This window comes from Dama dama, chromosome 3, assembly GCF_033118175.1.
Source record: "Dama dama isolate Ldn47 chromosome 3, ASM3311817v1, whole genome shotgun sequence".
Lineage (NCBI taxonomy): Eukaryota > Metazoa > Chordata > Mammalia > Artiodactyla > Cervidae > Dama > Dama dama.
Window position 1 is genome coordinate 61,477,668 of NC_083683.1, and position 72,089 is coordinate 61,549,756.

Consider the following 72,089-nt stretch of genomic DNA (forward strand, 5'->3'; position numbering starts at 1 on the left):
AAAACCAAAGACAACATTGAATGGTACCTACATAATTACACTTCAGAAGACATAAAAATTGCTGGCACTTGTAGGAGACTGCTGTTTTTGTATACAACTTGAAATGTGAAGATAAACAAAAAAAAATGCTTGAGGTAGATGATCCATTTCCTATGGGCCTGGGAGCCACAGCTGGTAACAAAATCTGTCACTCTGGAAGGCGTGAAGATGGTTGTAGAAGATATGGAAAAGATGGAGAGGACCCATTGAGTGCAGGAAACGCTTAGAAGCAACTCAGTGGCGGGGTGATTGAAAAATCTTGTAAGAATAGGTAGGAACGTCTGTGAGTTGTTTACCACGACCTAACTCTTCTGCCCACATTTTGCCTGTCAAAAAAGGGCCCTCAACAGAGCTGACTATTCTCACCAAGGCCTCATGAACAAGTATTTAACTGTTAGGCATGACCTTACGACTTCTTGCCCACGGGAAAGCCCTAGCTGACAGAAATGACTCTCTTCGCCTCTGCCACAGCAACTCACATTCCCAGGGGCAGCTTGGTTATCCAGGGTCCCTGTGAGGTGCTAACCACAATATTATGCAGAATGATAACGTATTCTAAACCACCCATTTTGGGGACTGTTTGTATTGCAGCATAATATAACTGTGCTTATTCCCAGCAACCAATCAACTGTTGTCCTGTCAATTTTATTTCAAACACCCTGAGTGCCCCTCTAAACTTATACTGGTTCAGCACAACATTCCCTTTCATACAGTTTATTAATGTCCTAATTCATCAACAAATGTCTTACGTTCCTTCCAATCCATTCTCTAAAGTGCACCTAAGTATTTCTAGGTTTGCCATCACCTCACCCCTGAAATTAAATCCACAATGTTTACAAAGCCCTCTATAACATCTGCCCATCCTGGCCTCTCCCATTCCACACTAAGCCATGTTCAGCTTCTGAAACACCATGACCGCTGTCTCTCCGCTTTTGCTAATCCTGCTCTCACTACATGGAGTCCATGACTTCCCTGGCTAGGGTCTGTCCTCAAGCTGAGACCAGGAACCCGTGCCACAGATCGCACACATATGTGTGTTTTCCCCGTACTGTCTCCAGTGGCAAGCACGTAGTACTAAAGAGTATTGGTAGCAAGGCAAAGGAGGGGAAAGGTAAATAACTTTGATCCACTTAGAAGGATGAAGGCATGATAGTAACTTTTACATAAATCTTGAACACTGTAAGCAGGGGATAGAGCAGTACAGACCAGCAGTGGGCCATCTCCTCTGGGTACACACATGTTCCTCTGTGAATGCAACTGATACTGAAACAAATTTCTACATCTTTTAAATGTAGGTTTTAAAGACTGAATTTTCAAGGTTTCCAAAATGAGCATTCTGAACTTACTAAAACTGTTGACCAATCAGCCTCATGAATACTTCAAAAAAATCATGTAAAAGGAAACTCAGTTTTATATTTGTTTATGCCAATTCTGCTAAGAGGGACTAAAATGGTTCAGAAATTTGAAAGACTCACTCAATGATTGTGTTTCAAAGAATAAGCAACCTGATTTGTGATAGTTTTTCTGCCACTTGCCTCCCACCAACCAGTCTTTATTCACAAAGATTTTTTTGTCTGCAAACATCAACTAATCCTAGAAAAATAGCAAAAATGTGCTAGTCAGGTTTACTTTTAAAGTTCAAATATATAATTTTGAAATTATACTCCCCCAAAATCACTATTCGGCATGCCTTTAAATATTACAGCTAAACAGGAAATTACCTATATTGGAAAGCAAGTCTTTGTTCATTGTATTTACTTTCTTGAACTAAATTGTTCTCTTGAGAATATAAATGAGTAATTTTGAAACTCTACCTTTTAAGAACCCAAGTGTACTACCTGCCCTTCTATATCGTACATCAATTGCAAAGCACTCACTGCCTCACATTGCCTGGTACAGTAGAAGCCCCTTTTACACTCTTATTTCCTTCAGCATGAGGAAGCACTTTACAGCCAGGAAAAAAAAAAAGCCAGTATATTAAGTGGTTTAATAAAGACCATCCATTTAAATCAGAGGAGGCTGTAATATAGAATAGAAATATTTTCACTACATCATGATAGTTCTAATTAATTTGGTGGAAGAAAATAGATTGAAAACAGTACAGTGTATTTAAATTTAGTTAGAAAGATGAACTGACACCAAGAATGAAAACTTCTGCGTGTACAGAATCTCAGTTGGTTATAGCTAACAAGAAAAGGCTCTCTATAATAGTGGTTCAACTGGGGCAATTTTGCACTCTCCCCCTCTTTCCCTACTCCCCTGGGGACATTTGGCAATATATGGAGACAATTTTGGTTGCACAACTGAGGGTTGTTGATGGTACTACAAGTATCTAAGTGGGGAGAGCTCAGGGATGTTATTATTTTACAATGCACAGGGCAGCCCCCATGACACAGAATGATTCAGTCCAAAATGTTAGTGCTAGGCTGAGACATCCTGATCTTAAAAGAACATGCATTTTTCTACTAAAGTCTAAACTGATTTCTAGAATAAGAAACTAGGAGTTTATTTCTAGACCTCTTAGGAATGCCTAATTTAGTTCATGGATGATGAGGATTCCAAGCAAAGCACACATCTGGTTTCTTAACAATACTGCATTAGGGTTATAGTTAAGATACCATCACACATATTTAGCTGCCCTGACCCATGTAAGCAGTTGGGTTTATATTAAAAATGAAATGGCTATGAAACAAGTAAAACAGCTTTTCAAAGTAACAGGATTATTACAGGCTATTAAATCATGAGGTCATCATGGTATCATATATTAACCAATTCCATAATACAATTCTTCAGAATTTCCCTGTGAGAGAGCATTCTAGAATAAAATCAATGTGCATCAACCACTAAGTTACTGATAATGGTTAAATACACTAATTCCAACACAACCTAATTTAGAAAGAAATTTCAGATAGCCTTTTCTCATCTAAGACTTCAGTGAAACAATTCAATTTGCCAAAATAATCACTAATAATCATTTAAGATCAGAACTAAAAAGTACAAAGAGGTCAGGGTATCCACACTTTCTCCACTAAAAAGCATTCTGACACATTAACATTACGAAGTCTAACAAAGTAAAATTACCTGCAATACTCCCATTAGTTTTAATTGAAGTTGATTTTTGTGAAAAACAAATTCCATTTTCAATTAAGAGCTAACTTTGAAAGTTACAAACAGCAAAAACATATTGCTGATAACTCTTGCCTAAACTACAGGTGTTCACAAAGTCTTATTTTTCTAGTATTAATAGGAAAATCAGCAACTTACTGTACTATAAAGGGAAAATAATTTCAGTGTGCATACTTCTTAAGAAAACGACCACACATGGTGAACTTTTGGTAGCTTGCCACGTGATTATTTCCAATGTGTTCCATTTTGTAGCCAAAGGTATTAGGAGTTTTACTTAATTAACTAGGAAAAAAAAAATCCGTTAAAACCAGAATATCCTTTTCCCAAACAGTAAAATCGAACTGTTGTTACTACTGTCCATTTTCCATTTCACAAAGGATAAATTAAAATTTCAAAAACATGTACGAGTCTGGAGTGGCAGTAATTTAAAAATTAGGATTTAAGAGCTAGAATCAACATCTGCTGAAATTTTAAAGCTCTTTAGTATAAAAATATTTACTAAGTATAATATATCTAGAGACTGGCAGTTAATTTTTACAACTTAAGTTTTTGGTAGAATTTTTTACCTTGGCAGAAAATGTTACTTCTAAAAAATTGTCACACATTACTATATTTCTTTGTCATGTGGTTAAATACATCTTAAAAGGATTATTAACTAGTTAACTGAATTTTCTGACTGAGGATCTTGTGTATTTCATTAAACTTCAATCATGCCTATCTATATAATCATATTCACATATCTGAAACTGAGTTAGATATAAAAGGTATCAGAATATGCCTTTAAAACCGGTTAGATATGCCCATGTTATTTACCATTTACCCAACAAAAGTGCAAAAACAAACAAAAAAATGACCTGGTTATTTATGGTTATATAAAAATTATGTAAATATCAAACGTTTGTTGAAGTCTCCATATTCCAATTTGTGAAGAATTCCCAATGGTTAAGCAGCTTTAGACATCATTAATTAATATATGACCACATTTTAAAAATTATCATGCAGTGCAACTGACTTTTTTAGGTTAGGCTTTGCCATATCAAATTTCCTTCCTGCCTTAGTTTCATAACGTAACAACTTAAAAACAACCCATATTGAACTGTCTTTGAAAAGAACTTGGTTAAATCTAAACAATTTAAATGTTCTCATCAGTGAACAGCTGTTTTATTCTCCTGAGGAACCATCATGTGCAGAACTGCTAAGCAGAACTTCCAAATAATTATTAAAGACCAGTAAGCAGTATGAGTGATAGACTGTGACTGAACCCACACCTTCCAGGACCAGGACATCACCCACTAGAAGTATGAATTTGATCCGCACGACTTAGCGTTTAAAATTTGAGTACTGTTCTTTTACTAACTTTGTTATATATGTGAATATATACATTATAATATATATCATATATATAAACACAAATCATATTGACTACTAGAAAAGAGCAGAACCTCTTTTGTTAAAAGACTAGAATTTCACCTATATTAGAAAAATTAGCCATTTTGCAAAACTCAAAAAACAAAAAACTACAAGCATTTCACAAGATAAAAAAACTGAAGGTGAAATCCAATATGTAAAGAGAGTTTGGATTTAACTTCAATTAACTAAGACATTCACACAACATATGCATGTCAGTCTCCTATTTGGTCCTAGAGCCTATAGTATTGTAATTTATTGTGAAACCGTGAAACCAAATACTTAAAATATATCCACAACATCTATACCACGGTAATGCATAGTACATAATATACTAACAGCTTGAAATAAATTTCTATTACAGTTTTTTGCAAATTATGGTATGATTATCACCTGCCACACACTCTGAAACAGCGCCAACTTCATGTAACGTTTCATGTCCACATACTAATCAAAATCCTTACTGGTAATGAAGTCTTATGCACGATCATCTGAATACTTGAAGTTAAGCTGTTCATCTAATAACCACAGTATGTTATCAATTAAAATCACCTCATATTTGCATGTTAAAGCAGGTAAGTCAAACAGCAGGAAAAATATTTCTAATTCACAGTTTCAAAAATAAAGGGTGCAGTTTTCAAATATCTGAATGCTTAAAACTCATCACTCAACAACTGCCTCCTTCAATACATGTAAACTATGTTTGCACAGCATTAGGAGATGTCTTTTATTTCAGAAGTTAGTTCTTACTGTTACAGGAGCACCACAAATTTGAAGGAATAGGCTACAGTGTGAAAGGAGCTCACTGAAGGATATGTTAAATAAAATTTTAACTACAATGTAAGGTACTGCAAAGCTTTGCTTCCCCCCAAGCACAGATCCTTTCATCAGGAGTAGTCAACACTTACCAAATACAATATGTAAATTAGCTCTAGAAGAAAGGGGGGAAAAAAAATCTCACTCAACTTAAGGAAAATACTATTATTAGCTAACAAACCTGTGATAGCCAGCTTCAGAATTTTCCAAAAAATAAAATTCACACGCATACAGTTACTAGAATCATTTGATATGGAATGTAGAGGTCCAAAGGAAATCAAAGAAAAATCTGACTGAGAATTTCTAAGGGGAAACGCACACACACAAATGGGTAACCAAGAAAAACTGAGTACTTAAATATTCAAATTTTAAATGTCTAAGAAAATTTATAATAGAAAAAGTGGCAAATTGTTGTTTTGACTTGATTTGCTGAAAACACCCGCAAATTCACACTGGCATCAAGAAAACCAAAGTTTCAAAAGTTCACTCCCCTCTCTCTCCAGATACGTGTTTTCTGTGCAAAAATAAATATCTGAAAATTGCACTAATACAATAATACTTATTTTAACTTTTGTATTATGAATAATCTGCACATGCTGCTTTACAGACAATACATATTTGCAAACTTGCTCATGCAAAATTAGTGTGCGCAACAGGGATACTGTTAGTCCCCATACTTAAAAAATGATACCCTATTGTCTCTCTTAAACCGCCAACCCCTCTGAAATGTAACAAGTCTTACACAGGTAATTCTTGTCTGCCAGCTAAAAATCAATTTATGTTGCTGAAACACAGTTACACAAGAAAAAGAAACATGGTTTTTGTCTTGCAGAATTTTTGATTTTTAAATAAGAGAAAATTTATAAAAGAAAGAAATTCATGGTCACAAAATTTTAACATTTTAATCCTAAACATTACAGGGTAAATATACTGGACCCTATCTCCATCAATCCTAACGTTTAGTTGTCATTTTAAATGTTGCCCTAACCACTAAAACATTAGTGGTTTTACAACCTCTGGATTATGGAAATACATATTTCTGAAATAAATGCTACAAAAACAACAATGGAAGAAAGTCAAACTGTCTCCACGAAGGGAAAAAAAAAAGTGGAACATTTTGAAGCTTTTAGATACTTCTCTTTTCATGTCTTATGATTAACCTGTCAAATCAGTGCATCATATATGGTCAATGTAATGGTCCCAGGTTGAACAAATATCTAACTAGTGTCCATTGATTCCAAGTTAGTGGATGATGAATCTTTCTGGATACTTTCAAAGATGGCTGCCAGCTCAGGGTTAGAACTGATCTGTGACTGGAACTCACTCATCAGGGGACTCTTCTCTGCTTCTGGAATGGTTAGCAGCGCTGCCACTGCTCTCATGGCAGATCGCTTTAGTTCATCTTGCTTTTCAAACTCCTGCTTTACTGAGTTTGCTTTTACCTGGAACATTGAGTAAATTTATATTACATGCTATAAAAGGCAGCTCTTACACCAACAAAATCTAAGCACATAAAAATAAAGCAAAGCTACTCTCACATAGATCCAAAAGGCACATTATTCTTCAAGCAGAGGTGTTTTGAAACTTTTTTAGAAATAGCTGTCTCCTTTTAAGGGAATATTTTATATAAGGCCCATTATAAAAACCAGAGTAGGATCTGCTTAGCAAGTCCTACTTTGTCGTCCATCAAACTACTGTTTGATGTTACCATATTTGTTCATTATTCTTCAAACATGTCATGTACTGAAATCTCTGTGCCTTAATTCATATAATCATTTTTGTATGAAAAGTCTTGTTTCACTTTCTGAACCTAAAAATAATCCTGATTTTTCCAAGGTCCATTTTAAATACTGTCACGTGCATATATGAAGCCTTCTATGACTCCCACCCCCATTCGCCTCCTCCAACAGAATTAAACACTTCATCCTCTTTTGTGGCCTTATCACTTTAACCATATCAGTACTTTAAAAATGTGTCACACTGTTACAACAAACTTTTAAGAATAGCATTTAACAGTGGTAAGCTTTCTAAGACATCCACAATTTTTGAAGCTAACTGCTACACAGGGTGCCAGCATAGTTAAATTTGGAAAACCACAGTACAGAATCAACTGAGAATCCTGAACATACCAAGTCTGGCCTAAAGCAACAACATCAGTATTACCTTAGTTGTACACGTGGCACGTAACGGCTCAACAAGCCGGTCCAACCTCTGCAGCACTGCACTTGGACAAAGGGTAGACAATCTCACCAACATCAAAAATGTTAGCATCTATTTCGAATAAAAAAGACAAAATTTAGATTCTGAATTTATTTTCTAAAGACAAATCCCAAATTCTGACAAAGCTTTTAAAAGAAAATGACTAGCCTGTGCCACAATGTTTCATTTTTATGTAGTCTGCCATTTGGAATCACACAGAATTCAAATCTAAGAAATTTTAGCTACAAGTACTAAAGTTATCTTTCATATGGTCCATGAGTACAGAACTAGAAAAGTGATTCTCAATCTTGACTGCACATGATTTAGAGCTGGGGAGCTTTCCAATTTACTTTTTTTTTTTTTTTTACTTCACTCATTGGGATAGGATCATAAACTAACTCTTTTTCAAAAAGTTCATGTGCACCAAATGGAAAAAATCAGTAAGAAGATAACTAGAAGAAAAGCTTTGTAACAAGTTTCTACTGTCTTAGATTTTTCTAAAAAACAAACAAACAAAACCAAAAAGCCTGCTTATTCAGATTAATCCATTAAAGTCCAATAACCCATAGTCTTTTATCTTAAGACTATAAATTATAGAAGGATCCTATTCTTTCAGGGCTCTTTTCACTGAATTCTGGGAAAATCAGGTTATTCCATATTACATTATGGAAACATCAAAGTAAGAGTTCTGATAGTTGAGCTGAATACTGCTCAACTACCACTTCTGCCCTGCTTGATCAAAGGCCCTGAGTAGAAGATTTTTCAAATCACCCTTTTATAGTTCACATTTTAAATAGGAAGATAAAAAGCAGCTATGAGCAAAGATCATGCTCTAAGCCTAAGAGGTGGTAAAATTTCTTTGTGGTTGTGCCTACAGATAGCTTTGTGTATAACATCCTTTAACAACACTCTGATTCTCACTTCCTCCGCCAATGAAAAGGTTTCTGGATTTTCCTATGTGTCAACTGATGTTATTACACTGCACTGCTACTTTGTTTGCATATTAGAGAGTTTCTAACACACCAAAATCATGACAAGTAAACCAATCATTCTCACTGAATAACAAGAGTAAATTACAAAGGTGAAAGTCACTAGCAAAAAGTATTCTTCTAAAACATTTTATCAACAGGCACAAACATCTCACCTTAATGTCATAATGGTCCTTCAAACCATCTTCAACGTGATTAAGAAATTCAAAGATATCAAGTCTATCCAGACAACTATCTAGAAGTGTGTACATACACTCAAAAGCTGCCTTTCTAATATCCAGGCCATCATCAACTGTATGCTTAAACGGACCCATTTCTACCTGTTGAAATACAAAGATATGTAAATATTCTAGAAAGTAAAAGACAAGCTTAGGTGAACAGTGTAATCTAACGTACCTCTCTTATAAGCTCCTTTCTAACTTTTGTTTCATTATAAAGGTGTGGAAGAACAGTATCCAGAAGATCCCTTATTAATGATGGCTTATTATGTGCTGCTGAGTTGAATGTGACCAAAGCTACTCTTCTTACATTTAAATCTGGGTCTTCTAATGTTTTTAGGAAATCACCTGAAGAAGTCAAAGAGAAGCAACATAGTTATATGGCAAGCTTAAAATTAAATATGCATTATATTGATATTTTACTAGTGTTGGTATTATTGCTATTTCTTCAATGTGGATCATGAAATATGATGAAATACTAAGTGAACTATATAATTTCTTTTGACAACAGTTAAACCATCACATCTGAATGTGAGTGCATTTAATTGATAATCCTATGCTCAGCACCTTTAAATGCAGGAGTGAGGGCTCCCAAAGCTCCCAATTACTTTTATAGACAGTAGTTGATAAAAAGGTGGGTGGCAAAGAGAAGTGATGGAGTCAGCAGCCATAAGAACTAGTAACATGAATGACTCTCCTTAAAGTTCAAAATTAGTACTCACACTAAGAAAACTACCAACAGAAGTGGAGTTGTTTTTTTACTCAAAAAGTACTTATTGAGCATTTATGGCATGAGGCACTGGGGATACAGCTGTGGGCAAGTCAAATTTATGCTCATATGAAGTTTACATTATATGTATGCTATAGTTTACATCCCAAAGGTGAAATCTTAAAACCTGAGTTCAAAAGATAAACAAGGGTGGGGACAGATCCACTGCTGGAATACTGTTAACAAGTGTACAATTTATCAGATGACAGAGAAATGTGCCTCCAAAAGCTTATTTTTATCTTTAACAAGAAATGTATAAATTGACACGAGGTCTAAGAGTAGAAAAGAAGGAAACTGAAGCCTAACATAAGACAAAAAAACTAGAGAAAATGCCCAGCCACTCTAAACACAGATATAAGTCTGACTGTTCTTGCACATGGGGGAAAGAATATAGTGCGAAGATCTTTGGAGTCACACAGATGGTGATCCAAACCGCTTCACTTGTCAACTATAAGACTGACTTCTAGCAATTTATCATAGGCAAGAGCCTCAGTTTCCCAGTTTATGAAGTGAGAATTATAAACTTTTAGGGCCACGGAACAGAATAAATAGCATGTACGTTACTGAACACAGGGTCTGGCACATGTATTCATTCGGAGCTATTCATCAATGTTATCTCAACCCTATGATAAGTAATCTTTTAGAATACATGGTGGGGGAAAGGTGCCAGAAGACTTAAATGTATCACAACAGCAATTTGATAAAATGGGAAATGAAACAAAAGCTTCAAACATCATAGATGGGTAACCTCAAGATTGATCACCCAGGCAAGCTCTGACTACAAAAAAGGTTAAGAGACAGCTTGTGTTCAAAATGAATTTAAAGCTCCTCACCTCGGTCTGTTTAGAATTACTATGATGGTAAATTGCTTTTAAGTAAAGCTCCTAAAGTACTGTTATCATTATGGACAAATAGTGACACAATCTAGGATCAGTGGTCCCCAACAACTTGGTCTAGGAATTTCAATTTTAAACAACCAGAATGATCATCATCTAACTGAGTAACTACACCAGTGACGCACACTTGCTGACTGTTGTCAACCTAGAAAGATGTCTCTTGAGATCTAGCACAGGTCTCTTCCTTTGTTCTATCTTGTATAATGCCAAAAATGAGAGTAAACAAAGAAAAAAGAGGGGAGGAGAACAAAGGCAAGAATCTTCTGACAGAGACTTCCTATGAATTCTCTCCACATCTCAGCATTCGCATCCATTGATTCTCTATGCCCCTCTTACTCTGAACTAGTAATCCCTTTGTGTAGTTCATTTAGACCGTGTTTTTGCCCGTTCTGGCCCACTGCAGAATGGAATGAAGCGGCTAAGTTTCTATGCATACCCCTCTATCCTCTCTGCTGATATCCCCATTCTTTTGTCAAGAAAACAAGAAGAATTTAGCTACTAAAGACTCTAGGGAAACTGATGATGAAAACAACGTAGGAAGTTATAAAATCATGAAAAATAATAGAGACGACCTTTTTCTTTCTTGGTTATCTCCTCTTAGGCTGACAGGGCTAAATACCTCAAGAATTATCTTTTTTAGTCTTAAATTTCCACCTTAAATTTAGAAGCCTCCACAGAGCCCCTTGGGAGCTAGAGGGATATAAGTAATAACAGAAAATTCAGCCATCACAGCTCAAATGAGATTCATGTACAACTGGGAAGAACTTCAGACTGGTCAGCTCATGTAACACTTCCCTTTACCCATTAGTTTACTTTAGGTCATTTCCAAAACACTATCATCAAATGTGTAGTTGACTTTAAAGACATCCTAGCATATTTACCTAATTTCAATTATTTGCAAAATTATGTTTTTAATGAAACAATTACCAGATCCTTAAAAGTATTTTAGTTCCTTGGAGATATATTTAGCTACTGAAATGATTTGGGTTTTGACAATTAACTACTATTTATGCAGTATTTTCATCTTCATTTCCACTTACCTATGCAGTTCTTTAATAGGGGATCAATAGGTTGTGGATGATCAGAAATAGTAAACTTCACAGCTGTAACCACTGAGCTTCGGGCATATGATGAACCTAATTAAAAATAAATTTTAAGTCTACTGGTATTTAAGTCTGCTAAAATCCATGGACATCTTTATCATTTTCAAACCACTTCAGGTAACATCAGTGTCTGTAACTCCTTAAAATTCCTTCTCTGATCAAGAAGGTATTTCTTCTTTCCCTCAGGATACTAGTGGAGCAAAGTTTATTCATTTTGTGAAATATAATCTCGCTAGATCTCAAAAGGAACAATTTCTTCCAAGGAGGCAGCCTGAGAAACCAGCAGTGAAGGATCTACCCCTCCTAAAAGGGAACCGGTTTAACCACATCAGCAGATAAGATTATCAAATTTTTTATTAAAAATGGAAGCAATTTCTAAGAATGAATGGCCATTATTACCTTCTCCTTGGATAATAAGGGTTAACACTGGTAAATCTGAAAACTGTTCCCAGAATTTTTCATTTGAATTTAGTTCACCAATTTTAGTACTGTAATTAATATAAGCATGGTACTCTGGCTTTATCAATTCAAGAGACATCTATCTTTTCAACATTAAGACAAGAGAGTAACATTAAAATATATTCAACACTAGAAATGACACCGGATTTATTTAATCATTATCTAACTACACTCCAATTCTTTTAAACAACAAAATATCATTTGAACATGGCTCCATATCATAAGTTCTACATGTAACAAGATACAGCATTAGTCATCTTTCCAGGCAACCAAATACTAATAAGAATTTTTGGGGGGAAGGGGAGGGGAGAGAGGCTCAAAAGGGAGGGGAGATATATATATGTATATATATAATTATGACTGATTCATGTTGTTGTAGAGCAGAAATCAATACAACACTGTAAAGCCATTTTTCTCCAGTCAAAAATTTTTTTCTTAAATAAGAAAATCTAGGTACCCACCTGATATTAAATACCCCTTAAGCCGTGGAAGGAGAGTTTCTGGATCAATTAGAGTGAGTTTGCCTAGACATTCAGCAACAACATTTCTGGTTCCTTCTTCTGCACACTCACAGTGCTTTAGCAATAAGGCCCAGATGTTTTCAACATACGGTTTAAGGCCCAGCACTGACGCAGAGCTAATAATTTCCTTCAAGGAATGAAGCAGTAGATACTGCCTTTTGGGTTGACTGGTTATTTCTTGTAAGACAAACGGCAGGTATTCAGGAAGGTTGCCCACACTAATGCTGCCTAATGCATAGGATGCAGCTGATTTGACTTCTTCACTAGGAGATGAGAAGGCTTCTAATATGACAGACTTTAGTTCCAGCTGCCCACTTAAGTCAATATGATGCCCAACTTCTCCAAGAGACAGTAGAGCTAAGAGGCGAATTGAATCTGTAGACCTTGAGTTCTTCACATCTTGAATAAACTGACCTACTACAGCTGGTCCTTCTTTAGGGCATGCCCGAGTAAGAGCAGCTACACATTTGGCAATAGAATAATAAGACTGCTTGTGAGTAAGAGCTGTGCTCTGAGAATAAACTGGGCCAGTGAGCATGCGCAACAAATCCATATATCCTAGATTATTTGTTCCAGTAACAACCAGAGCTTGGAAAAAGTCTAGCATGGCGCTAAGAGCTCCCCCTTGCAATAAAGGTGATCTAACAAGTCCAATAAGTTCATTGAGAATGGATCCACTTATCTTTGAAAGGGAGGAGGGATACACTTTTGCTAGTGTGGTTAGAAAACTGATAGCCATCTGTGAAACATGCATATCACTCTCGCTGATAAGAGGTGGGAGCTCATCTAGAACTGCATCAATCATGGCAGCAGTCAAGCTGTCACTGTAGTTTTTAATCAGAATATCTAGAGCAGAAAGCGTACCCAGTTTCAAAGCTCTCTGGTTTTTCCTGAGAAACGAGGCAAGGATAGGAACCCCTTCTCCCAGGACAGGCCTCAAATCTATCTTCAAAGGGGACCCGGCAATCAGTGTCAACGCCTTCACTGTAGTTAACCGTGTAATCTCATTCTTCAGTCTCTCCAAGAAAATCTGAAGTGTATTAGGCAAATCAGAGCCCAAATTGTCTCCAAGGTTGCAAATAATTTGTCCCATACAGGAAATAGCCCTTTCCTTGACTTCCTGATCAATGTCAGCTGCTTTTAACCTCTTAATGGTACAGGTAAATAGATCTTTGATGTAAGGAGTCGCATCAAACGAGGAAGGCTGATCTAAAGGACGAATTACTTTGACAAGTTGTTGAGTAACAAGAAGAGCTTCAGATGTAATCTTGTAAAATGGGTCTCCAACACAAGCCACCACTGGGGGGACCAAAGCTTGAACGTGAGGATGGAAGACTTGAGGAGAGTGGTTACAGAGGATTACATACAGACAGGACAAAGCATCGATCTTCAAATTTGATGAGCTTGATTTATCATTCAGTGAGAAAATGATTCCTAAAAACCCAACCAAAAAAGAAAAATCCAGTCTTTTTATGCATGACAACTTTATGAAAGCAAAAATATAAAACTAATCCCTAAAAGACTGCTGAAGTTTCCACTTTATATTATCTCTAAAGTAATAGAAATTCCACAAGCTCTGATAAATATTAAAGTAAAATATTTTAGGGTATGGTTTTATTTTTACTTTTAACTTTAGATATTCAATATTCCTATTAAAAAGTTAGTTCCATGTGCAAATTAAGTTGTCACAAATCATCCTTTTCAAGGAAACAATTATTTAAGCTTATCTAAGTCTTAATAAATTCCCAAAAGTGATATACTATTTCTTGCATACCTGGTACAAGTACAGGAATGTGTTGTGTTAGGGCCCCGGGTAATACATTTACCAGTTCAGTTAACATGTTAAAACAACACTGTCGGGTCTTCACGCTTTTCTCTTTCATCTGTTTGTGCAGAGCTTTAACTATGTTTGGAACCTGTAATTATCAAGTGCTCGTTAGCTGGTTCAGTTATTAGTACTTCCTCAGTTCACTTAACACAAATTACAAGGGATGGGGACAAATGGAAGAATTTTTCTGGTCAAATTCCTAATTCTGCTAACCGCTAACAATTTGTTCGATACAAACTTTGTTGCATCTACTATACATGTTCTCTTGTAACTATATTTGCTTGATACTGATAAATAGAGAAAAGCTATCATTAGCTTTCTACAGAGCAACAGAATAGCCTTTCTTGATTAATTTTACTCATGAAATGCACAAGACTAAATAGAAATCTAAATAATAATTTTCAACCAAGACTTTAGGAACATAATTTATAAACTTAAATAGTACATATAAGCAATTAAAGGAAAAAAGACAAATTATGGAAACGAAATCATTAAATGGGTCCTTGTTTTTGCTTTTCGTTGGCTCTTACAATGAAATCAACCTCACTTCAAATGTAGTTACAAGCAGCAGGAATATGAGTCAAAGACGTCACTTCTATACTTTCTAATGTTAGTGAAACCTAAATAGGGTATTTGCTAATAAGTCTTAAGGATAGCAGGATACAGACACATACCATATTGAACAATGATGTGAGAACTAGAGGCAAAAGAAAACACCTATCTAATTAATTCATCATAGCACCATCAAAATTTTTTGTGATTTTTATCTGCTTTCCATATACTTAAGTAAATTACTTATGTCTTGGATACACTTTCTTTTTCTTCTACAATTAATCTTCAGTGTTCACCTTTAAGTTCACCACAATCTTTTAAAATTTTTACTACTTAAAATAGCTATGACATGTACATCCCTTCTCCTGGTTTAGTTGTTTAGTCTCTCTCAAGATCTCTTCTGTAATCCATAAAAATGGACATATATGTACCCCATGGGGCTGCTTTAGAGACTACATATAAGATAGGAAAATGCCTAGTGTGTACTAAATATTCAGTAAATGGGGACTATACAGACCTAATATTTAGATCCTAAAAAAGATGTCCTAAAGTGAAAAAATATGTATTTTATCAATAATAGGTGGCATATAAAATCAGTAATAATATCAATAATGATACATGGCATATAAAGCCTGTGTGGTAGGCTTCACTGTATGTTTAAACAGAGCATATCATTTCCACCTTGGGTAGACAGTTTTAAGTAAACCATTACTACAAATGAGAAAAGTGAGGCTTAATAAAATGTCTAAATAAATTGTCCAAGACCACACACACACAGAGTCCTAATTTCTCTAAATTAGAAGAGAAAGAAGCTATGAACACAAGTAGTCCAATTCTACTGCCTTAAGATTTCTCCATTAATACATTAAAGATAATGATATTTTATTGAATCTTAAAGCTAATATTGTTCAGCCAAGAAAAATCAAGAAAACTTCAATCAGAATAAATTGTAAGTAATGTTATATGAGGATCCATAAACTATTATACAAACATATCCCAGAAATGTTTCTCTAAAACTATTCTGGAACTCCTATTTCCATACAAAAACACCATTTTAAAAGATCACATTTACTAGCAGGACTTTCAAAACCACGCTTTAAACTGACCTGACTCTGAAGCATTGTTAAAGGTGTTTCTCCCTGTTCCATTGCGTCAGGATCACACAGCCAACTTTGCACAGGACGAGTTTGCTTCAAGAGAGAAAGGTACGCATGAAATACATCTGCCTTTACATTCTCTTCACGCTCTTTAAATCTGGATATCAGTGCAGGAGAGACGGTCTTGTAGAATTCTGGAAGCATTTCATGCCTTGTGCTAACTACAGCATCCAAGCACTTAGCAGCTGCACGTCTCACTTTCCAACTCATGTCATCATCGTCACTGTATTCATCATCACTCCCTAAAGAGAAGTTTTAATGTTAACAGACTATTAAACATAAGAAAAGTTTAATACAGAAAGTAAACTGATACTCATAACTAAGATAGTTTTCTAACTTTTAAGATATACAGCCAGAGATAGGTTTAAAAAGAACCAGTTCATAAACCAGAAGCAGTGTTTACTTAAAAATCTACATATAAACCTCTAAAGAAAAATGATCTGATTGTGTTTTTAATTTGTTAAACATGTTCTCGTTGATGGATAATGAGCTGCTTATTAACTATCATTTATTAACACATTAAACTCTTCAGATTACAAATACGTGTAAATGTCCCAACCTTTTAAAAGTTTAAATAATAACAATTGAATAAAAGTTCAATTCAAAAGATTCACTTGACACTTCAGGAAAATCAAACAACTGGGAAGTTTGTAAGATAAACCATAAAAAAAAAAGATCACCAATGGCATATCACACTGTGAAACTAATTTTTCAGGGGAGAAAAAAGAATCCTGACATTAGCTTTGTTTGTGGCTACATGGCTTTCCACTAAATTTGTTGATGGGCTATTAGGAACAAATATGCATATGATCAACTTATCAAAATATTATCTTAATATAGCTTAAAGAAGCTATACTTTCTCAGTTACAACAATAAAATGCTGTCCACAGAATAGAGCACTAGCTTCTCCAAACTCCTGCTAAACATTACAATATTCTAAGCTTAAGTATTAATAATTCCGTCTCACTTATACCAAATACTGTTAAATCAAGGCATTTGATTTGAAGAAAAATTACAGGGCACTATCAAGTAGACTATTTAAAGCAAATAAGTAAAAGAAAAATTTCCAGTGGCAACCCAACTATGGGAATAACTTTACAGAAATATACTTTATTGAAGAAGCTATAAAAATTAAATAGCCTAATAACTAAAATTATGGCTATATAAGTCACAATAACACTATGATAAAAAAATATTAGGTATCAGAAAATGATGAGGTGCAATACAGAAAGAAAGAATGCTAAAAAGGGAGATAGGAGTATGCAGTATGGGAAAGTCCTGAGATGGGCGACTGGATGAGGGAGATATGTAAAAGAAGTGATCAGGTATAACCCCAAAGTTTTTGGCCTGAGAAACTAAGGAGAATAGAGGTGCTATTCTGAGATGGAGAAGTATAAAGAAGAAACAGGTTAATGACCAGGCAGTGGAGGAAGGGTGGGAAGAAGATATTTTGGACATCTGGGCAGTGCACCAATTAAGCAGTTTTGCATATATGAACATGGAATTAACAGGAAAGATCTGGGATAAAGTTTGGGTTTTCAGCATATTCATATTAAAGCCAAAAGACTAGATGAGATCAACAAGATTACAAGAAGTCAAGAACTGAGTCCAGAAATACTCCAATTTAGTGATCACGGTGATGAAGAGGAATCAGCATAGGGACAGAGAAGGAATAATCACAAAGACAGGACTAAAACCAGGAGAATGTGATTTTGTGGCAGTTAAATAAGGAAATGGTGTTGGAAACTGAGGAACAGGCAGAGTCAAACATCTGAGGTCACGAGCAATCACTGCAAGACTGGATTCAAAAGAAAACGGGGAAAAAGGAGCTGGAGAGCATTTATTCTTTTGAGTTCTGTTATAGTGCAGAGAAACTGAGCAGTATCTGTTAAGAGTCTAAGATGAGATCAAGAGAGCGTTTTTGTACCTTTCTTTTTTTTAAGATGGATGAAATTACAGACTTTAGAGCAAAGGCATTACCTAAATTCATTCAAAGAATCAAACTTAAAAGTATAATTAACAGGAAATCCAAAAACGCATAACCCAATAACTTACTTAAACATTGCTATTATGATTCTTTAAACAGAACAGAGACAACTACACATGAGCAACCCTGTGCCCTTTGCTGCTCCTTTCCAGTAAGTACCACAAATCTCAGCACCACCAAGTCAATCTCAGGGACCTCAGAAATACTTGTATTATTCACGAAAGTTAAGTGGGGCCTCAAATAATACTTAAAATTTCTCATTAAAAGTAACTGCATAAGACAAACCAAACTGCTAGGAATATGTTATCTATAGGTACAATTTTAAAAATAAGATTCATTTCCCTCCTTACAAAAACACTGTGTAATCACTGATAAGTGCTTGCCAAAAGAAAAATACTTAGTAACTTTTTTTCAGCTTATTTAAAAAAATTAAATTGGGACAGAGTAATTTTGTTATCTACTTTTCATTCAACTTACTAACTGCTGTAACAAGTATTTACCTAGAACATGATTTTGAAAATGCTGCATATAGCTCAATACCTGGATGTGCCATAACTAAATCGACTTGCTCCTGCTGAGTATCGTGGTTATTCACACTTTCTTTATTATAGGCAAGCAAGCAAACAGTACATTCTGAGGCTAAGAATCATCTCCATCCATAATTAGTTCTTTCATGAAAATATAACAAATCCTTCTACTTAATTTGAAATACCTTGGTCGTCATCATCACCACCATCTGCATCCATGGCGTTTTCATCTTCATCTTCATCATCATAATTATAATTAGGATCGTAAGTAAGATACTTAAGACATATATTTATAATGGTAGAAACATGGGGATACACTTCCTTAGGACATCTGTAGAAAAAACAAAAGCTGCCTTGAATAATTGTACTTATCTTCTTGATTCAATATCTGTCAACTTTATTACCAGATTTTGTCTTCCCTTTAACATAACATTGGAAAAGTAGTCTCCAGCCTTTTCAACACCAAAGATCCTTCATCCTTCCCTCTCACTGACTTCATGTTTTAGAAGAGATTTACTTTCCAAATTACTCTTTTTTAATCGATTTTAAGATGAACTCTTCCCTCCCACCACCACCACCACCATTTTAACACTTTTGAAGTCAGGAGGATTCTTACAATAAACGGTGTGACACGGTTAGTGTGGGGTCACACAGAGAGAGATCTGTACACACTCTATCTTTTCCACATACAGCTATAACACAAAGGCCAAATAAATGCATTCTTCAGTAACTAGCATTACTGGTGAAAATGGCAGGGTACATTAATTTAGGTTTGGTCTTATAACAAACTGCTTACTATTACTACAAACAGCAACAGTCAAGTCACAAAACGCTGTGCTACAATGCTGTCAATTCTAGCCAGGAGTGGGGGGAAAAAAAAAAACAATCTCGCTACTTAGCCAGTGTGATCTTCTCACACATAAATACAGTTATTATTAGAACCAAGGTTTTCAAACTGAGAATCACTGCCCTAGCAAAATAGATGTAACAGATCTCAAAATTGTTGAGGAGATACAAAATTCACTAGTATGTATTTCTGACCAGATAATTAATTTGTTCTGGTAAACCACATTAAGACAACTGAAAGACAATTATATAGACCTTTCCCAAGTTCTTTAAGTTCTAACAGTAAGGAGGAAACATTTCAAAATAAATGTGACAACTGTATTTTAAAATAAAGATGATATTCACCTCAAATACTATATTGTTATCACTTATTATTTAAAACTTAATTAAAACATCTGAAATCCAAAATTCAACCCAGCTGTGAGTAAAATAATCCATTTTTCCTCACCCACCAAATCTAGATGTTCATTATTATTCTATTCTTAAGAAAAAAATTTATTTGAAACATAGAGATCTTAAAAACTTGCCTTCTCACAAATGATTCAAAGGCTTGAATGCAGTACTCTCTTAATTCATCGTCATCTACATTACAAAATTTTACCACCAAAGGAATTATCTTCTCAAGGTATTCACCTAAGAAAAGCATATTGGTTCTTATAAATATTCATTAATATGTTTTAAAGAAAATTTTTAATTATATAAATATTTCTTACCTATTCTATGACCAGCTTGCCTACTAATAGCAGCAATACATTGTATGTAGGTTCTTGTTGTTGACATGGAATCATTTTTTGACAACTCTGACAACAGATGTTCAATAAGATCGACAAAAACTATATTTCCACAGCTCATAACCAGATGGCCAAGAGCAATAATGGTTCTTTTCCTCACTGCAAGTCTAGGGCTGGTCAACTGGGGGAGCAGACAGGTCAGAATTGAAGGATGGAAATTAACAAGAAGTCCTCCTTGCCTTAAAATAAAATAAGAAGAAAACAAATAAATTCAAGATGTCCAAGAACTACTACAATTTCTGCCCTCTGACCATCTCTCGATTACTTCTTCTCCCCATTGTCTTTTCTCTACAAATCTATACACTTAGTTTCAACCACTTTGTTGGTTCACCTCCTCTCTCTCTCAAATCATTTCACATGTGCAGTTCAGTGACTCAACAGCAGTCAAACACCTGTGTCCTGTGCCAGTACAGTGCTGAGTCACACACAGGACAAAAGGTCTAACTGAATTCCCACCACTTATCACATCAGTAAGACTCCACTCAGTCAGAATGATCTCTGACTACCTTCTATTCATTCTATAGTCTGGAATACTAGAATTTAATGTTTCCCAACTCAAGACTACTCATATACTCTGATATAGTCTATCCTTTAGTACATACACCTGTGCTCTAACCACTTTACAAAACTAAATCCAGATGCGGTTTCCATAACAAACTTGTCAAAGTACACTATACTCTGCGTTAATATTTAGTCCAACTCTGCCTTACATTACAGCCATTTGTCTCATCGCCTATAGTGAAGTGTAAGCTTTTTGTGTGCTCGGATAGCTCTTCGCTTTTACGGTGTATTTGTACCACATGAAGGCACTTGATTATTTTCAAGTTCAAGTGAATTAGCCACAAGTAATGATGACTGTATTCAAGAAAATAAAGGGTAAAACAAAATATAAAAACTGTGCTGAAATATTTAAATTACAAATTTTATTATTTTTCAAGCTACAAGAAATATCCTTGCTATGTAATATTACATAAGTATAATTAGCTTTTTTCTTCCCTCACCCCTAACCACACATTTATAAAACAATTTAAATATGAATAATTTGACCAAGTTTTATTATATTTATCAGAAAGTGTTAATAAATCCAAGTATCTGTATATAAGTAATAGAAACCACAGTCATGTTTACCTGCTTAACATATCAGCCATGATATCTAAGGCTTCTAGCTGAACAGAGACATCTTCCTGCTTTGCTATTGCACTGGTAAGACGCCCAGTAATCTTTTTACATACATTAGCAGCTAATGCAGAGCCTGCATGAAAAAGGAACCATAATAATTTCAAAGCAAGTATGTTGAATTCCACCTTAAATTCATTCTAGTTACTAAACATTCAGCAACTCTAAACTTGATTTAAAAACTGACTCGAGATCCCATGTCAGAAAAATGTTTCAAAATAGGCTGTTGTTTTTCAATAAGTTATTAGACATAAACAAGAATTAGAGATAACTGCAGAAGAGTACATAAAACAGGGAAAACAATATCAATTCAGTAAACTCATACTGCACAACTATTTCTGTGCACCAGTGGGAATGCTAGCTATGGAGCTATTAGCAGCTATAATGTTTACACCTCTAAACTGGAAAGCACATTAACATTTTTCTCTACTTGAGTCATCTTTAGTAGTAACCTGATGAGAACCTTTCCAATCTAAGTAGAAATGTTGTTCCAGGAGACCCATCAATAAAGGTTATTAATGGTTTAAAGTAGATCTGTATTGTTACTGACCAGAGAGAGGAAAAAAAGGAAAAAGAAACTGTGAAAGTAAAAATTTGCGTGGTTAACAGAATTCCTGTTAGAGCCAGAAATCAGCTAAAAACAAACATGTTTCAATGAGAGGGAAAAAATGAGGAAAATTATCAATATAACTAATAAAAGGACGCTTGCTCCTTGGAAGAAAAGTTATGACCAACCTAGACAGCATATTGAAAAGCAGAGACATTACTTTGCCAACAAAGGTCCATCTAGTCAAATCTTTGGTTTTTCCAGTGGTCATATATGGATGTGAGAGTTGGAAGAACTGATGCTTTTAAACTGTGTGGTTGGAAAAGACTTGGGAGTCCCTTGGACAGCAAGGAGATCCAACCAGTCAATCTTAAAGGAAATTAGTCCTGAATATTCACCAGAAGGACTGATGCTGAAGCTGAAACTCCAGTACCTTGGCCACCTGATACAAAGAACTGACTCATTGGAAAGACCCTGATGCTGGGAAAGACTGAAGACAGGACGAGAAGGGGACAACAGAGGATGAGATGGTTGGATGGCATCACCAAATCAATGGACATGAGTTTCAGCAAGCTTCAGGAGTTGGTGATGGACAGGAAGCCTGGCATGCTGCAGTCCATGAGGTCACAAAGAATCAGACGTGACTGAGCAACTGAACTGAATACAACTATAAATAACATACTTCAGAGTTGGTGAAATATTTTTGAAGTAACTAATTAGTAAGGGTAAAGTGTGATACAGTGAAGAAAAAAAAGCCCATCACCTCTGGGTTAAAAAAATAATGGGTATGAATCTTCTTCACCTAACAAGTTAATCAAAACTTTGGATGAACTGACCTAATCTCTCTGAATTTCAATTCTCTTATCAACAATCTACATCATTATTAAGACCTCCCACGACTGACGTTTAGACAAAGTAAAATAGTACATATGCATCATCTAGCATGACGGCACAGTGATTAATAAATATCAAGTAAATGAATGAAAACTACATACTGAGACTACATTTTTACCAATATACATCTTTCCATGAAAGAGTAATTTCACTCCATTTGCAGATGAAACAGTAACTTTAGACTGTTAATTTAAGCCCATAGCTTAGTAGTCAAGACCAATTCTAAAACTTACATAAAAATTTCTGTTGGAGATCAAAAGCTAATTACTTGACAAATTCATTAACTGTAACTGTTCTAAACTTTTTTAAATTGTTAAGTAGTTATAAAAGGCTAAGCCTGAATTAAAGAAACTAGTAAACTGAAATCTTTCATAGCTATCTTAATAGTGTTAAGTTTTACACCATAAATTCTAGTGCAAAGCAAAATTAATACTGAAAATGGAAAGCTAATCAAAATAACTCATGATTTTAGTTATCTTTTCTCTCATTGCATACACTGGTTTAACTCTTTTCTGCAAGTCACTGTACATGCAATGATATAAAATCAAGTTCCAACATCAAAAATTTTCAGAACTGGCACTCCAAAGAAATACTTAAATTCAATCAAAATAACTGAATTTATTTTTAAGCAAAAATAAGACTCTAGAGTCTTTTCCCTTCACTGTTCAAAGGAATGTTTACAAAGATCTCTCTCTCTCTGTGACCAGGAGAAAAAAAAATTAGAGGAGAAACACTTCCATTTATAAAAGGGAAATAGAAGGAAAAAATACTCTTGCTTACCACTGGAAGCTGGAGGAAGTTCTCCAATTACTGTTTTGAGGCCAATACTTGAAATATCTCGAAGCTGTTCTTTATCAGAAAGCATGTTAGTGCAGAGGGTATCTACAATTGTCTCTACTTGGTATTCTTTCACTTTACTCACTAAAGGACCAAGACTGTAACACAAAAAGAAAAAAAAAAATTTAACCTAGATAAAAAAACAGAAAAACAGACAAGTAGTATATGAATAAGAGTATTAAAAATTCTTGATTAATAAGCTTCTTGAAGTTTCCAATTTCTTCCCACTTATCTTCTTCATAGTATCATGAAACTCAAGATGCTTTCACCTGACCCCCACCCTTGGCAAACCCTTCAAATACACATCTTGTAACAATAAAAAAGCTAATTAGGAGTCTGTTCCTAACAAGAATCCCATGATTTACCTGCAATAGAAATTCCATCCAACCTATCACATTTTGCCAACTGTGATCCTTTCTTCCTACCATCTAACACCAACTTCATTCAATTCATAAGCCCAAGAATTTATATTTCTTTTATTTTCTTGTTTTAAGCATCAAGCAATCAGTTGCAGAAAGCAAACAATCAGAACCTCTCCATGCCTCCAAAGCGTCTTGTATGTCTTTCACATTAGTACCTCATACTGCTATTATTTAGCACTGCAGGTAAGTCTGCCGGCTGAGGATGAAGGCAAGCTCTCCTTCTGTCCTTCCCACAGAACTTAGCACATAGATAATACTCGGGGCATGACTGTCCATTGAAGAGCCAGAGTACTCAAGACTACTGAATAACAAAAGTATGGCCCTGATCTTCAAAAATTTACCATCTGGTTGGTGAGGTAAGGAACTCACATATAACTATTTTAGAAATTAACTGAAAGCATTCACTACTCTACGCAACTGGAAAAAAAAAAAAAAGAAAACTTTTAAATGCAATGTTAGTATTTATTCACAGACAGGAGACCACACCTCAGAGACAAATTTTAGGTACTGGCATTTACTGGATAGTTAGAAAAAAGAGCATTTAAGGATCAGATGCTAGAATGAATACAATACACACTAAAGAGATGAGAAGTCAAAAGACTTGCCTGACTTAGTCATTACTCATATTAAACTTTCAAGGTCGCTTTTCAAGGACCCCAAATCAAACTTCGATTTGTTGCTATAAAATATTGCCTCAAAAAAGGTATTAAAAAAAAAAACAAAACAAACCAACACGGACTTCTCTGTTGGTCCAGTGGTTAAGACTCTGCCTGCCAATGCAGGGGACATGGGTTCGATCCGGCTCCAGGAAGATTCCACATGCCCCGGGGCAACTAAGCCCATGGGCCACAACTACTGAGCCTGCGCTCTTCAACAGAAGCCAGCCTCAATGAGGAACCTGCGCACCACAACCAGGGCGGCCCCTGCTCGCCACAGCTAGAGAAAGCCCGCGCACAGCAATGAAGGCCCAAAGCAGCCAACAAAATAAATAAAAACCAACAACAACAAAAGAAATAGAAAAAAGGCAAAATGGCATGCTGAAAGCTTCCTACATCAATATTTACAATAAACAATGAACTCAAAAAACAATGCCATCAAAGGGAAGAAATTATGAAACTGAATAGAAGGAAAAAAAGCAAGACTTAACCATCTGCTGTCTACAAGGCACATAATTTAAAAATAAAAACAGACTAAAAGCTGAAAGTGTAGAAAAAAGATACACTATGCAGATACTAATCTAAAAAAAAACTGGGGCAGCTATATTAACATAAGAAAAAATATATTCCAAGATACAGTATATTTAAAAAGGAACATTTTTACTCATAAAAACATCAGGAAGACATAATAATAAATATGTATGCCTCTAATCATACAGCTTTAAAATACATGAAGCAAAAATTGACATTATTAAAGAGAGAAACAGATAAACAGACAATGATAGTTGAAAATTTTAACACTCTTTCTCTCAGTATTTAATACCAAGAAGAAAAAATCACAAAGGATCTATAAATCTGAACAACACTACCAGCTACCTTGACCTGACATTTATAATATACCGTACCCAACTTCCGTAGAAAACACTTTCAAATATACACAGGGAGCATCCACCACAGTGAAGTCACTCAGTCATGTCCAACTCTTTGCGACCTGATGGACTATACAGTTCATGGAATTCTCCAGGCCAGAATACTATCCCTTCTCCAGGGGATCTTCTGACCCAGGAATCAAACCAGGGTCTCCTGCTTTGCAGGCAGATTCTTTACCAACTGAGTTATCATATGCTGAATCATAAAACCAATCTTAATGAGTAGACAGAACAATACAAACCAAAATAAACTTATGTGAAATCTTAAAGAGTATGATTCTCTGATCATATGCAATTAAGTCAGAAACCATTAAAAATAAACACCCAGATAACCTCTAAATATTTGAAAATTGCTTCTAAAGAACTGGTAAATCAAAGAAAAATCACAATGGAGATTAAAAATGCTTCAAACTGAATGATAAAAAAAATAATCACAAACTACTTGGAGAAAATATACCTTTAAATGTTTAAGAATTAGGAAAGGAAAAAATGAGCGGAAAGAAAAATAGTAAAAAAAAAAAAAAGGCAGCAGCAGCAGCAATCAGTAAAATAAGGCAACACACAACAGGGAAAATGAGAAACCTTAAAGTCAGTTCTCTGATAAGATTAGTAAATATCGTAAATCCTTGATTAAATGAATTGAGGGGGAAAGAGAGAAAACAAATTCCTAAAATCAGGATTAAAAGAGGGGGATATTCACTGACAACAATTGTTAAGGTAGAATATCCCGAGGAATGAACAGAAGTACTGTGATAATTATGAGATAATGCAATTAACAGTTAAAAGATCTAGTATTATTTTAATTGCTCATCCTCTTCAAATATTTCTATAGCTTCAACACAATTTCAATCAAAATTTGAGCAAGCTTATTTTTAAAAAAGAACCTGAGAAACTGATTCTAAAATTTACATGAAATAAAAAGAACTTAAAAACTCAAAATACTCTTGAGAAAAGAAAAATGAGTCCAGAAAACTTACAAGACCTTACTTCAGACTTCTACAGATCTGTACCAGTGTTTCTCAACCAAGGGAGACTTTTGCCCTTCAACAAAAATTTGGCAATGTCTGGAGACCTTTTTGGTTGCCCCTACTGAGGGATAGAGGTATGCTACTGGCAAAAATAGCGCGTAAAAGCTGAGAGACTGCTACATATCCAACAATACATGGAACATACAAGATAGTTCCCCATAACAAAGAATTATCTGGCCCCAAAACCCAAGAGCACCAAGCCTGAAAAAGCCTGAGCTATGCTAACAAAACAGTATGGCATTGGCATTAGAACAGACAAATAGATTAGTGGAACATAACCGAGTCTGGAAATAGACTTAACACTTTTATAGTCAATTGACTTTTGACGGAGATGCCAAAACTGTTTTGACAGTAGAGAAAGGAAGATGCTTTCAATAAATGGTGCTTCAACAACTGGATATCCATATGGGGAAAAAATAGAACCTCAATTTCTACTTCATAAAAATTAATTCAAGATAGATCACAGGACTAAAAATAAAAGCTGAAACTATAAAGCTTTTAGAAAACAAGGGAAAATCTTTGCAACATAATGTAAACAGATTTCTAAGAACACAGAAAGCAATAACCATAAAAGCTGAAACGAATTTATAAATTAAGTCAAACTAAATTTTAAAGTAAATTAAAAATTTAAGAGCAAATTGGGAGAAAATAATTAAAAACATATATGTGCAAAAGGACATATACCCAGAATATATGAACTACAATTCAGTAATAAAAAGACAACCTCAATTTTAAAAAATAGGGAAAGTCCACAAAAAAATAAATGGCAATAAACCAAACAGCATTAAACATCAGTAGTCATTCAGAGAAATGGAAATTAAAACTACACCTATACACCAACTGGAATAGATAAATTAAAGAGCAACAGAACCAGGACTTCCCGGCAATCCAGCAGTTAGGACTCCATGCTTCCACTGCAGGGGGCACAGGTTTGATCCATGGTACAGAAACCATCTGGAATGTTGAGAGTCGTAGCCAAAAAAAAAGCAACACAACCAACCATTGATGATAATGTGGAACAACTGGTACTTTCATGTAAAATGGTCCAAATATTGTTTGGAAAACAATATCAGTTTCTTAAAGTCTAAATGTTCATGCGTGCTAAGTCGCTTCAGTCATGTTCGACTCTTTGCAACCCAACGGACTATTAGGCACCTCTATCCATGGGATTCTCCAGGCAAGAATACTGGAGTGGGCTGCCATTTCCTCCTCCAGGGGATTCTCCCCCACCCAGGGATTGAACCCGAGTCTCTTACGTCTCCTGCATTGGCAGGCAGGTTCTTTACCACTAGTGAAACCAAATAAACAGCAATTTCATTCTTCCTAAGAAATAAAGACATATGTCCTGAGAATCATACAAGAATGTTCACACTACCTTTATGCACAATGGCCAAACCCTAAAAAGATATCAATGAACTACTAATCAGCAGCAAAAAGTCACAAAACACTAATATATCCAAAACAAAACCAACTTAAGGTGAACAATGTTGACCTCTAGTAAGAAGTTGTGAGGTAAGGATACAATTTTATGTTTTTCAAATGGTAATCCAGTTTTTTTAAAAAAAAGGTTCAACTTTTCTCATGATGCCACCAACTGCAACATGTAGTTTCCATTCTATTTTCCACTACTGGTCTATGAATGTGTCACTACCTCACTGCTTTCATTAGATAAACGTAACAGTATGTTTTCATATCAAGTAGGGTTAACCAACACATCTCCAACTCCAGTGATTTTCAGGGCTTTTGTGGTCTATTCAAGCAAATATCCTGCCCCTCTTTGTTCTTCATACCAAAATGCTCTTTAGAATCAACCTGTCTAGCTTGTGGGGAAAACTTACTGATTTTTCAAGTTCGGTTACCATTAAAATAACCCAGAACTAACAAGTCTGTTGAGTTAGTCTATCCAGGGACCTGAGATGTCTTTCCATTTGTTCACAAGTACATTTTTGCTATTGGTCAAGAGTATTTTAAAGCTTCTCTCCTATAAGTTTTTTAAAAGACAAAATTATATGCTTACTTTAAACCACACAATATCCTCACCCAAAGTCACCATTGTAACATTTGTTACATTTATTGCTAGGCATTTTGTCTTTCTGTTGCTGTAATAAATAGACATTTATTTCCATATCTTGTTTTATTTGCTTATACGAAGGCTAATTTTTGTTCATTAATTTTACAGCACACTCCTTCACTGAATTTTTTACTCTCTTTTCTTGATTGACTTGTTTTTGCCTATGACCTTTTAAAATTCTTTTATGTCTCAATTTCCTCCCCCTTGTCTTACAGTAGCTAATGTCATCAAAAGAAACCTAATGAAGATACAGAGATATTTGTGTTCCTGCCTTTAGTGTGAAAGTATCTGGTAATTTATTGACTTTTGGGTTGAGGTATAAATGTTTGTGCACTTTTTAAAAAAGGACCTATGGATTTCTTATTATTAAATGCTTTACTTGAAAAAAATGATGAATTCACTTTAATGATACAAAGCATCTCTGACCCGTTCTTCCCTCTGACATTAAATATGATGCCAGTTTTCAGAAGGTATTTCATTCTTCTAATTATATTAAGTAGTCTAGGTGTTGTATTTTATTTTTTTCTTTTAAATGAAGAACCAAAGTTGAATCTCTTCCATACCTTGACAACTAACCAGATAGTTTTTTTCCCCCTGATCTATTAACATGATGAAATAAACATATTAATAAAGCACATAATATTAAATTGTCCTTATATTCAGGATGAAATTCACTTGGTCATGGTAAATTACACTTAATATACTACTATTTTATTTTGAATATTTAAATGAAACTGATGTGTAATCTTCTCTTTTAGTGTTATATTTAGGCAGAATTTGTTATCAGTATTTTGTTTAAAAGTATTTTGTTATAGTTCTAGAACTATCTGTACTGGAATTATCTGTTGTTTGAAGTTTCAAAGAGTGTGCGAAAAGATTTTTGGAAACGGAGTTTCTTTTGGGTGATGAGTTCTTTGATAAATTTTTCAATTTCTTGATAAAGCTATTTAGTAATTTATCTATTAGGACTTTCCCTCCTCCTAGAACGTGTTCTTGAGTTTTATCTCCTAATACAGTATTTTTGTTTATATCTTAATTTCTTTCTTATATTACTAAATATATGTCATTTTCTACCCAACCTGTTAAATTTTAAGTATAAGAGATCATCAAAAGCTCAGATTTCTAACACGATTCATACTCAAGTGAATAAAGATCTGTGTACCTCTCAATCTGAGACAAAGCCTAAAGGCTAGTAATTGCTCAGCACATATGTTAGACAAAATTTTATTTGTTAATAAGCACATACCAAAATAAAAGATGAAAATAACTACTGAAGTAAAACTAGACTCATTTGCTCTATTCTGCAACTTATTTTTTTTGAAGACCCATTTTATTTTAAACTTGCAAATGCCCAAAATTAAAGAAAGTTGTATTACATGTCTAGAAAAATCTATGCTGACCAATGATCTCACACTTTGCCTGTTTTTACAGCAGATGTGTAAATCCTTAGCCTAAAATAAATTTAAAGCCTTTATAAGAAAATTCAAAAGTAATAATGAGAATGCTCTATTTAAATTAATACCAAATATTATATGCCATACAAAATGAGATTAAATTCTATAATTTAACTTAATAGGAAGCCAAAGGTTGTACTTACCAATAGCTATGTAAATTTTAAAGATTTCTAATATTTGATATGCATAAATTAAAAAGATGCACTAATACCATTTACCAGGAACTCAAATTCTCTACCCACCTGTCAATATCACACCTAAAAGATTCTCTCAATGCACCACTCTCCAAGGTAACGGGAATTCTTTGTAACCATTGTATCATCAGTGTTAAGTGAACTATGGTTTTAACTACTGCTATCCTTTACTAAGTCTTATTATTTTTCACTTCCCTTATCATTGGTTTTTAAACTCCACCCCGCCTTGGAATATACAGTAAGTAGGCCTTTTAACCTAGCTAAAAAATCTGGCCAAACAAGTAAGAGAACTACTCTTTCTAAGGTGTCATAAGATATAAGTACCATTGTCCTAGCCAATATAGAAACTACTCATAAGGATATGTGTCTACACACCAAGTATAAACACTAAGTCAAGTCACCTACAAACTCTAAAACACTCCACAAAGGCATAGAACAAAACTAAGAAAATTTACCAGTACCATATTGAGCTTTTTAAAAGTTGAGGTGGTAGGAAGCAAGTAAAAAACAACTCACCATTTGACAGCTAAATTCTGTACCTCTCCATTTTTATCTTCCAGTAACTTCAAAATCATTTTCACTACCTTTCTTTCACTATCATCATCCAACTTGATGGAATCTTTCTGCAGTTCTGTCATCAAATCATTTGTAGCCATAAACCTAATAAAAGATTAAAATTTGTCAGTAATTAAAATTTTTAAGCATTAATAAAAATCACTGTTTTCAAATCCAATGCTATCACTCGTATATAAGTCCTGACGTACTCTTTTAAATAAGGTTATCACTGGCTTTATTTTCCTCAGGTTAGTCTTGATTTCAAATTTATTGACAGGACCTTCAATGAAGGCTCATTCAGTCTAATAAAGCTGACTCTTGAGCAACGTGGGCATTAAAGGTGCCAAACCCCTGTCCTCCACATCTCATCAAAAATCCATGTATAACTTTACAGTCAACATCCACCTCCACACAATTCTCCATCTGCAGATTCAACCAATAGCAGATCATGTAGTATATACATGGTATGCATTTAATGAAAAATTTTCCCATGTTAAGTGGACCCGTGCAGTTCAAAACCATAGTTCTGGGGTCAACTATAATTGCATCAAGGCTTTTAGGGGAAGAAAATTCTGTGCCTCTTTACTTTTACTTTGTGTGATTTGAATTTTATTTAGGAAGTCTTTAACATTAAGAATACCTTCCTGTGTAATACTGTTGTGTCAGATTGGGCGGCTCATATTACAAACCACTGGGAAAATTCCAAAATGCAAACTCTCACCTCCATCCCAACTCCCACCACCAGAATCAAGTGTATTTTCAAAAGGATGTTTTGAAGCAGAAAGCTGTTCCATCAGACATCCAGCCCCCTTTCCTTAAGAACCACCGCCAAAGGACAAAGTTTTAAACTACACACAAGCATAATTCTTATAAAGTCTTGTTAAACTGCTTAAAAAGAAAAGCATTATGGTCAAATTGGGATAACACAGGTAAATTAAGCCTGTGCCTTTAAAAAATTAACACAGTTCTAACTGGAAGCCCCTTCCCATTTTACATGATGAAAAAAATGATTTTAAAATCTCGTAACAGTCCAGAAAGTTAAAAAAAGAAAAAAGAAAAAAACTGAATAGAATCATGCACGCAGTTCTACACACAAGGCATGAAAAGCATCTTCACCAATTATTTTACTTAGATAAAATCCATTAGACAGGCATATCAGTTAGAAATCTAGCTAAGAATCTAAGAATCTCTGAAATGTTAATCATGAGGCTGAAGAGAAAACACGGTGATAATCAACTTAAATTTAAAAAAGCATATCATCCCAATAAAAAGTTATTTTATAGTTCTGAAGAAACTACTGGTACAGAGATTCCTTCCTTTCTTTACCATTTTTTTATTCACTGCCTGATATGCTACAAAGGCTGGATTATGAGCAAAAGACCCTCAGAGAACTTATACTCTAATAAAGAAGTTGGTTGATTTCAAAAATCCATAATTAACAGTTAAACATTTTTAAAAGCTGAAATGAGCATCAGCAAAATTAGCAATAGATAATATTTTTAAAAACCAGAAAACTAGATTGAGATAGTAAGAATAACTTTTTAATTGTGACCCTGAAACCAGAAAGTTCCCTCTGGTAATCTGTTAAAAAGTTTGCACTGTAAATCTTAAAAAGAAGTTGTTTGACCAGTTTGAAAGCTGTCCACGGCAGACTGAAAAGCCAATTTGTAAAATGTCTCTTACACATTTATTGCTTTAGGTATGGCACTAAGGGCTGAAATGATAAACTCAGACCGAGTCCCTTCCTTTGAACTTTTCATCTCACATGGCAGACAAACAGGTAAATTGGACAAATCTCACACAAACTTTTAAAAATACTCAAGGGTGTGTGGCAATGACCACACCAAAGAACTGACAGTTTGGATTTCAAAGGTTTAAGAGGGGTTTCCCTGGAGAAAGCCGGTTTGGGATTTTAAACCTGTGTGCGTGGTGGTGGTGCTGGGAGGAGCACAGCACCCCAGAGTGAGGAGCAATTCAGGGTGTCTGAGACACAGGGAAACCTAACGGGAAGATGGAAATACAGGCTGAGGTTAAGATGGGAAAGGTTGAATATACCCATCCACTAGGTCCTGAGAACCTTTTATCTGTCAGGTACTGTACTAGGTGCTATGGATACAAGGGCTAGCAAAAGCAAACACAAGTGCTTCCTGCTACCTTGAAGCTTACCTAACAATCAAATTGAGGCATAATGATTTTTTTTTAAACTACATATATGAGTACTTACATCATATGTAGTTAAGAACTGAGACAAGTGCTATGAAGGAAAAGAACCTGATACAAAGACAATGGGATAACAAAATAACATGACCTAGACTGGAAAGAAAATTGTGTATCAGAAAAGACTGCGATCCTAAACATGAACAAGAACTGTGTGTGGGGAGTGGGAAGGTTATAACCAAGCAAGCAAGGGCCAAAAGATTAAAGAGATTTGAAGACCTTACTAAGATTCTAGTCTTTATTATAAAAGTGATGCGAAGCTACTGAAAAGCATGTGAGGTAGAGACAAAGAGTAAATGCAATGATCAGATTAACATTTTGCAAGTATTACTCTAGTTCCACTGTGGAAAATAGTTTGAAGAGAAACAAACTTCATTTAGCAGATTGAATGGAGAACAGTAAGGAGAGCTACTGCAGCGGTCTAAGTGAGAAATGATCACAGCTAGAATTAGAGTTATGGCAGTCAATGGAGATGGAAAAATGGACACACAGCCAATTCTCATCATTAGCAAAGTAAAATGTGTTGTAACCCCCAAATCAATTCTCCAATGCTTTCACGTCATTTGCAGACATGTGAAGAACCATGAAACATTTGAATCACACAAAGCACGTATCCGCACACACTCCCAGCTGACACTGCCCAAGGTGATGGTCTGCCTTATTTCACCTCTCAAACTGTAAACAAGCATGCTCTTCTCAGTCTATCTGGTGCCACTTTTTTTTTGCATGTCTGTGCTTTTGTTGGTAATTTTGCTGTTTAGAGTGGCCCCTCCGGGGGCAGTGCTGAAGTGCTGGCTACTGTCCCCGAGAGCACACAAGGTCATGACGTGTCCTCGGAAGAAGTACATATTAGACAAGGAACCACTGGGAAACAAGAAACAACCCCATTTGAGATTTACAGATTAAAAGTGAACAGGCTTCTGAAGCGGATCAGACACGGGGTAGGGACGGGCGGGCTGAGCGTAAAGCAGCAGGAGGGACGCAGGCCTGGCCACAGCGGCCGTGTCTCCCGGCCAGGGAACGTCCCCGAGCAACCGCTGCCACAGTCAGACGGTTCACTCACTCGTCTTACATGGGAGGGGCTGAGCGCCAACAAGCCTGGTTTCACTACAGCCTACGCTGAATGGCCACTCCTCTGATCCAAATCAACAAAATCTCAGCAAAAGTGAAGACGTCAACGTCATGAATGACTGCCCTGAAGACCAACTTCATCTGCTCTTGGCCAAAAAAGCCAAGATTTGGGGGGAGGGGAGAGATGCTGAGAAAGGGGGCCCAGTAGCCTCTACAGTCCAGGAACTGTTCTGAGGTTCATACCTAAACTTCAATTATAATACCCAAATGAATAATCCAAACAGATCTTATCTTACAGTGAAAGGATGTTTTCCCATATATAATCCCACAGAACACCCATTTCAGTAAGTTAACTTAGCAACACAAAATACCAAACACCCTCCTGAGAGAGTGACTGCAACGTCTGCTCTACAGCAGCTGCTCCTCCGCCTTACCACGTCTCCTGGTAACATCCAGCAACATCTCAGGTGATGGAATTGCCCCTTTCTGACAACATCCACTCTAACGCAAACAAACCCCTGCCTCCTTAGACCTTCCCCAAATTATCCAAACAGGTACTAACAACCTCTAAAAGGTAACAAACCCAACCTGTGGGAGGGACACCTATACATATGAAAATTTCAAGAAGGAAAAAATGGGAAACAGTGTTTACATACGAAATAAACGAGCAAAGAAACCACTCACTAAGTTACCTGGAGACTGTTAGCACTTTGAGGGAGAGTAATTCCAATCACCTCAGGTGGGCAACCTCTTAAGAGTTTATCTCATCTATGGGAATTAGTGCTGAAGGTAATGATCAGCTGTGATATTTAGGAAGAAAATTCTAATGGAAGAACTACCAACATACTGGATTAAAAAGAGGCCTGAGATAAGGAGACTAATTTGAGAAATACTCATCAGGGAACTAAAGTAAAGAAGAAAGGGTGATATCAAGGGTTCCAACTGGGCCATTTGGTAGATGGTAACATTAACAGGACAACATAGGAAAAAAGTTTTAAGGTGGGAGAGGAGGAAGCTGGGAGCGAGCAGACTTCCTTCTCTGGGAGTCCCAGGCGGATTGACCCACAGGCAGTGTCATCTCGTTCACTCAGATATTCTGGGGCTGCCATCATTAGAAACTGTGCCAAGGCTCTGCAGAATGTTACAGGCTAGACAGCCAGAGACTGCAACTTAACACACTTGGCTTATTTCTACTGAACTCAAAGCTCCCTGAGGAGGAAACTTATTCATCTTTAATAAATCCAATGTGGAGAGGCAGAAATAATGGTAGAAAGAGATACTCTGTACTGTACAGTGAGTGGCTTTCACAACACTTCTAATACACAAACACAATTTTGCTTGCTTGCAACAGATTTAAAGGCTATTGGCAAACTGCATCTTCCAGTGAACAGATTACCTTTCAAAGATTTCATACACACCCCACTGCTGTCTCACTTTTTCTCATTACTTCTCTTAGTCATGAATCAACTTGGGACAGTCTTAATATTGTTCATGTAAATAAAACTAGTTTTTAGTCATCTTTCTTCTTCCCAGTTTCCTCAATGAGGTCCCTTTCTCCTCTTTTTCAGTGGTGAGACCTAACCATTGCTGATAATGAGTGTTAGCAGTACCTGTATCCACACCTCCCTCCAAATCACATTAAGTGAAATCACATGAAGTACTGTCATCAACAGGCAAAGTACTTAAAAAATGCTCAGTAGTCACCTTCTTAAATCTCTACAAATCTATTTCTTCTGATTAAACCTACTTTTCTTCGAGCACAAGCAGAACAGATAATTTAGTCTCTCCTGTTATAACTTTTGTCCTTCGGTCACTCAGTTATGTTTGATCTTTGCAACGCCATGGACTGCAGCACGCCAGGCTTCCCTGTCCTTTACTATCTCCTGGAGTTTGCTCAAACTCATGTCCACTGAGTCAGTGATGCTATCCAACCATCTCATCCTTTGTTGCCCCCTTCTCCTCCTGCCCTCAATCTTCCCATAATACATGATTGTAAATGCCCACACAGTACTTTCAGCTATTACAGGATCTGTAAGATCCCTTCCAACTTTGAAAGCCGATGATTCCATAACAGGCCTGAGATTTTTATTAGCATTTTAAACAGCTTTCAAGAGCAAATATTTTCCAATAGTCCAAACACATAAATAAATTTGGTGACAAACCGTTATCAAGCTGGGAAATTCTACAATGCAGTAAATTATTTTAAGATCACATCAAATAATGAGTAGATTTTACAATGATTTCTTAAAGAAACTTTCCCAATACTTATTTTTTTTTCCTTAACTCTGGAATTAAAATGCAATTCAACTAAAACAAGTTATCTATTGAGAACTACCAGGACCAAGGCCTTAAATAAAGTGGAGGATTCAGTTCAATAAGACAAGGTCCCTGCCGGCGTCTAACAAGGTTATCTATACCCGCTCCCTGAGTGGTGTTTTGTATATAGTGCTCTCACACCTGCACTCATCTTCTCTAACTAGAGCTTCAAGACCTAGCTCAGATCACACCTTGCACGTGAATCTCCTTGCTTTCATGTTCTCTGCCACTTATGCCTGAAAGCTTCATTCAGCCCTGGGTTACTTATCTTTTTACGAATGTCTTAACCATTCAACAAGCATGCAGGTAATACTGAAGGCAAGCACTAACCTTCAACTTTTTGGAGTCCCTCTTAGGGAATTTAAAGTGTCTTCTAGCACAAACCATTCCATAAGCCTAACTTACAAATGAAATTGAAGGTCTTATTCTTAATGTCCCCTGGTAAAAACCTTGGTGAAGTAGAATATGGTAGTTAAGAGTTTATGCCCTGATGGTATCTGGAAATCCTAGATCTACTACTGTCAAACTGACCTTGGGCAAGCACTTATTGCCAGATCGAAGCTTCCTCAACTGTAAGAGAGACTGCTTGTATCCACTTTATTAAAGTTGTAAGGATCAAGTGTATAAAGTCCACAGTAAGTATTAACTATTATGTACGGAGAGATAAAACAATGGTAAAAAATTTTTTTTAGCTTTTGATTCCCTGGAATATTTTAATTCAGTTGGTGGTGAAGTACATGAAAATAAAAGCAGAATATCATTAGTTACCTCAACCCACTGAATATTTAGGATTAATATTTATAAATGAAGCATTTGCATTATTTGTGCATATTAAAGTTTTCATTCTGTTATCTACAGAATCACCTAGCACTAAGCCTTACCATCCCATCTTCAAAGAATACAGTATACTAAAACACGAAAGAAAAAGGACCCTAGGTTTTGGTTTTCTCTCCCAATAAATTTGAGCCTATAATTTAAGTCCTACAACAACAAAAAGACTCTTTAAAAAATGCTGACATTCCAAAATTTAGAAGCCTGCATCCATTTCTTTACCCCCCCCCACATTAAAAAACTATGTAGTTATTCAGAGACCTGAAAATCTGGTCCTGTAAGGGACGTTTTGTAATCATTCACGTCCAAGTTGCTCAAAAGTAAAAATTTAATCTCAAAGTAGTCTGCCCAAGATATCAGATAGCTTACAACAAAGAATCCCACAGAACTAGAACCTGTATTTGTGACTAGCAGTCATATTCTCTTTGGATTCCACCATGAGGAAAATGATTGTTTCTTCCTTTTGGACGTACTGTTTTCTTTCCCCCTTAGCACAAGGTAAAGTAGTCTGCATATATTAAGATTTTCTATAACATTAATTAATCTTATCCTCAAGATCCTTCTAGCATTAGGTATTTTAAAACATGTGAATACAACTATGATATTTCCAGCAAAATAAACAAGTATATAAATTTCTAAAGACAAACTAGAGAGCATCATTTTAAAACAGAACACATGTATTCAAATACATAAAAATCTTGTACTTGACCACAAATGCTGTTTTAATCTCTTAAATGTCAGTTATTTAATATACATAGTGCTTTGGTTTCAAAGACTTGTCTATTACTAAATAGTGTGAGCATATTACAAGTCTTTTTTTTTTTTATTACAAGTCTTAAAAACATAGTTATTAAGAGTATCTTTATGGCAAATTACTGAAAGTCAGTTACTGTTCCTAGGCATATCTTCTATAACATTTACAAACTATTAGAAATATATCATTTTTAGGAGATTAAGTAATCCTCCAAGCAATGTTTTGATTTATTCAAGCCCAAACTGGTAGATAACCCTTATCAAGTTCAACACTGAGTATTACTCTTCCACATAATTTGTAAAAAAAAAAAAAAAAAAAAAACAAACCCTCAAGCATATATGTATTACTTTGTTTTACTAAAAATGTAAGGAGGCTTCAGTCAATGGAAAGCAAGCCAAGCTCCAAAGGGAAACAACATTCTAATCCTTTAAGGAACAAACAACTTTTATTTCCCCCAATAATTTTTATTTTCACCCTAGAACTCACAAACCTAAAAATACCCCAAATAATCCTCTCTTCCCAAAACACTAAAATATTTATTATGAGTGAACTAATTTTAAAAGTTTCGAATGCAATACTTAAAAACTCCCTAGGTAGCAAAACTTTTTGAAAATCATTCTTGGATTTGAAGCCACAGAACCAAAATGTATTTCATTGGCTATTTTAATATACCAGCATATCAATTTAACTAGCAACACGATTATTACATTTTTCATAATTCTTACACAAACAGAAAAAATTTCCCCCAGGACCTAAGGTTTGGGTATGTTCTCAGGTTTTAAAAGGTAACTGTTCATACTGAAAAAAAAAAAAAACAAAACCCCTTCGGCCGAAATTCAAATTGAAGACTATTTGTTCTTCCCTTTAAAACGCACAGAAAATACAACCACTAGTGAACAAAACAAGTATCAAAAAATATAAAAACCCGCTTCAGATTGGGAGCTTATTTAAATTTAATTCGTGATGGAACAGAAGGCGGGAAGCAAAGAATATAACAATTACTACCGTGCAAAAAAAGAAAGGAGAAAGAAAACAAGATAATCTGTGAAAATATAACAATTCTTCAATATGCATGTGACGAAGGTCTGGAACCAACAGCACAAGTCTCCAGGAACAGAACTTTATAACAAACCTTCATATTCACCGCCCCCATATTAGAAAACTCCCTTCAATAATATCCATTTGTTCCCTGTACTTTTTTTCTTTAAGGTTCAGCAATTCACCTTTATGGTAGTAATTTTGAATATAAGGAAATAAGACTGAAACCCTGAGTTCCTGCTTGGGTTTTTACCTGCCAAAGAAAAACGACAAGAGATGCTGGCGGGAAAACTCTAGGCGTCAAGTTTCCACCATCCTGGCTCCCCCTCCACCTTCTTACCACCTTCACTAAAGGGATAATCCAAAGAAAAAGTTTATAACTCAACCCCGAAGACTTGGGAGGAAAAGCAAATCGTTCAAGCAGAATGCACCTAGGCCCGCTCACATCTGCGGGCAAGGAGACGCAGCTGGGACCCCGCGTGGGCAGCTGCAGCAGCTCGGGGCCCACGAGCAGGGCGGCCTAGCGCCTCGGGCAGGCCGGCGGGTAGGCCTGGCCTCCACGTCTCCAAGCCTAGAGTGACTCCCTTGCCCACAGCGGTGCGTGATCTCGCCCCTTCACGCTACCTGGGACGCGAAGTCACGTCCTGGGAAGGCAGAGCATGCGGTGGGGGCGGTGGGGGCCGCAGAAGGGGCCTGTGACCGGAGATGGGCAACGGCCTAGAGGAAATAACGGGGGGAGGGGGCTGGAAGGTGAGCGAGGGAAGGGGCCTGCTGGGATCGGGGAGCGGAGGGTGGCCCGGAGGCGTCGGGAAAGCCGAGGAACCAGTTAAGGCCAAAGGGGTGGGGCAAGGCCTGTGTGAGGGCCAGGGCCGCGGATGGGGGACGCCCGCCGAGGCGGACTGAGGGTCGGATTTCGGCCTCACCTGAAGTCCTTGTCGCTGGATGTCATTTTTTCCAGCAAATTGGAGATGTGGTACGAGGCGCTCGCCATGTTGACGGCCTCAATCCCGCCCGCCGGCGTTGCTGGTGCTGCTGCCCGCCGCCGCTGGGGCTCCTCCTCTCGCTCGCGGCAGCTCCCGCTTCCAGGGTCGCAGCGCGACGCAGACGCTGACTAGGGAGGCGCCTCGGCAGGCTGCCCCCTCCCCGGCAAGGCGTGGGCCTGTCCCGGGGGAAGCAGAGGCTAAGGGGCCGGCCTAACGACGGCGCTGCTCGCCGGAGAACGGGCTCATGAGCAGCGTGGAGTACAGCAGGGCCTCTCCGAAGAGTCGGACACTTCCACTGCCTCCGCACTCGTTCCCTAGGGCAAGAGGCCAAAACCCACCTCCTTCGCTCCGGGGGCGGGCACGGTAGACGCGGGACGCTACGGAAAGCTAAGGTCAGAGTTCACGGAGGTCTCCCCACGCACGCTGTGGAGACGCCAGATAAAGGGCAATCCTGTTGGCTGAGGCCCATGTCAATCTACACGTGATCCGCCCTGCAGAGGCCTACCTACAACCAAAGGAGCTGATCTCGCGATACTTAAAAGCGACGGTTAAAGGACCGGGTGGCCAGGGGGTTGAGGATATCTTCATCCGAAAAAAACTTGTTTCCTGTACGACAGTAAGAAAAAAAGTTTACGATTTTTAAGGCGCACAAGGCCTGGGAATAAAACTAATTAACAGGTTAGCTTGGGGCACCAACAGAATAGTTATTAGAAGGAGCTTTCGTTTGGAATCGGACGCGGGGCCTACATCCCCTTAAACACGATGGTGTAATGTTGCCACGTGAAAACCACAAACCCCAGAATTCAGTCGGCATGTTATACTGGGTTAGGGTATGATTGGCTGAAGAAATTTGTAGCTTCCTTATTGGCTCCCGTGTGAGGAGTGAATGCTGGGATTTGTAGTCTGGCAAGGCAGCCGTGCTGGCTGAAACCTTTGGAGCGCGGCGGGCGAGGTTTCTGCAGCAGATTCGAATTTTCTCGTACAGCTGTTTTTGGTGTTATGGGGTGTGTGCAGAGCTAGGCTGCTGCGGTCTGGGCAGGCGCATTGCGGCTGAGTTGATGTTCTTGGTAGAGGCCTAGTAGCGACTTCTAGCACTCCTCCAGGAATGGGATAGTTGCCTCGTTCTCAGAAGGCAACCAGTGCTTCTGCTTGGGCTCTCAACGTGCATTGAAGAGCCAGACCCCTGAAGGAAGAAGGACGTAATAAAACCAACGGCCATGACCGATGATTGTATTCGGGGCTTACTCCTTTTGTTTAGAATTACTAAACGATTACCCTCTGTGTGCAGCATTTGTGGAATTGACAATCCTGCAGCTATTTCATTGTTCCTTAAAACATACACAGACAGCAATCGCGAATCAGATACCAAATCACGTGTGAAGGTGGCCAAGTTTTTGTCGCCTTCATTCGAATTGAAGCTAGCTAAAAGGCCTTCCTAAAAAAAAGAGAAAGCCTAGTTAAGAGAGGAGGAAAATACAGTCTCAATCTGTTATTGCTCCTGTTGGGAGAAAAAAATTTTAGTGGCCTCTTCCAAGTGTTAAATCTCAACGTTTCTCTACCGTTCTTTCCTATATCACCAAATGTTAATTTAGTGTCTTTGAAAAGACAGACATAGGCAATAACAAAATAGATGAAACATGATCTGTTCTCATTATTCACATTTAAATGTCACCTCATTACTTGTTTACCATTTTGTATTAATGCTGTTTTCCTCCGCAGTAGTACCATATCTCTTCCCTCATTTTTACCCAAGTCTGCTATTACTAGGTCCATGAGTACTTCAGCCATAATTCCTTTCTGCTCTGAACAACATTTTCAGAGTATTTAATATAAACTATACACACACCACACATCACACACAAGCTACTCATTTAACTTGTGTGAACCCCAAGGCCTAAAATCTCAATAATTTAGTGATAACCCCCCTCTTTTCTTTAGCCCGAATCTAGTAAGTCTAATACATCTAATAAGTCATGTATCTGCCTTTTGTGTGTATAAATCCTTTCATTTATCAATTTACAACTGAACTATAATATTTGTAGTAAGACAGCTTAAATTTCAATCCTGTTTACTGCTACTTATTAACTGTCTTAGGCAATTCATTTTAAGCTCTCTGAGCCTCTGTTTCTTCAAGGGTGACACAATGATGGACAGACTGTTTCTCAATAGGGCTGGTTTAAGAGTCAAATGAGCCATTGCCTTAGTCGGCCAGGATTGCCATAACAAAATTGGGTGATTTAAACAAGAGAAATTTATTTTTTCAACAGTTGTAGAGGCTGTAAGTCCAAGGTCAGTGAGCCAGTTTCTCCTGAGGCCTTGGCTGGTAGACAGCCACCTTCTCACTGTGTCCTCACATAGCCTTTTCTCTATGCACCCACATCCTCCTATCTTTGTCATAAGGACACCAATCATAGGGCCCCACTTTTTAGCCTCATTTAACCTTAATTGTATCCTCATTTAACCTTAATTACCTCTTTAAATGGCCTGTCTCCAAATACTGTCATACTGGAGGTTAGGGCTTCAACATATGAATTTGAAGAGGAGGGGCAGAATTCAGTCCATAGCAAATATCCCATATAAAGTGCTCAGCACATTGTCTGAACATAATAATAACTAATTTTTTCACACTTGCAAAGGTCATGCAAAGAATCTTATAAAAGTTGACTATTATTATTACTATATTCTCTGTCTTGTCCCTATCCCAAACCATCCTACATAACCAGTTTAGAGTTTGCCGAAACTTTGTTTTTGTGGTGCTACTCACCAATTTTATAAGTTCCCTGGCTCTCTGCTACTGAACAAAGTCCAAATGTTTGAAATCAGTGATTTCCTTCATCTGTCCCTAATCCTTTTTGATCTTTCCCCTACTATTATAATATAGGAATTGCTCAGGAATTCTGCTTATAGGAATCTGCTTTTTAAGTATGAGAGACGCAGAGAGGTTAAGAAACTTGCCGGAGATAGCAGTGAAGAGCAATCAGGATTAAAACTCAGGCAGTGTTGCTTCAGAACCCATGCCTGCAACGTCTATACTGGAATGCCTCTCACCTCCCCTGTCTCCCTTCCTAAGATCTTGAACCAATCATCATGTTTATATGCTAGCCTCCAACTATAGTGTAAGTTCTTTAGAGTTTATACCAACTTCAAATCACTTCTGCTCCACTTAAGTTCTTACCCTGTGCCAAATTCATAGTAGGCACTCAATAGTACTTAATTTTATTTAGTATTCTTGACCACTTAGAGGTTTAATTTGTATATCACTGAGTATAGCTTGTCACTCAACAGTGGGAAAACGTTTTCCTTTAAGAATCTGTAAATGCTAAATTAATGATAAGTGCAAAAGAAAATAAGTCTAGATAAGGCTATCTTCTTAGAATTTTCTTCTTGGCCAGTAGTTATAATGCAAAACTGAGGCAAGAAATTTGATTTTTTTAAAAATGGTGGGATGTTCAGAGAGAACAGCATTGAAACAAGTATACTATCAAGGGTGAAACAGATCACCAGCCCAGGTTGGATGCATGAGACGGGTGCTCAGGGCTGGTGCACTGGGAAGACCCAGAGGGATGGGATGGAGAGGGAGGCGGGAGAGGGGATCGGGATGGGGAACACATGTAAATCCATGGCTGATTCATGTGAATGTATGGCAGAAATCACTACAATATTGTAAAGTAATTAGCCTCCAATGAATAAAAATAAATGGAAAAAAAATTAAAAAGAGAATATACTAAAAAATGGGGTCTTTCTAGCTGTTGGGAGGTCCTTCAAATATGAACCAGTAGTTTAGCTTGTTTCTCATTTATTGTCTACACTGTGCCAGACACACCTTCCTGTCTATATCAGGACCATCCTGTCTATATCAGGGAAGAGAGGATTCAAGGAGAAATGTGGTTATTAGTTTGCAGAGTGATGGGTCTTTCCTCCTCCTCCCACTCAAAAATAAAAAAAGAAAAAGAAAAACCCAAACAAGAAAACAAAAGAAACCCACTCAGAGAAAATGAAAAGAAGGACTATATGAAAAGAAGGACTTGGAAAGCTTTAAGGTTTGCTCAAGGTGTTATTCCAGGTGAAGGAAAATATTTGACAGAGTGCATGAGACAGCAGTAATCAGAAAACAAAACAAGAGAGAAACAGTTCATATAGGTGCCCCAAAGCTTCGGATTAGTCATCCTTGGGTTGGCCACCTATTGATCTATACCTGTTTGAGGAGGGCAGAAGAGAAATGGAGGCTAGAGCAGGATGTTGCATTATAGCAGCTGCATTCCCTCTTATTTTTAAAGATACCCACCAAGGGTGGTGGCAGTCACCCCTTACAGAAGTGACTTTGTCACCGCTGCCCTCCAGTGCCCTCCATCTGGTGAGGCAAGGATGCTTGTGTCTCCAGTGGGCAAACCAAACAACTCCCTCCGAGGGACTGATGAGTTGGCTTGCATGCCCTCTCTCTCTGCCGTATGGAGACACAGAAAGACGGTAGTCACCTGCAAGCTAGAAAGAGAGCTCTGTGGTATTCTGTTATGGTAGCCCAAGCCAACAAAAGTCTGCAGCCACCTGATATATTCAAGCATAGAATTTCTTAAGGTCCTGCCCATTACCATCTCAAGGGAAAGAGTACCATAAAACATATTTTGGTAATCATTGTTCCATTGCTAATTTTTTTCTGAACTGAATGCTGAACTGGTGATGTGGAAGAAGAGGGTCTTGGTAGAGAATAAGTTTAGAAGACGTTTATCTTAGTACAGCCTTATGCCAAGTACATGTGAACTGTACTTAGGTCATACATTTGCTGTAAATTGAGTTAAAGGACCTAAGGAACATAGAGCTATTTTTTCAACTAGTTATTAATTTTTGAAATATAATTGTTGAATGTCAAAGCTGACATAAGGGAGGTAAAGGGCAGTTCTGACTTGTGTTTCAGCATAGACAGCTTTGCACACAAATGAACAGATACAAAATGCTTCCTATTACAGATCATTTGTCAATACTGAATTCAACTTAGGTGCAAAAGGAAGTAAATGCTCTACAACACTTATCTTAAGATTTATTTCCATTTGATTGAAAACACCCCAACAACTAGAGTTTTTCCTATAATCTACTGTCTTCTATATAAATGATAGAAGTTCTTAATTTTTAGTGGCACTCTAAATCAAATTTAATTGTCGTTCTGTGAAGGAATTACTCCTTTAGAGATAGAAATACATTTGCATCATATTAGATAAAATCACAAAGATTAAGTCACAAAGTTTCTTCACTTGGAATATCTTCCATTTCTTTCTCACTTTTTACTTTTTTAGTAATATTGACCATCATCTGGCATTTTAAAATTATAACATTTTCTGATATGAACTTATAAAGGTACTGTCCAGGATTTTCAGACAACTAAAAATAGAACTTTTTAAGTGTAAAGCTGGTTATCAGTTTTGGCAGAAGGATGCAGGAGAAAGGGCTAGAATTCAGCAAATGCCGCATTTTGCTATAAATACAAATGTTTGCTGACGATGACTTGTCCTGTTACTTTAAAAGATAATCTGCTTACTGCCAAGTGGAAGTTTTAATTTGAGGGAGGGGGGAAAGGTGTGAAAGACTGAAGAGAAATCCTGAGCCCACAGAATCAGGGATTGGAAAAAAATCAGAAAAAATAAAATTGAGGCCGGGGAAAATTACCAATTTTAGTGAAAACGAATTTAATGAAGTGGTACTGAGATTCTCTCAGCAATAAATATTTATACAGTGATATTAGTCCATTATTATTACTTATACTATCAGATAAAATGGTAAAAATATCACCTTCTAGAAAAAAATGCCAACCATAAAATATATTTTTTGCTCTTATCACTTTGGAAAATACAGACTTTTCTGTGTGATCAAGTAAACTCTCTTTGTACTTTGTGGAGAATGCAATAAAGTTTTCCATCAATCTGTAAGTGTGAGAGCTTTGTTATAATGGAGGTAGTTATTAACATTTAAGATATGGTGCAACCTAGAATTGGTTTAGAAGAAAATGTTAATTGATTGAGGCAAACTATTACTTTTAACAGTATAACCAAAGCTTAACACAGGAAAAAATATTTGCAGAACATTTATTTGACAATGGACTTGTATTTAGAACTCATATAACTCCATAATAAGACAGAAACCTATGCTTAAAAATAAGCGAAAGATTTGAAAGACACTTCACTGAAGAAGCTACAGAATGACAAATAAATGAAAAGGTGCTCAATATCATTAGTATCAGGGAAAGATAAAGCTACATGAGGCATCACTACATATTTATCAGAATAGTTAAAATCAAAAAGAGTGATCTTACCAAGTATTGGAGAGGATATGGCAGAACAGGAACTCATGTACTGCTGGTATAGAACAGTTTGGCAGTTTCTTAAAAGCTAAAATAATCTACATATAACAGGTATTCCATTCCTGGGTGTCTACCCAAAAGAAGTGAAAGTATATGTCTACACAAAGACAAGAACATGATTTTTTCTTACCAGATTTATTTGTCATGCCAGACTGGAAACAACCCAAATATTTGTCAACAAGAGAACAGATAAGCGCATTGTGATGTATCCATACAGTGGAATATGTCCTGGAGATAAAGAGGAGCAAAACATTAATACACACCTATGGATGAGTCTCTGAATCATCATTCTGAGTGAAGTAAGTAAGAGGAAAAAACATACATAATCTATGAGTCTATTTTTATATAATTTTAGAAATTGAAAGCCAATCTGTAGGGACACAGAGCAGACCAGTGGTTGCCTAGGAATGAGTGTGGAGACAGGGACAGATTATTAAGGGCTCCAGGACAGTCTTGGAATTGATGAAAATGTTTTTTAATTGCAGTAATGATCTCACATGTGTATATAAACAAAATGAAAAGGCACCCTATAGATTGGGAGAAAATATTTGCAAATGGTGAACTGATAAGGGCTTAATTTCCAAAATACACAAACAGGTCATACAGTTCAACAACAACTACCCAATCGAAAAATGGATAAGAGATCTACATAGCTACTTTTCCAAAGAAGACCTACAGGTTGCCAACAGGCAAAAGAAAAGATGCTCAACACTGCTAATTCTTAGAGAAATGCAAATCAAAAATACAATGAGGTATCACCTCACAACAGTCAGAACAGGCATCATTAAAATGTCTACAGATAACAAATGCTCCAGAGGGTGTGGAAAAAAGGGAACCCTCCTACACTGTTGGTAGGAATGTAAATTGGTGAAGCCACTATGGAAACAGTATTGAAGTTTCTACCACAATATTTTAAAGTAATTAGCCTCCAATTAAAATTTTAAAAAATAAAAAAGAAGAAGAACTATAGAGTTGCCATGTGTGTAAGTTGCTCTGTCATGTCCAACTCTTTGCGGCCCCATGTACTATACAGTCCATGGAATTCTCCAGGCCAGAATACTGGAGTGGGTAGCCTTTCCCTTCTCCAGGGGATCTTCCCAACCCAGGGATCGAACCCAGGTCTCCCACATTGTAGGAGGATTCTTTTCCAGCTGAGCCACAAGGGAAGCCATGAGAGTTGCCATATCATCCAGCAATCCCACTGCTGGGCATATACATAGAAAAAACTATAACCCCAAAAGATACAGGCACTCCTGTGTTCATAGCAGCACTATTAACAATAGACAAGATACAAGCAATAACCTAAATATCATTGACAGATGAATGGATAAAGAAGATGTATATACAATGGAATATTACTCAGCCATAAAAAGAACGAAACAATGCCATTTGTAGCAACATGGATGGACCTAGTGAAGCAAAGGAAAGACAAATACCACATGATACCATTTAATGTGGAATCTAAGATATGACACAAATGAACATCTACAAAACAGAAACAGACTCACAGACACAGAGAACAAACGTGTGGTTGTCAAGGGGGAGAGGTAGAGGGGGAGAGAGGTGGGGGGAGGGATGGATTGGGACATTGAGGTTAGCAGATGTAAGCTATTATATATAGAGGGAATAAACAACGTCCTACTGTATAGCACAGTCAACAGTGTGTGCTTAGTCGCTCAGTTGTGTATGACTCTTTGACTGTAGCCTAGCAGTCTCCTCTGTCCATGGAATTTTTCAGGCAAGAGTATTGGTGCAGGTTGCCATTTCCTATTTTAGGGGATCTTCCTGACCCAGGGATCAAATCCACATCTCCTGCACTGGCAGGCAAATCCTTTACCCCTAGTGCCACCTGGAAACCCAACTATATGCAAAATCTTGTGACAAATCATAATGGAAAAGAATATGAAAAGAATGTATATACATATATGTATAATTGAATTACTTTGCTGTACAGAAGAAATTAACATATTCTAAATCAACTATACTTCAATTAAATAGTTAAAAATAAATAGATCTATTTATAAGCTATTAGTTTTCTGAACATGTAGTCAATTATTTTGCCTGTGTTCTACTCCCATATTTCCAATGGTTCTGAGACAATTCTGCTTAGATATTGCACAGTTACATTACATTCAATATGTTATACATATAGCCAGTTGATTCAGAGTGTAGGCTCTAACTCACAAAGACCTAAGTTCAAATCCTGGATATACCACTTAATCCATCATCTGGACAACTATTCTAAAATAGAATAATGCTAATAGTATCTAGGGTTGTATGAGATGAATGTAAAATGCTTGGCACAGCTACTTTATAAATAACACCTATTATTAAAAACCAAAATGATTTTTCTCCAAAAAATGAGCCCTCTTGCCTACCACTGCATTTCTTCTCATAGGTCCTGCAAATGTTCCCAGCTCTTAGATGGAAAATCTTGGGAAGATATTTGAATTTTGTATTTTTATATTCATTATCTATCTTCACTTCAACACCAGTTCTTCATTAAAATATCACTTAGATTTTCCCTTTCTGATAAATTCCCAATACAATTAGTCTCTCCAGGCCCTCCTCAATTTACTACCATATAGCATTCATTAAGCCCTTGCCACCCTAGATGCTAGCTGGGTGATTTAGATAAGTTACTTAACCTCACTGAACTTCAGTTTTCTCCACTGCAAATTGAGGATGACTGTATAATGCACTTAAAGTCCTTTTTACTGTGCCTGATACAAGAGTAATTACCTGAAAAATGGGAGTTACTTTTACTATTTCCTAATTCTATTCAATATTGATAATTAATGGTCATTTTAGCTTTTGTGGTTGTCACATCTCGCAGTTGCTTCATTGATTTTACAGTTCACAGAATCCTCTAAACATTTCCATACTTGCATTGGACTGTGGTTAGTCCGCTGGTCACTCCCTCCTCTTTCACAGCTAGTGTATTCCAAATGATTCTCAGCTCTGACTGAACTTAGAATCAACTGAAATGCCTCTTAGAAATACTCAGCCTGCACCCAAAACTAACTAAATAAAATCTCCAACTCTAATGTGCCACTGGTTTTCAGAACCACAATTTTGTTTTGCGTGTTTGTTTTTGGTTTTGTTGTTCCTGTTTTGATTTGTTTTGTTTGGCGTTTAATTATAGGATTTGCTTTAGGTTCTGAAGATCTGGGATGGGGGCATAGCAACCCACTTCAGTATTCTTGCCTGGAGAATCTCATGGACAGAGGAGCCTGGAGGGCTACAGTCCATGGGGTCGCAAAGAGTCAGACATGACTGAAGCGACTTAGCACGCACGCACTGAAGATCTTATTTGGATCTTGTCTTTACCATGAGACATGCTAGCTACCGCTTGCAGTTACTGAGTTTCCGCAAATTTAGATGTCATGCAGCAATATCCTTGACCAAATCATTGGTAAAAAAAGAGAAAGAAATAAGATAATAATATAAATCCTGGAGAATTAATGAATGAATGCTGAATTAATGAGAAATTCATTAATTTCCTTAATTCATTAATCAGCACATCGGAGAATATCATTAATCAAGTGCTTTAATTTTAAATCGACATAAGAGCACTGATGATACCTCTTAATAACTGCAAACATCATCCCTTCTAAATCTTCTGCAAAGGATATTTTGAGAGAACCTGTCAAAGGACTCTATATATTATAATCCTATCTGAACCTGATATGAGGTTTATCTAGTATGATTTTCTTAATAAATCTATTCTCTTCCTAATCCTAGTTTTCCTTCCTCAGTTCTTAAAGACTCAACAAATTTATTCTAGAGTTTTACTGGGAGTCATAGCAAGCTCTTGATCCCATAGTTTTCAGTCTCTCTTTTATTTATTTATTTATTTTTAGATTTTTAACCTAACCCTGTATTTTAAGCACCTTTTCAGTTCTCTCCAGACTCCTAAAGATTACCAATAACTTCCTGGTGGACTGAGATTATATCATTTAGTATCTTGAGATATTGTTCACCCAAGCCTGGAAATAAACAAGAGCAGATGAGTATTTTTCACTATTTTACTGTGTTAATCTCCATTTCTTCTTATTACCACTAATTTTATTCTTTACAAGTGATGATAAATCTTCATAGAAAAGACAGAAACCTACTTAAGGAGTTAACAGAATTAGGGAGTTAAGTAATCCACTTAACATTCTCTATTCAGTAGCATTGTACCTTTCACCCCAATGGTATTCGTATACACCATTCTTGTTTCCTTAATTTATAAGAGTCATTTTTCTTGCTGTTAATAGTTTTCACAAGCTTCAGAATCTCCTGGGCTTTTAGCCTCACTGACATTTCCATATATTTCTTGCTGCTTCTCAAAATTATTTCTTCCTTTTCTTCTCCTTCTTCTGAATTTTTCCTTCATATTTCTTTTCACATTTTTTTTTCAAAAGTCTTTTAAATATAAATTCATGTACTCACTGGAGAATTCTCTGTGCACTCATATCGATAATTTTATATTCCTCCCCTTTCCCCTTTCATCACTGTCAGTCAGAGGTTGGCAAACTTTTTCTGTAAAGAAATAGACAGTAAATATTTTGGGTTTTCTGGGCCTGCAGTCTCTGTTGTATTTACTCAAGTCTGTCATTGCCGAACAAAAGTAGCCATGGAAGATACATAAATAAATAAATGAGTGATTATGATCCGATAGAACAATATTTATGGGCACCTATTTGGGGCTTTTATATATATTTCACATGTTATAAAATATTCTTTTGATTTCTTTAATATCATTTAAAAATTAGTTTCAGCTGATGAGTTTTATCAAAACAGGTAGTTGGGTGTAATTCACATGAAGGCTGTAGTTTGTCAGCTCCTGCTTAAGAGGAGTAAAAGTCTTTAATACACACTGCAGTCAGTAGGGGAAAGTGATGATAATAAAAATAATCATGTAAATAAACTCCACTCTCTCTTAAACACATTTCTGTTGGAAACTTGTGGGTTAAATTATATCTCCCTAAAAGAGATGAGATACTAACCTCTAGTATTTATGAAATATAATGACTAGATTTGGGTCCCCAAAGGCCTGGCATGGTCTTGCAGCTTCTAGCATAGTACCATGTACAAAATGAGGAATCACAAATGTTTGGTAATTTGAAATGATAAATGCAAAAAGAGCTACTTTGAGTATATGTATTCACATTATAAATATATTAATGTACAGTTTTAAAAGTCATTGCATTGGCACTTGAAACTTATATTGTTCTTTAAAATATATTTTTGTCAGTTTTTTAAGGAAAAGAATATGGAAAGGACTATGGAGAGAAAGTCAGGGATTACAATAGTGTACTATTCTAGAGAAAAATATTAGGAAACAAGAGAATACAATTTAGGTGGAGAGATACTGAAAATAAAAGAAATTCATTACTTGAGAGAATGGCTTGTTTTATATTCTATGTCTAAAATTCCTGTTCTTCTTTGACTCTTCCCAATACCCAATAGATGTTAATGATACATTAGTGATGAGATGGTTTGATGCCACAATGCCACCATGCCAGGCCTTTGGGGATCCCAGTGTAGTGACAGTACTTCATAAAATGCTGTCTGCAGAGGGGTTTGGACTCTGCAGTCAGTCAGACTTGAGCTCTTCTTTGTCATCTACAAACTGTGATCCGGGGCAAAATAGCTGATATTAGTTTTCAGGCTGATGATTAGAAATGCCACAATATACAGCATGTGGACTAGAGGGAAGTGACTAGTTCTGACAATAGTGAGGACGGATTTCAGAGCTCTAGAGAAGGAAATAAAATTAGAGGGGGACTTTGAAACATGGCTAACACTACAGAAGGTGGAACTGGAATGGGCCCAGGAGAAAACAAAATATTCTTCAGTTTATAAATAAAACACCCATTGTTTTAAAATATTTATCTTATTATTTGACTTAAATGTTTAAATAATATAAATGTTCTTTCATTACTATATGTGTATATCAATCTGCTATTTTGTTGTTTATATTTTATGAAATATCCAAATGAATATGCTGTGGAAAGTGCTCTGGTCTGTTATAACCCAAAATATATACATTTTAAACTATCATATATAATTAACCAAAAGTTACTTTTAAAGTAAAAGTTGAGGAATTCCACACATTAGGCCCATGCCTATCCAGCAGATTTTTTTTTAATTTGTATTAAAATCTTGTATAACCCTAAGTCTATTTTACTGGCTGCTCTCAAGCTGACTTTAACTTTGATTTGAGCAGAATGTTTTCCACAATATGACAAACAGCTTAGATACCAGGAAAATTCTTTTTCATCATTGCACACAGCCTCTAGAACTATTGTTCTTGAGAAAATGTGCTATCTTTTTCAAGTGTTGCCTCATCCTGTTCCTAACAATTAAAGACATCAGGATAGTTGCTTATCAGGGAACTTGTAGATTTCAAAGAAAGTACAGGCTAGCCTGTACTTGTCCTGCAGGGCAGCGGTCAACTCAGTGGGAACAGGGTGGGTGTGTCCCCTCTGGAGATTATTCTAAACAACCCGTGGAGATACAGCCAGAAAGTAGGAGAAATTTGCTTTACATATTTGTATTTAAAAATTCTACTTGCAGAAGTTTTATTATGTGCATCATTTATTAGTATAATAACATGTATACAGTTTGTAAATGAATACACCACCTGTGGTGGAGAGATGTGTTCACTTATTTTTAAATGTTAGGGGTATGCAATTAAAAACACTGGGTGGAGGTTAATCATTACAGCCCCTTCTTCCCATTTTCCAGATGCAGCATCAGTCCAAGAGAGCCTGGATTACATCATTCTGTGGGCTGTGGGCACCATGGCTGTGCTCTTGTTAGAAGCTGCTGTGGCCCTGAAACACTGCACAAGGAGAATTTGTGCCTTTTAAATCTTGGGTTCTGGGGATTATGCCAGGGTTGGTTACACAGCAGGAAAAAGTCAGACCCACGATGTCATTCAACATATCTTCTCCCAGAGAGTAGATACACTTGTGAGCTAGATTTGGACTTTTGTGCTTGCTTCATGGGCATAAGTTTTCTGTTTTGCTTTGTTTTGTTTTAAACCTCAAATTACCCCACATCCCATGGCCCTGGTTTTAGTAAGTATCCTTGTCCTGTTCTGATTTTTCAGCTTCAGGTTGTCAATAACAAACAATAGTACCTTCATAATGAAACAAAGTGCACCGTTGTTGCTTATTGAATCATTTTGCATCTCACAGAAAATGTAATGGATGATAGTGACAGGCTTCTTTTACCTGCCATAGCTCCAAAAGAGGAGGACTTTAATCTCAACTGTAGAAACTGTTTGTTAACTCTTCCTTTGGGAAGCTCCAGACCACCACCATCACTGCCACCCCTCCCCCACCCTCCACACCCACCCTTTAGCCCCCCAAAATAGGCTGTTAATGAGAGAGACTCTCAATTAGGGGAATGAAGGATGCTCTGGTTGATTTTCTTTTTCTGGAATAAATTTTAGTTAATCTAAGAAAAATGCTTTTTAACCATTTATATTAAAAATGACTTCAATAAACCTGACCAAGGAGGTGAAAGATTTATATGCTGAGAACTGTAAAACATTAATAAAGGATATTGAAAATGATTTAAAGAAATGGGCAAATATCCCATGCTGTTGAATTAGAGGAATTAAAATGTCAAAATGACCATACTACACAAGGCAATCTACAGATTTAATGCAATCCCTATCAAATTACCCATTACATTTTTCAGAGAACTAGAGCAAATAATTCAATTTATATGGAACCATAAAAGGCCCAGAATTGCAAAAGCAATCCTGAGGAAAAAGAACAAAGCAGGAGGCATAATCTTCCCAGATTTCAGACAATACTACAAAGCTACAGTAATCAAAACAGTGTGGTATTGGCATAAAAACAGATATATGGATCAGTGGTTCCATATATCCATTGAGGGTAGAGAGATCAAAAGTAAACCCACACACTTATAGTCAACTAATCTTTAATAAATAAGGTAAGAATATACAATGGGGAAAAGACAGTCTCTTCAGCAAGTGGTGTTGGAAAAGTTGGACCGCCACATGAAAATCATAAAGTTGGAACACACTTTCACACCATATATAAAAATAAACTCAAAATGCCTTAATGACTTAAATATAAAACTCGAGACCATAAAACTCCTAGAATAGAACATAGGCAAAACACGTTCTGACATAAATCATACCAATGTTTTCTTAGGTCAGTCTCCCAAAGCAATAGAAATAAAGGCAAAAATAAGCAGATGTGACCTAATCAAACTTACCAGTTTCTGTGCAGCAAAGGAAACCACAAACAAAATGAAAAGACAACCTATAGCTTGGGAGAAAATACTTAGAAATGATGCTACCAACAAGGGCTTAATCTCCAAAATATACAGCTCATTTAACTCAATAACCTTCAAAAATAACCCAATCAATAAATGGACAGAAGATCTAAACAGACATTTCCCCAAAGACAACATACCAAGAGGCACGTGAAAGGATGCTCAACATCACTAATCACTAGAGGAATGCAAATCAAAACTACAGTGAGGTACCACCTCACAGTGGTCAGAATGGCCATCCTTTGAAAGTCTACAAATAACAAATATGAGAGAGGGTGTGGAGAAAAGGGAGCCCTCCTACATGGTAGGAATTTAAGTTGGTGAAGCCACTATGGAAAACAGCATCAAGTTTCCTCAAAAAACTTAAACGAGAGTCCCCATATGAACCAGCAATCCCACTTCTGGGAATATATGTGGACAAAACTACAATTCAAAAAGATACAGCACCCCTGTGTTCAGAGCATCACTATTCAGAATAGCCAAGACATGGCAACAAAATAAATGTCCATTGATAGATGAATGGATAAAGAAGATGTGATACATACATACAATGGAATACTACTCAGCCCAAAAAAAAAAAAAAAAAGAATGAAATAGTGACATTTGCAGCAGCATGGATGGATCTAGAGAGTATCATACTAAGCAAAGTAGGTCAGAAAAAGAAAAATACTATATGATATCCCTTATATGTCGAATCTAAAACATGACACAAATGAACCTATCTATGAAACAGACACACAGACAAAGAGAACAAACTTGTGGTTGCCAACAGCAGGGGGTGGGGGGTGGTGGAGGAGGGATGGAATGGGAGGTTGGGGTGAGCAGGCACAAACTATTATACATAGAATGGATAAACAACAAGGTCCTACTGTATAGCACAGGGGACAGTATTCAATATCCTGTGATAAACCATAATGTAAAAGAATATATAACTGAATTACTTTGCTGTTTACCAGAATTAACACAACCTTGTAATTCAACTATACTTCAATTTAAAAAACAACTTCAAGATGTTATAGCATATTTCATTACAGCAAAGATGACCAAGTCTCTCTCTCTCTTTTTTTTCTGATAAAGTATTCTATAGGGATTCAGGATTATCATTCTTTATACCAAGTTTCAATCTCTAGAAGTATAGCAGTAGGAGAATAAACAGCGTGTGTTGACCTCAAGGAAACATTTGACATTTAGGGATTACTTTCACAAGATACTTAAATTGACATCCTGTTCCTATCATCTACCCCTTTCTCTGAAAATATGTCACTGTCAGACTGTCATGGTTAAATTGGGGCAGGGGGTCTATTATGTCTAGTTTTACTTTAACCGTTCTTTTTAGTGACCAATATCTTAAAAAGCAAGTCTAAGGAGAATAATCATTTAATGTTATGAAACATTTAACCTCTTTCTGATTCCATTTTCTGACTTCGTGTGAAAATTTAGCACTAAGGACTTTGAGAATATTTTTCATAATTTTTTTCACCAGGAAGGGCAGAAATTCTCTAATACAAGGAATAGAGAAAAATTTTATAGCTACAGGCATTTGGAATTTTTAGGCATACAGGTAACTCAATTTTCTTCTTGGTTTCCAATTTCTGCCTACACATGCTCTCAAGTTTGTTTTATATATTGAGCCCACTGCTGAGTACACATAATCTCGTAGATGAAAGGGTTTATCATCTACAGTACAAGAAATAAGACATACAGTACTTATTTATCTTGGATACTCAGTAGTGGTCAGCCTACACTTGCTTCCAGTGTTTTCAGAAAGAAGTATTTCACCTTAAAAGGTGAACCCAGAGGATATAATTTCTGTACTAGTTATGACACTGTTTGAGTTTTGAACAACAGTCTCTCCTAAAATTATTTCCTGAAGAGTAAGCAAAAATTCAGCCTTAAAAAAATCATCTAATAATTTTTTTCAAGAGTGGGCACTAGTATAAATTGTTAGAATATGAGGTGCTTAATAAAATTTTTGAGTAATAATGTAAAATGCATCTATTTGTACAGCTTATAAATAATAGCTATGTGGAAAAAAAATGGCCTTCCAACAAACACATAATTATATAGGGACAGTTTATGATTTTAAGATATAAATATCATTTTGCATTTGTTCTTTGAAATTTCTGAATTGTTATTTGGTAGCACAGAGCATCATGAGAGATAGAAGTAAAATGCTCTCAAATGGCAGCGTAAGGCAGTAATAAAACTTTGGAGTTGGACAGAAATGCGTGAGTTAGAAAAGAAGATCTAGCTTAACTAGCCTGTTTAATATAAGAATAACAACTTCTAGTTTATAGGTTTATTGTGAAAACAAAATGGAAACATGCAGATACAAAAACCACTCACCACCTGGCAGGTGGGTAGGTGTTCTGCTGGAGGAGACATCTGACAGTGATGCTGTGCTAACCTGTTGAAGGTCTTAAAACTGTCAAAGGACCATACGCTTTTCTGGAGACTGAAAGAAAGATTGTGAGAAATAAGCAGTCATGTTTGTATTTGGGGGGAAAGAAAGGTTGCTCTCACCCTCTAAATGTTTCCTCTCTTTTCAGCTGCAGTGTTCAGCTCCACAGTTCAGAAACAGAGCAAACTCTTCTCAGAAGTTAAAGTGCTTAATGAATGTCATTCCCATGGAAACTTCTGAGGAAGTCATGCTGATCAAGGGTAATTGATGATGTATAGAATCAGATACAAAATTCAGCTCTCCCTGCTTTTCAATCTATGTCTGCTTCTTTTACACCCATCAAGGATTCAGCCTGGCCTTTGCTTGTGCTCATAAGAAATTCAAAAGATACTTAGCTTATTATGTTCACAACCAGAACTTAGTCTTTATTCCTGTTTATCTCTACCAAATCACTTCACAAATCTTCTTCATAACATACTCCTGTACTTCTGCACTTGGGTAAAGCTTTAGGCCAAGAGACAAGCAGTTCTAACCACAGTGCAGTAACTGAATATAGTTTTGTCTTCATTTTTAGCAGTCACGATAAAAGAAAATTCAATTGTGTCAATAGCTTAGAGAGTGGTTAGTCACATCAGAATTCCTTTATCATTAGCTTCTTGAGGAAAACAAAGGGCTGGTTGAGAAGCATGAAGTTAAAATGTCAGGGACTCCTAAGCAATGAAACAATGGAAAAATAATCAATTTACAAAACTTTTATTTACAGAGAGTTTGTCAAGGCAAATTTACCTCTGTATACTCCTGGATCTCTTTCAATTTGCTTTAATAATATTAAAGAGTTTTTAATAGAAATAACTTAGTATATAAATGATTCTGATAAAAAGATAAATATTCAGAGTCAAGTTAACTTTAAAATCTCTTTCACATATGAAATGAAACCAACCCCTGGGGGATGTGAACTAAAAAAAAAATGCACCTAAAAATTGAGAATTATATCTTATTCAGCAGACTTTCTGAAGACTTCAAGCCCAAGAGAAAACCTCTCTGCTCAGACACACTGCTCCCAAGAGGTAGGGGAGGAGTCAGGATACATAGAAATTTTGCATCAAAGGCCAGGTAGTCTGGAACTTCAAAAGATTACTGTTAAAGAAAACCAGACATCTCACGTTGATGAATTCAGCATTTTTTTCTGTGAAGATGCAAGAGTCAGGGCTCATTGAAATCACTCCTTTGATATGCACCTCTATGGCCAGGAAAGTATTCTCTTCTTTCCCGTCCTGACTCCCCTCAGGCTGTAGTGGCTGATGGCTTGATGGCCACAGCATCCTTAGTTTGCTTATATGGCTGGCGACATTTTTCATTCACAGGGGCAAGGGTGAACCAAAAACACTAAGAGGGGTTCTTATAAATAAGGAGAAATATTTAGAAAACATGGCAAAGAAGTTTCTGCTTCCTCATCAGTCTTCTCGATCAACATCTACCAGAAAGTCAATGACCTGAGTGGCTCTGGAGTCCGGTGGTGACAGACTCAGTCAGAGGATCAGTCTTCAGGGTGCCTCGGCACAGATCTTGCTCTCAGCTGAGCGTCACTTTGTTGCTTTTGGACCGCGTTAAAATAACAGTTAAGAATAGCTGTTCTTTGCTTGAGTTTAATGATATCACAGAATTTTCTAGTTTTGCTTCTGGGCCACTATCAACTTACTAATTCAAATGAATTAGGACATGCACTATGACAGACCAGTCAACCCCAGTATTTCTTTTTTACAATCTGAACTCCACAAAGGTGAACGCTTAGAATTTTTGACATGAATCTTATGGAGTATAGAAGAAAAATATCACCCAAAGCAGGGATTTTTCAAACATATTTTTTTTTACCATGTCACATGTTAAGAAAAATACTGTATATCACAACTCAGTGCAAGCAAACTTGTAGATACAGTTGGCCCATATCCACAGATTTGCATCCTCCGACCAACCAACTGTGGATCAGAAGTTTGATATATACAGTATATTTGATATATTTTATAAATGTGACTGTATATATACACACATAGGCATGTGTTAAAAAAAATTTTACACAACATGAGAGTTACCAGTTAAGTTTTATTTGGAGCAAAATGAGGACTGCAGGCTGGGAGACAGCATTTCAGAGAGCTCAGAGAAACTGCTCTGAGGAGGTGAGGGAAGGAGCTAGGATATATAGGAGTTCTGCAACAAAGGACAGGTAGTAAGGAACAACCAAAGACGACTGTTAAAGAAACCAGATATCTCAAGGGAAGAAATGCAGTGCTTTTCTGTGTGTGAAAGATGTAGGAGTCTGGCTCACTGAAATCTTTACTTTGATATGCACCTCAGGTACTGGGGGCTTCCCTGTTGGCTCAGTCAGTAAGGAATTCGCCTCACCTGCAATGCAGGAGACCTGCTCTTGACTCCTGAGTCAGGAAGATCCCCTGGAGAAGGGAATGGCTACCCACTCCAATATTCTTGCCTGGAGAACCCATAGACAGAGGAGGCTGGTGGGCTCATCATGTGGAGTGGCTGCAGGGAGTGACTGCAGTCTGACGGCTACGAGATGGCAGGTATTCTTTCCTTTCTGAGTTCCCTCAGGGCTCATCAGCTCTCCATCCACGGTGGCTGCAATTGCTGGTGACTGTGACATCCTTGTTTATTAACACAGCAAGAAATAAATCACTGCAGGCAGTGACCATAGCCACGGAATCAAAAGACGCTTGCTCCTTGGAAGGAAAGCTATAACAGACCTAGACATTGTAATAAAAAGCAGAGACAAAGATCCCTATAGTCAAAGTTATGGTTTTTCCAGTAGTCATGTGCAGATATGAGAGTTGGACCATAAAGAAGGCTGAACCCCAGAGAATAGATGCTTTTGAATTGTGGTGTTGGAGAAGACTCTTAAGAGCCCCTTGGACTGCAAGGTGATCCAAACAGTCAATCCTAAAGGAGATCAGTCCTGAGTATTCATTGGAAGGACTGACGCTGAATCTCCAATACTTTGGCTACCTGATGCGAAGAGCCGACTCATTGGAAAAGACTGATGCTAGGGAAGATTGAAGGCAGGAGAAGAAAGGGACGACAGAGGATGAGATGGTTGGATGGAATCACTGACTCAATGGACATGGGTTTGAGCACACTGTGGGAGATAGTGAAGGACAGGGTAGCCTGGTGTGATGCAGAACATGGGGTCACAAAGAGTCAGACACGACTTAGCGACTGAACGATGCCAACAATTCCATTTCTCATATGTGTGATACTATAATTTGTAAGTAAGAAATATATATGTGGTCTTCCGTTTCTGGCAGAGAGCTCCTAAAACTGTTGGAATTTCCTAAGTGCTGAGTGCAATCAACGTGTCTCTTGTCATGTTAATGAGCTGACTCCTGGAAAGCAACTAAGAATGGGAGTTGGTTGCCTGCGCAGTCTATTGTGTGACTAGAGGATTGAAACTTTCAATCCCACCCCCCTTAACCTCCAGGAAAGAAGAGGGGCTAGAGGTTGCATCAATCACCCATGCCCAGTGAATTAATTAATCATTCATCCTGAGGTAATAAAGCCTCCATAAAAACCCAGAAAAAGGCAATTTGGAGAGCTTCTAAGCTGGTGAATACACGGAGATTTGGGGAGGGTGGCCTATCTGGGGAGGGCATGGAATACCACACCCTTTCCCCACATATTGCCCTTTCTATCTCTTTCACCTGTCTGTCTCTGAGGCATCTACTTTTATAAAAATCTGGTTATCTAGTCAGTAAAGCCTTTGACTGTGTGGATCACAACTAACTGTGAAAAATTCTTAAAGAGATGGAAATACCAGACCACCTGACCTGCCTCTTGAGAAACCTGTATGCAGGTCAGGAAGCAACAGTTAGAACTGGACATGGAACAACAGACTGGTTCCAAATAGGAAAAGGAGTACGTCAAGGCTGTATATTGTCACCCTGCTTATTTAACTTATATGCAGAGTACCTCATGAGAAATGCCGGGCTGGATGGAGCACAAGGTAGAATCAAGATTGCCAGGGAAATATCAATAACCTCACTAACCTCAGATATGCAGATGACATCACCCTTGTGGCAGAAAGTGAAGAAGAACTAAAGAGCCTCTTGATGACTAATGGACTGGAATGGGTGAATTTAACTCAGATGACCATTATATTTACTACTGTGGGCAGGAATCCCTTAGAAGAAATGGAGTAGCCATCATAATCAACAGAAGAGTCCAAAATGCAGTACCTGGATGCAATCTCTAAAATGACAGAATCGGGACTTCCCTTATAGTCCAGTGGCTGGGACTCCATGCTCCCAGTACAGGGGGTCTGGGTTTGATCCCTGGTCAGGGAACAAAGATCCCACATGCCTCAACTGAGCCCCAGCACAGCCAAATAAATAAATATTTTTTTAAAAAATGACAGAATGATCTCTGCTCATTTCCAAGGCAAACCGTTCAATATCACGGTAATCCAAGTCTATGCCTCGACCAGTAATGCTGAAGAAGCTGAAGTTAAACAGTTCTATGAAGACCTACAAGATATTCTAGAACTAACACCCAAAAAAGATGTCCTTTTCATTATAGGGGACTGGAATGCAAAAGTAGGAAGTCAAAAAACACCTGGAGTAACTGGCAAATTTGGCCTTGGAGTACAGAATGAAGCAGGGCAAAGGCTAATAAAGTTCTGCCAAGAGAATGCACTGGTCATAGCAAACCCGTCTTCCAACAACACAAGAGAAGACTCTACATATGGACATCACCAGATGGTTGACACCAAAATCAGATTGATTATATTCTTTGCAGCCAAAGATGGAGAAGCTCTATACAGTCAGCAAAAACAAGACTGGGAGCTGACTGTGGCTCGGATCATGAACTCCTTATTGCCAAATTCAGACAGAAATTGTAGAAAGTGGAGAAAACCACTAGACCATTCAGGTATGACCTAAATCAAATCCCTTATGATTATACAGTGGAAGTGAGAAATAGATTTAAGGGACTAGATCTGATAGAGTGCCTGATGAACTATGGATGGAGGTATGTGACATTTGTACAGGAAACAGGAATCAAGACCATCCCCAAGAAAAAGAAATGCAAAGAAGCAAAATGGCTGTTGGAGGAGGCCTTACAAATAGCTGTGAAAAGAAGGGAAGCGAAAAGCAAAGGAGAAAAGGAAAGATATACCCATTTGAATGCAGAGTTCCAAAGAATAGCAAGGAGAGATAAGAAAACCTTCCTCGGCGATCAATGCAAAGAAATAGAGGAAGACAATAGAATGGGAAAGACTAGAGATCTGTTCAAGAAAAGTAGAGATACCAAGGGAATATTTCATGCAAAGATGGGCTTAATAAAGGACAGAAATGGTATGGACCTAACAGAAGCAGATGATATTAAGAAGAGGTGGCAGGAATACACAGAAGAACTGTACAAAAAAGATCTTCACAACCCAGATAATCACAATGGTGTGATCACTCACCTAGAGACAGACATCCTGGAATGTGAAGTTAAGTGGGCCTTAGGAAGCATCACTACGAACAAAGCTAGTAGGGGTAATGGAATTCCAGCTGAGCTATTTTAAATCCTGAAAGATGACACTGTGAAAGTGCTGCACTCAATATGCTGGCAAATTTGGAAAACTCAGCAGTGGCCACAGGACTGGAAAAGGTCAGTTTTCATTCCAATCCCAAAGAAAGGCAATGCCAAAGAATGCTCAAACTACTGCACAATTGCACTCATTGCACACACTAGTAATGCTTAAAATTCTCCAAGCCAGGCTTCAGCAATACGTGAACCGTGAACTTCCAGATGATCAAGCTGGATTTAGAAAAGGCAGAGGAACCAGAGATCAAATTGCCAACATCCGATGGATCATCAAAAAAGCAAGAGAGTTCCAGAAAAACATCTATTCCTGCTTTATTGACTATGCCAAAGTCTTTGACTGGGTGGATCACAATAAACTGGGGAAAATTCTGAAAGAGATGGAAATACCAGACCACCTGACCTGCCTTTTGAGAAACCTGTATGCAGGTCAGGAAACAACAGTTAGAACTGGACATGGAACAACAGACTGGTTCCAAATAGGAAAAGGAGAACGTCAACGCTGTATATTGTCACCCTGCTTATTTAACTTATATGCAGAGTACATCATGAGAAACGCTGGGCTGGAAGAAGCACAAGCTGGAATCAAGATTGCCAAGGAAATATCAATAACCTCAGATATGCAGATGACACCACCCTTGTGGCAGAAAGTGAAGAAGAACTAAAGAGCCTCTTAATGAAAGTGAAAGAGGAGAGTGAGAAAGTTGGCTTAAAGCTCAACATTCAGAAAACTAAGATTATGGCAACTGGTCCCATCACTTCATGGCAAATAGATGGGGAAACAGTGGCAGACTTTATTTTTCTGGGCTCCAAAATCACTGCAGATGGTGACTGCAACCATGAAATTAAAAGACGCTTACTCCTTGGAAGGAAAGTTATGACCAACTTAGACAGCATATGAGAAAGCAGAGAAATTACTTTGCCAACAAAGGTCCGTCTGGTCAAGGCTATGGTTTTCCCAGTGGTCATGTATGGATGTGAGAGTTGGACTATAAAGAAAGCTGAGTGCTGAAGAATTGATGCTTTTGAACTGTGGTGTTGGAGAAGACTCTTGAGAGTCCCTTGGACTGCAAGGAGATCAGTCCTGGGTGTTCATTGGAAGAACTGATGCTGAAGCTGAAACTCCAATACTTTGGCCACCTGATATGAAGAGCTGACTAATTTGAAAAGACCCTGATGCTGGGAAAGTTTGAGGGCAGGAGGAGGAGGGGACAACAGAGAATGAGATGGTTGGATGGCATCACCGACTCGATGGACATGGGTTTGGGTGGACTCCGGGAGTTGGTGATGGACAGGGAGGCCTGGCGTGCTGTGGTTCATGGGGTCGCAAAGAGTCAGACACGACTGAGTGACGCCTGACTGATGAAAGTGAAAGAGGAGAGTGAAAAAGTTGGCTTAAAACTCAACATTTAGAAAACTAAGATCGCGGCATCTGATCCCATCACTTCATGGCAAATAGATGGGGAAGCAATGGAAACAGTGGCAGATTAATTTTGGGGCTCCCAAATCACTGCAGATGGTTGACTATAGCTATGAAATTAAAAGACACTTACTCCTTTGAAGAAAAGTTATGACCAATCTAGATAGCATATTAAAAAGCAGAGACATTACTTTGCCAACAAAGGTCCATTTAGTCAAAGCTATTGTTTTCCAGTAGTCACGTATGGATGGGAGAGTTGGACTATAAAGAAAGCTGAGCACCGAAGAATTGATGCTTTTCAACTGTGGTGTTAGTGAAGACTCTTGAGAGTCCCTTGGACTGCAAGAGGATCCAACCAATCCATCCTAAATGAAGTCAGTTCTGAATATTCATTGGAAGTACTGATACTGAAGCTGAAACTCCAATACTTTGGCCACCTGATGCAAAGAACTGACTCATTTGAAAAGGTCCTGATGCTAGGAAAGATTGAATGCGGGAGGAGAAGGGGACTACAGAGGATGAGATGGTTGGATGGCATCACTGACTCAATGGACATGAGTTTGAGCAAGCTCCAGGAGTTGGTGATGGACAGGGAGGCCTGGCATGCTGCAGTCCGTGGAGTCACAAAGAGTCAGACACGACTGAGCTACTGAACTGAACTGAAAAGTTCCACAATTCCCATTTTCTCCTACCAGGGGTAGAGTCTGTGTGGTTAAGGTTTATTTCCCCCAACTTTCTGAATTCCTCTAATCTTGCTATCTATTTGTAGTCTGTGGTTAGAAATAGGTTTTCCTATAGCTGTGTGGGCAGTTAGGTGATCATAATCAGGGAGCACTTCTGTCTGTCATAGCAGAAATGTGGAGAGGTGTATGTGACAGAGCTTGGACTCAGAAACCTGGGTTTGTAGCTTCTGCTCCTTGTATATTACACTGCCTTGAAAAGAAAACATTTCACTTCTCTGAGCTTCAGACTAATAACAAACGTATAGGGTACTGTCGTGTGCCAGATATAGTGCCAGATTTTAAAATACAAAGATGACTAAATAATAGTGCATACCCCTAACATAAAAATGATAAAACTAGAATAATGTTCTCATAGTATTATTATGAGAATTAAAAGGGAGCAAACAGAATATCTAGCACACATGTTAGGATTATTTTTTCTCTCTTTTTGCATTTGAATCCATTTGTTTATGAAATAGCATAGAAATTTTGAAAAATGCAAAAACATGTCTGTTCCACTAAATGAATTATTAAAAAAGCAAATACTCATTTAACTGAAACCAAGATATAGAAATAGAATATTGCTGTTTACCCCAGAACTCCCTCTTTGCTTTATCAAATCACAACCCCTCTCTCCCAGAAGGTAGCCATTTGCTTGACTTTTATAGTTATGACCGTCTTGTTTCCTTCATGTGTGTGTGTGTGTGTGTACATTGTTATTGCTGTTCAGTCTCTCAGTCGTGTCCAACTCTTTGCAACCCCACTGACTGCAGCACGCCAGGCTTCCCTGTCTTTCACCACCTCCTGGAGCTTGCTCAAATTCATGTCCATTGAGTTGGTGATGCCATCCAACCATCTCGTCCTCTGTCAGCCCCTTTTCCTCCTGCCTTTAGTCTTTCCCAGCATCAGGGTCTTTTCCAATGAGTTGTCTGTTTGCATCAGGTGGCCAAAGTATTGGAGCTTCAGCATCAGTCCTTCCAATGAATATTCAGCGTTGATTCAGGTTGTGCATATAAATATATATATATGTATAATTTTTAAGCACATAGGTGTGCCTCTTAAATATTACAGTTTAGTCTGATTTTGAACTTTATATACAATCATTTTTACTTTTTACTTTTAAAAAGTAAGTAAAAGAAGCCTTTTACTTACACATTATAATCATTATTTGGAGTATTTTAAATCTTTTTTTAAAAAAATATTTTAAGTGGAGGATAATTACTTTATGATATTGTGATGATCTTTGTCATACATCAATATGCATCAGTCACAGGCATACTTGTGTCCTCTTCCCCCGGAACCCCCCTCCCATCTCCCTCCCCACCCCATTCCTCCAGGTTGTCACAGAGCACCAGCTTTAGGTTCCCTTCATCACACATCAAACTCCCACTGGCTATCTGTTTTACATGTGGTAATATATATGTCTCAAAGCTTTTCTCTCAAATCATCCCACCCTTTCCTTCTCCCACTGAGTCCAGAAGTCTGTTCTTTGTCTGTGTTTCCTTTGCTGTCCTGCATGTAGGATTAAGGGCACCACCTTTCTAGATTCCACATATATGCTTCAATATACGACACTCGTCTTTCTCTTTCTGACTTATTCACTGTGTGTAATAGGCTCTGGGTTCCCCCACCTCATCAGGACTGATTTGGCCACATCATGCGGTTGCAGGAACTTCATTCCCTGACCAGGGATCAAAGCTAGGCCCCAGCAGTAAAAGGACTGAGTCCTGACCATTGGACCATCAGGGAATTCCCCATACTTATCACCATTTAAAACTTATTTTAAAAATTACCTCATTGTAAATGTGAGTTGTAGTTAGTTCATTTCTGTTGCTGTATAATATTCATTTGAATAAACATACCATGTTTTCTATTTTAATCTACTTTATCATCTGAACATTTGGTTTGTTTTCACTCTTTGGCTGTTACACAAAGTGCAGTGATTAAAATTCTTGTCCATGTCTAAGCCTGCCTTTCTGTACGGTATATACTTAGGAGAAGAATTGCTGGGTCATACAACATATATATCTTTGTTCCTGCTACATAATGTCTGTTTTCCAAAGTATTTACATCAGTTTACATTCTTGAACTTCCCTGATGGCTCAGTTGGTGAAGAATCCACCTGGAATGCGGGAGACCTGGGTTGGATCCCCAGGTTGGGAAGATCCCCTGGAGGAGGTCATGGCAACCCACTCCAGTATTCCTGCCTGGAGAATCCCCATGGACAGAGGAGTCTGGTAGGCTACAGTCCATAGGGTCGCAAAGTGCTGGACGCGACTGAGTGACTAAGTATAGCCCACAGCATGCTCTAACCAACAGTGGATAAGAGTTGCTTTTGTAGCACTTTCTCACCAGCTCTTGGTTATTATCAGACTTCAGCTATTCCAGTGAGTATAGATCTCATTTTAGTTTAAATATTGCATCCCTGATCACTAGTGAGTTTGAACACCTTTCAGCCATTTGGGCATTTCCTCTTATGCGAAATGCCTGGTTAAGATTTTGCCCCTACATTTTTGTGAGTTGTCTCTCTTTCATCATGCTTTGTATATAATCTTTTTGTTAGTATCTGTAATATAAATATGAAATAAATGACTTCTCCCACCCTGTACCTTGTCTTTCAATATCTTCCTAGCATCTTTTGGTGAACAGAAGTTCATAATTTTAATATTAGCCCACTGTATCAAATTTTTCCTTTAAGTGCTTTTCTTTGTCCTAATTATGCTTTTTGAAAAGATCTTTTCCCTTATTTTACTCCAGTGCTACTTCTGTTATAAATCAAGCATCCATATATGTGTAGTTCTGTTTTGTAGTTTCTCTTTATGTTTCCATTGATCTATGTGTCTATCATTGTAATAATCGCACAAATCTTCTATATCCTCAGTGATTTTTATCTACTTATTTAGTCAGCTACTGAAAACTATATAGTATGGTTTCTCAACGTGATTGTGGATTTGTATATTTCACTTCGTAACCATCAATTTCTACTTCCAACATTTTAAGGCTAAGTTATGCAGTTCAGTTCAGTTCAGTCGCTCAGTCGTGTCCGACTCTTTGCGACCCCATGAATCGCAGCACGCCAGGCCTCCCTGTCCATCACCAACTCCCGGAGTTTAGTCAAACTCATGCCAATCAAGTCGGTGATGTCATCCAGCCATCTCATCCTCTGTCGTCCCCTTCTCCTGCCCCCAATCCCTCCCAGCATCAGGGTCTTTTCCAATGAGTCAACACTTTGCATGAAGTGGCCAAAATATTGGAGTTTCAGCTTCAGCATCAGTCCTTCCAATGAACACTCAGGACTGATCTCCTTCAGGATGGACTGGTCGGATCGCCTTGCAGTCCAAGGGACTCTCAAGAGTCTTCTCCAACACCACAGTTCAAAAGCATCAATTTTTCGGCGCTCAGCTTTTTCCACAGTCCAACTCTCACATCCATACATGACCAGTTATTAAGTGCATACAATTTTTTATTTGCTATAAATATCTTCCAAATTGAACTTATCATTCTTCTTTATTTCTAGTAATTGAAATAGAAACTTTTTTCATGCCATCCATGTTTTTATTTTCTAAATCTGTTACTTATATAGCACCTAGTTTTAATTATCTCAAAGTTTTTGTCTTTTAATTAAATCTTTTGGTTTATTTACACTTAACACAATTATGGATTCATTGGTTTATACTATTATCAATCTATTGCCTCTCTGCTCCACATTCACCCTTCACTGCCAAGCTTACGAGACTGGGACATCTCTCCCTTGTCCGCTGGCACAGTGCTTAGCTTCATCAACGGAGGCCCCTGGAGACACAAAGGAGAGTGCAGACGTCAAAAGTATGTAGTATCCCCCATGGACAGCCTCCTCTGGCACTTAGAGGGAGGCTTCCAGTGAGTTTTGTCATTGGGGAACCTCACTGGGCTCTGTCTTACTTTAACCAGTCCCTTCTCTATGCTATTTCTAGTGTTGAACTTTTCACATTGCATTATAATTTGTCTAGGAGTCAGTCTGCGTCCACTAGTAGGATATAAGCTCTTTGAGAGTAGGGCCTGTGTTTGTCACCTCTGTTCTACAGGGCTCGGCTCTGTTCTAGGTAACAGCAATAATAGCTCACCTATTGCTTATGTTAACCTAGACTATGTAACCGAATGTCTGTTAGACATTGTCTCATATGTTTGAGTAAAGTGGACATTTGTGCAATGTTTGTGGATAAAAGTGTAACTTATTATTCCCATTTTTCAGGAGAAGTAAGTAAGGATCATAAAGGGAAAATAACTTGCTGAAGGTCACATAACTAGGCAATGGCATGGTCAAAATTTAAACATAGATATGTTTCTTTCCTCTCTTCTGTGCTCGTTAAGATACAAAAATGATACTGCCAAGAGGGACTTTTTATTTTGTTGCTTTAGAATAGAATTTGAATTTGTTGAATTTGAATTTGAACTGTTGTTGAATTCAAACTGTTCGAATTTGAACTCAATAGTAGGGAATAGGGAAGTGTCTTATGTCACTTTGATTATATGCAACCACTTTTCATATATGCACTGATAAGATGGGGTATTATTATCATCATGATACAGAGAAAGGCACTGAAATCCAGAGAAGTTGAGCAGAACTTCTCAAACCACGCAGCTTCTAAATGGCAAAGAAAGAATTCAAATCCAGTTGGTCAGTTTCTTGAGTTTATACTTGACTATTAATATACTGACTGACCAGATACCAAAAAGGTAAGGAAAATAATATAATAAATACCTATGTACCTATCATTCAATATGAGAAATGAAACATTACCCCATGTATTGAGAATTTGGTGGCGTTCATTCATATGCATGTCTTTAGGTTTTTATTTATATATAAAAATTCTGTGCAATATACAGTATTATTTTCATGTAGTTATATAAATGACATTCCTCAGTAAATATTTGAATATGTATTCTGTGCTAGCCACTCTTAAGTACAGAGAAAACAGTAGTGACAGAACAAAATCCCTGCTCTCATGAAATTTAATTCTGGACTGGGAAGACAGACAATAAAGCATAAAAAAACAATACATACTATATCTGGTAGTAGCAAGTAAAACAAAGTAATACATAATAAGGGATAAAGAGAGATAGGGCTGAAGAAAAAAGATGAAGTCCTCTTTTATCAAGGGATATTTGAGCAGATATCTGAAAGAAATGAGCAAGTGATGTTCCGCATTATAAAACAAACAAAACAAAAACACTCTTGCCAGTATGGAGAATAGATGGTGGTGGGCCAGGAGTGGAAACAGGGAGACCAGTTTCAAAAAGTCCAGTTGAGAAATAATGGTGGCTTCGATTGTCTAGTAGTCAGATTTTGCTTGTGTTTGGAAAGTAGCATTTATAAGATGGGATGGGGTGGAGTGGACGCCTTTGACTACCATTTTGATTTTTAAAATTCTTACTGCTTTCTTCTGATTCTCACTTTTTAATGTCAGCATCATACTCTTCTTTGAATTTTTCCATTTCATTAAACTTTTCTTTTTTAAATTACTTTAATTGGAAGATAATTACTTTACAATATTGTGATGGTTTTTGCCATATAGCAACATGCATTGGCCATAAGTTTACATGTGTCCCCCCAATCCTGAAACCCCTTCCCATATCCCTCCCACCCTAACAAATTGGCTAGTGTACACTTGTTTGTATTATTGTGTTTGCATTTTCACCCCTTTTTTGATTCTGTATTTTATTTTCATATTCTCTCTTTTCGTGTATTAGTCTTTTCGTGTATTAGTCTTGCATGACTATCTAATTAAACCTTTTGAAGAACAAGTTCTGCAGTTTTTTAAAGCTTCACAATTTTTATCATTGTCATTTTTTGTCTATTTCAAAGTGAGAAGATAAGTTGTATTGCCTAACATTTTGTTTCTCTAGATGTTCCTTTATGATTATCTCTACCCCAGCTTCTTCGCTGAATGCTTAGCTTATTCTCATGATTCAAAAGCCCCAAAGTACAAAACATTTTATAGTGGAAACCCAATCTCCTAGTGTTGTTGTTCAATTGCTAAGTCATATCCAACACTTTGCGACCCCATGAATTGCAGCACTCCAGGCTTTCCTGTCCTTCACTATCTCCTGCAGTTTTCTCATACTCATGTCCATTTAGTCAGTGATGCCATCCAGCCATCTCATCCTCTGTCACCCACTTCTCCTTTTGCCCTCAATCTTTCCTTGCATAAGAGTCTTCCAATGAGTCAGCTTTTCGTATCAGGTAGCCAAATTATTGGAGCTTCTGCACCCGTCCTTCCAATGAATATTCAGGGTTGGTTTCCTTTTAGGACTGACTGGTTTGATCTCCTTGCTGTCCAAGGGACTCTCAAGAGTCTTCTCCAGCACCACAATTCAAAAGTATCAATTCTCTGGCACTCAGCCTTCTTTATGGTCTGACTTTCTTATCCGTTACTGGAAAAACCATAGCTTTGACTATATGAACTTTTGTCAGCAAAGTGATATCTCTATTTCTTAATATGTTTCCTAGGCTTGTCATAACTTTTCTTCCAAAGAGCAAGCATCTTTTAATTTTGTGGCTGCAACCTCCCATCTGCTAAGTCACGTCAGTTGTGTCCAACTGTGCGACCCCATAGACGGCAGCCCACCAGGCTCCCCCGCCCCTGGGATTCTCCAGGCAAGAACACTGGAGTGGGTTGCCATTTCATTCTCCAATGCATGAAAGTGAAAAGTGAAAGTGAGGTCGCTCAGTCGTGTCCGACTCTTAGCGACACCATGGACTGTAGCCTACCAGGCTCCTCCGTCCATGGGGTTCCCCAGGCAAGAGTACTGGAGTGGGGTGCCATTGCCTTCTCCAGCAACCTCCCATACTTGTACCCATATGCTCAGCTCTTACCATGGTATCTACAGGTGAATAATGTTCTTAGTTCTCCATGTGTCATTATGGATTGTCTTTATGTGTACTAATAGATATGGTTTCATTTTCCTATTTTTTTAACAAAAGGTTGCATATTATAAGTACTCACCCTGACCCTTCTGATTCACTGAATCATATGTGTTATAGATTTTCCATGACACTACATGAGATACTTTCTAATTTTTTATAGCTTCATAATATTATATGCATTTTGTGCA

The 72,089-nt window shown here is 37.2% G+C and overlaps 1 protein-coding gene across 1 annotated transcript; it reads right to left on the reverse strand.

Moving 5' to 3' along the window:
* Positions 1–6,271: 6,271 nt before the first annotated feature.
* CAND1 (cullin associated and neddylation dissociated 1) lies at positions 6,272–40,576 on the reverse strand. The gene is made up of 15 exons (XM_061130616.1): positions 40,144–40,576; positions 30,955–31,098; positions 23,628–23,782; positions 21,359–21,482; positions 20,153–20,409; positions 19,967–20,072; positions 18,779–18,924; positions 16,029–16,321; positions 14,317–14,458; positions 12,483–13,976; positions 11,500–11,595; positions 8,973–9,142; positions 8,732–8,896; positions 7,552–7,659; positions 6,272–6,830 (listed from the first exon to the last, which is right to left on the reverse strand). Exons 1-15 carry the CDS (start codon positions 40,209–40,211, stop codon positions 6,606–6,608), a joined length of 3,693 nt encoding a protein of 1,230 aa, XP_060986599.1. The 5' UTR covers positions 40,212–40,576; the 3' UTR covers positions 6,272–6,605.
* Positions 40,577–72,089: the final 31,513 nt, after the last annotated feature.

Bases quoted from the DNA above. Each gene is read 5' to 3' on its own strand.
- CAND1 (XM_061130616.1), bottom strand. From the start codon at position 40,211: ATGGCGAGCGCCTCGTACCACATCTCCAATTTGCTGGAAAAAATGACA. The intron at 9,143-11,499 runs GTAAGTGGAAAT...TGACTTCTTCAG, and splicing joins CCTATTAAAGAACTGCATAG to GTGATTTCCTAAAAACATTA. The intron at 6,831-7,551 runs GTAATACTGATG...TCAATGTTCCAG, and splicing joins GTGCCACGTGTACAACTAAG to GTAAAAGCAAACTCAGTAAA.